This window comes from Micromys minutus (assembly GCF_963924665.1).
Source record: "Micromys minutus genome assembly, chromosome: 21".
In the NCBI taxonomy this organism is placed as follows: Eukaryota; Metazoa; Chordata; class Mammalia; order Rodentia; family Muridae; genus Micromys; species Micromys minutus.
In genome coordinates this window covers 47,982,137-48,035,713 of record NC_137956.1, presented here as the reverse complement: position 1 = coordinate 48,035,713, position 53,577 = coordinate 47,982,137, and the positions used below count along the sequence as shown (strand labels likewise).

At 52.6% G+C, this 53,577-nt stretch overlaps 2 protein-coding genes across 2 annotated transcripts; one reads left to right on the top strand and one right to left on the bottom strand.

Moving 5' to 3' along the window:
* Positions 1-6,065: 6,065 nt before the first annotated feature.
* PLCD1 (phospholipase C delta 1) lies at positions 6,066-27,325 on the top strand. The gene is made up of 15 exons (XM_080934849.1): positions 6,066-6,175; positions 14,241-14,405; positions 17,490-17,718; positions 22,632-22,761; positions 22,860-23,091; positions 23,794-23,995; positions 24,087-24,231; positions 24,314-24,463; positions 24,552-24,710; positions 24,970-25,129; positions 25,321-25,437; positions 26,270-26,448; positions 26,544-26,676; positions 26,758-26,907; positions 27,044-27,325. The coding sequence occupies exons 1-15, from the start codon at positions 6,142-6,144 to the stop codon at positions 27,127-27,129; spliced, it is 2,271 nt and encodes a 756-aa protein (XP_080790975.1). The 5' UTR covers positions 6,066-6,141; the 3' UTR covers positions 27,130-27,325.
* Positions 27,326-27,675: 350 nt separating this feature from the next.
* VILL (villin like) lies at positions 27,676-47,210 on the bottom strand (the record flags this gene model as incomplete). The annotated part of the gene is made up of 20 exons (XM_080934547.1): positions 47,116-47,210; positions 42,011-42,077; positions 41,786-41,860; positions 41,291-41,496; positions 40,001-40,109; positions 38,723-38,833; positions 37,760-37,959; positions 37,326-37,404; positions 37,142-37,240; positions 36,477-36,612; positions 36,162-36,262; positions 33,619-33,756; positions 33,368-33,526; positions 32,514-32,693; positions 31,928-32,073; positions 31,096-31,240; positions 28,782-28,967; positions 28,528-28,599; positions 28,092-28,349; positions 27,676-27,789 (listed from the first exon to the last, which is right to left on the bottom strand). Exons 2-20 carry the CDS (start codon positions 42,074-42,076, stop codon positions 27,676-27,678), a joined length of 2,580 nt encoding a protein of 859 aa, XP_080790673.1. The 5' UTR covers position 42,077; positions 47,116-47,210.
* Between the last annotated feature and the right edge of the window lie 6,367 nt (positions 47,211-53,577).

The following is a 53,577-nucleotide window of genomic DNA, read 5'->3' as shown; positions in this document are numbered from 1 at the left end:
AAAGAGTTCACCCAGCCAGGTGAAATGCCCATGACATTTCTAGGTACCTGGGACCCTGGGAGCATTTGCCCAAATATCCTGAGTCTGTTTCCTGGACCGTGGCAGACCTCCTCTTTAACTCCCCGCTCCCAGAGCTTACTGGTTTGTGCAGGAGGAGAAGCTTGAGAGTAGAAGGAACATGAACAAATAGGCCATCTGTCTAGTCTTCTACACACACACCTAGTGTTGCAGGTAAGGGCTTTGTGGGTTGGGGGCGGGGTAGCAGGATAGCAGCCGAGTGAGCATGGGCTTAATGTAGAGGAGGGTCTCCCCAGGACGAGCGATCCTGCCTCCTGCCGGTAGCAGCTGCTTCGCTGTGGAAGTGCCCAGGTGTCAGGACAATTGACTCTTGCTGACGCTCTGTGCTTGCCCACCCTCTCTCTCCCCGGATGTCCTCATAGAAAGTCACGGGGAATCTGAGCCTGTCACAGAGATGCTCCTCCCCCACTCCTCTGCATACCCCACCTTTGGTCCAAGCCAAAGTCTCTCAGAGCATCCAGCCCTTCTGGTGGCAAAGGCCACTCCAGTCATCCTCGTGTAGGTGACTCTACAACTCCTCCCTGCCTGTCACCTCAACTTCTCTTGCTTCCCGCCCTCCTCTCTTCACCCCTTCTCTGCCTGTCCATCCGTCTGTCCAGTCACCTCTGCAGGAGACTCTGGGCACACGGGGAATTCCTGGTGAGTCGCTCTCTTCATTTTATAGTCTCTCCTGAAGCCTGTGACTGTGTTTGTGTATCTGTTTCTTGGTTTCACATACTTTTTACTTAATTTTTAAAAACTTTCCTGTGTGAAGCCTTCTCTATAATCATGAGTCAGAAAAACAAAATCTCAAGCAGTGCACAAAGGAAACAAACATGTTGGGTCTGGTGATGTAGGGTTGTCTTCCCAGCTCCTTAGGAAACAGAGGCGGGAGGATTGCAAATTCAATGTCTGATCAGGCTACAGAGTTAGTTCAAGGTCACCTGGGCAACTCAGCAAGAGTTTGTCTCAAATGACAAAAGAAAGGATCCTCAGAGGTGGTGCAGTGGAGGGCGCTTGTCTGGCAGTTGAGGAGTCCCAGGTTCAATCTCTGGGACTGGCAATAAACTATTTAATAAAAGTGTTCTCAGCTCTTTTCCCCCAGATAATTAATTACCATATTGTTAAACTACCTTTCCCTGCTTACACGAACACTGACATCTATAAAATACGGTTTTGTTACTTAAAAAAACACAATACTGTGCTATTTGTTATGGCCTTGTCTTCCTTTACTCTACTGTTTGTACATACTTCGCATAGCTGTATAATATTTGTGTGTGTGTGTGGGGGGGGGTAATATGCTAGACTTCCACAGCCAACGGTATGTAAATTTTAGCCTTTGGCTCCCAGAAAGATTGTACAGTAGATGCCCATCAGCACTATGTGAGCACTTCTGAGTGTTTACTGTGGATGTGTGTGTGTGCAGGTTCACGTGGAGGCCAGAGGTCAGCTTCCGCTTTTGTTCCCCAGGAGCCATTTGCTTTGTTTTCCCTTTGTTTATGCGTTTGCTTGTTGGAGTGTCTCACTATGTGGGCCTGGAACTCATCATGCAGGCCTGACCTCAAACTCAGGAATCCGCCTCCCTCTGCCTCTCAAGTGCTGGGATTAAAGGTGTGCACCACCACACCCAGGTCACGTTGTTTCTGGAGACTGTCTTCTTGGCCATTTTAAATGTGGACATTTTAAATATGTTTTGAATTGTGTCTTGAATTTTATCTCTAACCCCACATCTCTCCCCTGAACTTCCTTGTCCCTTGGAGGTCTGAAAGTTGCCAATGAATCCAAACGAAGTGCTACAAACAGGTCTGTATTCCAGATCCCTGGCCAGAGCCTTCTAGGCATCCCTGAGTCCTCAGTTTCCCTTACTGCTCCCACCCTCAATCCTGTTGGCTCTGCTTTTAAAAAACCAAACAAGGGCTGGAGAGATGCCTCAGGGATTAAGAGCATTGTCTGCTCTTCCAGAGGTCCTGAGTTCAATTCACAGTACCCATGTGGCAGCTCACAACTGTCTGTGGCTTCAATCCCAGGGAATCTTGGTACCTTAACAGACATACAGGCAGGGTAACACCAATACTCATAAAATCAAAACAAATGGATTTTAAACAAAAACAAACCACATTTGTTTTCATGCACATGTGCGTGTGTGTGTGTGTGTGTGTGTGTGTGTGTGCGCGTGTGTGTGCGTGCCCGATGTCTGTGAAGAAGCTGGAAGCCTTTGCAAGGCCTAACAGGCCTCAGACCTCTCTGTGAGCTCCCATCGTGACTTCTCTAGCGTTACCCACACTGCCATGCATTTCGACGCTCCTTGAGCCTGCTCCTTGGCCCTAGCCTTTCCTGTACCCTACTCTCTCACTTCCTTGAGTCTCCTCAGAGCCGCCTTCCCACATGAGCCTGCCCCAACAACCCACTTTAAGACTTGCCTCTTCCCACTTCACCTCCTGGTCACTTAGATCCCTCTGGGATCACTTCTTGTGTTTGTTACAGTAGCTCTTTTCTTTCCGTTAAAATCTAAGCTCCACGACAGCACGAGGGTGGGTTTGATTTTTTTTTTTCTTTTTTAGGTATTTTGAACACTGATGCTTCATTTTCATGTTTCTGTGTGCCCAGTGGATGATGGATTCTTAACAAATACTTATTGAAAAGGGAAATAGAAGTTTTGAAACATAGGTGTTGGTGTCTTCTTCAGATTGAACAGTCTGCTCTCCAGTTCAGGTAGACTTTGTCACATGGCTTTTCCAGGGAGAGACATGAACAACTCTCTGTTCACCTCGGATACGGGACCAGTGACAGGCTAAAGAAATGATTGCATTTGGGACTCGCTGGGTGAACCGGTAAGCTTACTGAAGTCACGGGTGAACCAAAAGCCCACCCCTTCCTGGGTGAAGGCTCATCAAGTGTTCCCTTTAAGCCTCCCTGAAGAACTTGCAGGCAGCTCCTCCAGGGCCTCCTCTCCCTCGGCTGCTGTGTTTACTGATTAGAGAAACCTGGGAGAGGCCTTGTACATTTTGTGACTTCCCGAGCTTACATGTATCTTTAGCTTCCTGAGTCTTCCAACCCTCCCACTCCCTCAAGAGGGAAATTTTCAGATCAGAAGAGACAGCTATGGAGCATTTTTCCCAGGATTCATGAAGCACGAAGCACTCCACTTACTGTGGCTGGGTTAAGGGGAAGAGAACACTGAACGTCCACATTGAAGCTGACTCAGTTCCATTCACTATGAGAGCTGACTGGTATAATCTAAGAAAAGAGATCCTCAACTGCTGGGTGTGGCAGCGCATGCCTGATCCCAGCACTCCGGAGCAGAGGTATGCAGATCTCAGTAAGTTCAGATCTCTGTGAGTTTGAGGCCAGCCTGGTCTACAAAATGAGTTACATGACAGCTGGGGCTACACAAAAGAAACCCTGTCTTGTAAAACCAAAAGAGAAAAAGAAAAAGAAAAAACCCTCCAGAATCCTGTGCTATCCTGAGATTATCAGGGTGCTGCCACCTCATAGCCCACGCTGACATCTGATCCTTGCTCATACGTGACGTCAAGGTCTGAGGAGCCTTCCTTACCATCGCTGTCTCTTTGGGCAGGTGACCTTCCCGTTTCCTGTTAAGGCAGTTGGACCTGGGTCAGCACCTTCTGCATGGAAGTTCACAAATGCAGGGGCATGCCCTTAGACCAAAGGCCTCTGGGGCCACCAGGCTAAGTTCGACAGGCCACAGAGAAAATGGCTGTGGGCGGGTGAGCTCAGAACCCTTGGCAGGCAGTATTGGTACCACACACTCAACATCTTCAGGTTTTCCCAGAGCTGATGGTGGCTCCTGGTTATAGAGAAGCTAAGTGACTTGCTCAGATTCTCACATCCGGAAATTACAGAGGCAAGACCTAAACAACCCCTTCACCCTGATGTTCCCAGACTTGGGTTCTAAAGACGGGGAGAGGACTGAATAAACCTCACAGGCTTCGCCCACCTAGGCTAGTCTTATGGTTTTCATTTCATGGGTGAGGGGCCGAACAAGACAAGCCCCGGAGCCTGACCGTCCTGTAATTTAGCATTTTTGTGCTGATAGTAATTCGAATGCTAGACCTCTTTCACCTGCCCACAGTCACCAGCCCCCTCCCACACAGCCACCTTTGCACAGACACACTTGAGACTGAGAGAGCCAGGGGTTGGGGGCGGGACAATGCCTAGAACTCCGCCCATAGAGAACAGGTCTTAGGAGCTCTGTGCTCCAAAGAAAGCCTACCACAGAGTCCTATGAGTAACCAGGGTCTCAGCAGTTTGCAAAGATTCGGAGTAGAGTAACCGTGGCAGCCGGCCAGGACTAGGCCCACACAGCTGCCCTGGAAGTTGAGGGCAGAGAGACAGAATTCAGTCCCTTTCTAGTTTAGTCTAAAGTCTCTTGCTGTGCCTTACACGTCCCAGCCTTCCCCCACCAGATAGACAGTCAGCCTAAGCACACTACTTAAACCAGGCTGCACAGAGCAGAGGGAAGACCCAGAGGGGGAGAGAGTCACCCTACAGGTCAGCACTTGAGTGTAGCATACTTCATTTCTGGCAGAACCTGGCTGCTGGGGCCAGTTTTGAGTCAGCATGCCCTTTCAGTCTCGCAACCCCAGGCCAGGGAGGGAACGTGAGTGAGCTACAGTGTGTGCCGAGGAAACCAGAAATGGGTTCCTGTTTCACGTGAGCTTGGAGTACACAGGGGCAGAACCTTCTGGAAACCCCGCCAGGGTCTTTTGTGATAGAGGGAGAGGCTCCAGTGGTAGATAATGCCCTAGCTTGGAGCCCAGGACTCGGAGACAGAGATGACAAGAAGAAATGGCGCTGGAGATGAAGCCATGCCAACTGCTGGTATCGGGAATTCTTGGGCTCAGGTGGAGGAGAGGAGCTGGGCTTGAAGAGGCCTGAGCCATGGATGAGTAACTGCTAGGCTCCAGGGCAGGACCGAGGTGGGAGTTTCCAAGGCTCATGGAAGACTTGGAGGGCAGGACGTTTGAGAAAGAGACCGGAAGTCAGGGAAGGGAAGTTTTCGTATTGCCCCTTCCCAGGTTCTGTCTACAATGGAGCCTTGCTCGTCCCTCATGCAGTACAGCCCCCAGCGTGTGGAAGGGAAACCTGGGGAGGGGTCTTCCTAGGGCATCAGGATGGGGGCTGAGCGCCAGACTAGGAACCAGCCTGACACTGCGGGGTGGGGGTACATGAACGTCATGTGTTTCTCTAAAACCCAGCCTTAACGCTCAGAGTCAGGAGACTGCCCTCCATGTCTCACATGTAATGCTCAGTGCTCAAAGCAGGGAGGCCCGCCAGTGCTCGGAGAGAAACTGCTGAGGTGAGCCCAGCTAGCCTCTTCCAGGCTGCCTTCAATTTCAGGGGACCCTTGTCCCTCATGGCAGGCCTCCCATCTTCTCCCCCTCATTATGGGGTGAGAGGCCTATACTTGCTTGCTATTACCCCTACCTAAACAAAGTCCTCCCACCACCACCCAGCCCCCGTGGAGGTGAGAAATCTCCGAGAGTTAAAGAGAGGGGCCCCTCTCTTGAAAAAACGAATCCAGCTATTACTCTTCCCCAAACGTGGCAGCGTGTGCCCCTGCAAGCACGCGTTTCTCAGAAGACAGACCAGACCGCCCAGCTAAACTGCCGCTGGAGCAGTGATTCCTATCCCCGCTAAGACCCGATTCTGATTCCTTCCCACATCACCCACAACCCCAGCGAGGCCAGGCGACCACAGGCAGGGTGTGGGGCCCGCAGCTCGCCGTAATGACAGGGCCTGTGGGTGGTGGCGGCGGAGGAAGCGGGAGGGATCTGACTATTTCTGGCCCGGGCGCACCCAGCTGGCCCGAGCCCCGGCCAGGGTTGGCCAGCCTTCCCGGCCCCCCGCTCCGCGTCCTTTCTCGGTCCCCTGGAGGGGGCGGGGAGAAGCGCCGGTTGGCGGGCCAAAGGGGGGCGGTGCGGTGCCCTGGACCAACCCACCGGCCGCCTCCCGCTGCAGTTCAGTTGGGTCCCTGCACCGGCCTGTACTAGGACCCCAGGCTGCTCGGTTGTTGCTCAAGTGAATCACGCCACGTCCCCTCCGCCGGGCGCCCAGACGGGCATGGACTCGGGTCGGGACTTCCTGACCCTGCACGGTAAGTGTCCCGCCCGCAGGGGAGACCCTCGGGAAAGCCTGACCCCCACCCGGGGGATAGCAGCTCCTTCAGCCGCATTTAAATCACCAGAGAGACGGACTCGTCTCCTTGCGGGATCCCGGAAAAACCGCAGCCCGCGCTGGGCACAACTTTGGGCGTTTCCAGACTTCCTCCCCAAATCTGACCCAAGAGATCGGGGAGCAGTGCAGACTTCTCTCGGGGATTTCCCCTTATCCTGTTCATAAAAGGCTGGGCTCCTCGGTCCAGATGGCACCAAAGGACTCGGGGAAGGAAGGGGAGAGCATCCTCAGACCACCAAGCTTCTTCAGAGGCTTCCCAAAGCACGGGTGCGCCTAGAGCGAGTCAGGCCGCGCGGGTGTGGCAGATGAGGGTGTAAGGAGGTGGGGCAAGGAGGAGGTGTGCAAGTTTGGCGGAGGTCGGTCTACAGAAAACAGCGATGCCAGGATTGGGAGGAGCAGCGGCGCGAGCTTTGCTGAGCCCCCGGCCGGAGTGGGTCAGGTCTCAGCTAGAACCGCCCAGCAGCTTGGTCCTTTGTCCAGCCGGCTTTGTTTCTTCCCATCTAGGCTAGCCTCTTCTCCCCATGGCTGTCCCTCTAGCAGAGATGAAAGCCCAGGCTCCTAGTTGCCGGTCTTAGAAGCATCCAGGGAAGGGAGAGGACAACTAACTGGGATTCATGCAGCTCTGGGGGAGGGGCTTTGGGGAGTCTTTCCTTCCTGTCTCCTCAGATCACCTACTAGCTCAGCAAAACCTGCTCCTCTCACATCAATCCAAGGCTCAACCGCATTTCTCACTTTACTGGAGTTTCCCTGAGATTGCAGGTTATTTTTTTAACTACGCATATTGTGTATGTGTGCGCGTTCGAGCGCGCGTTAGGAGGAGGTGTGCATATATGGAAGTCAGAGGACGACTTGCAGGATTCTCTCCTTCTACCATGTGGGTTCTTGGGATCGAACTCGGATCGCTGAGCACTAGCTGTTACCCACGGAGACATCTCACCACCTGGGCCGTAGATTTTTGTACCCACCTGTCCTCTGCTCCACTCCCCCTTAGATGTGTGCCCTACAGCCAGCCCCCAACCTGTTTTGCGTTTGTCAGTTGACCCAGACTTTGTTGTCGCCAGAGCCCAGTAAGCTTGGGTTTCTCACAGCCACCTTGTCAGGGTGTGTTCCTGCCCCTCGCACTGCTCCCTCATTCTCTTCAGAGGTCAGAGATACCCCCAGCAGCTCTTGACACACTGGTAGGAACAGAGGGTCCAGGATTAGGAGAATCACAGTGGAGAGAGAGGCTCTGTTCTCAGTCCCCATCTTTTAGGCATTACCAGCTACCAGGCTGCCTCTCCCCAGGTTGCCTCCCTCCGGCAATGTCATGGAACAAGCTCTAACCTCAGTGCCCTCTTCCCATTTCTTTCCTGGGTCAGCCCTGCTATCTCTCGTGCAGAGAAAGACACAGAGCCTCAGTCTAATATCACAGGCTTGGCCAGCCTGGCCCGTCCTCTTTGAGACCAAGCCTCCCGAAGTTGTGACTCAGTCCAGTCTTTCCTGCAGGGCTGGAATGTACACTGTGGCCAAGCTGACGGACCTGTGGGCCCGGCGCTTCAAGCGCGGCACCCACAGTGACCTCCATGAAGCAGCTCCTGCCTACAGTGCAAACCAGACAGGGAAGGAGGCTCAGCGGTGGCACAGTGTGGCCACCATGGTTTGTCCTTGTTACCTGATGGGGAGTCTGCATCCTCTCTACAGTGCAGGTCCCGCAGCACTGGTCACTTTCTGGTTTGGGCAGTTGGGGAGAGGTCTGCTGGAGAGCGAGCCCCCCCCCACAACCACCTCTCATGTCAGTAAGTCATTTGACTTTTAGGTGCCTTGATCTCCTTGCAGGAGCCACCCCCACAGCCCGGAGTTGTCCGGCAGGGTGGGTAGATGATGGAACAGTACCAAGGGTAATTATGGCTGGAGTCGGATGCAGGAACAGAGGAGCTCTTTCTACCCTGAAACCTGCTGGTACTACAGTTCCCATCTTCCCCTGCTACTGCACCCCTCTCTATTTTAGCTAATCCTGGACTGGCATTCTCAGCAGGGCAGGCCCCTGGAAAGAATTCACTTCCTAGGACTTTTCCCTTCACTGAAGACACTCATCCACACTAACTTGCCCAACACCTGGCCCACCTGCCCTGTTGTAAGAGCTGGCATTCTGTAAAAGGGACAGGGGAGCCCCGGAAGCCACAGGCTCCAATCCCAGCTTTGCTGTTTGCTATGTAACCTTTGCCTTTCCGAGTCCCTTTCTCATCCGTGAGATTGCAATATATTTTTCCACAGAGGATGTTATCAGGATAAAATATGAGTAGGGGCCGGGAGCTTCACTTTAGCAGAGTTGCTTGGCAGACACACACATCCCTGGGTTTTGTCCCCGGCACCTTATAATCCTGGCATGGTGGCACAAGACCACAATTCTAGCATTTGGAAGGTGGGAATCATTAGTTCAAGAAGCGGCAAATCCTCAGCTGCACAGGGAGTTGGAGGTCAGCCTGGGATACACAAGATCCTATCTCAGACACACCAAATTAATGGGCTTAGGAGTTCTAGGTTGTTTCAAAAGCCAAGGACCCCAAGAAAAGTGGTCGCAGCAAGTAAGGGTGGCCAGCCTCTCACTGACGGGAGTTATGCTTCAAAGCGGTCTACTTTTTGGAGTTCAATCAACACACATTGATCCCTGTTGTTAACTTGAGGAGTCGGGAAGCCTGTGGACTTCTCAGAACTGCATTCTGTTGTTTCGAGGGTTGTTTGCAGCTTGTTGTTGTTTGGGGTTCTTTTGTTTTGTTTAGTTTTCGAGACAGAATCTCACTTTCTACCCTAGACTGACCTGCTCACTCTGTGGGCACAAGCTGGCCTCACAATCATAGCAATCCTCCTGCTTCACAATCCTGAGTACCACAGTTACAGATGTGAGCCACCGTAACAAACTTAGGGTCATGTTTTAGATGCATCACAGAAAGCGCTGAAGAGTTCAAAGAAAATACATCATATTGAGAGATTCGATCACATCGGGGCCTGGGCAGTCTTTGTTCTGGTTAAGAACCTCTATATATCTGGGCAGTGCCTTTAATACAAGTACTTGGGAGGCAGAGGCAGGAGGATCTCTGAGTTCAAGGCCAGTCTGATCTACAGACAGAGAATTCTAGGAAGCCAAAGCTATGAAGAGAAACCTGTCTCGAACAAACAGCAGACAGACAAAAACCCCTTTACATGTGGGTTTTTTTGTTTTTTTTTTTTTTGTTTTGTTTTTTTTTTTTTTTTTTTTTTTTTTTTTTTGGTTTTGGTTTGTTTGTTTTTTACATCGTGGGTAGGCTAGCCCGTACTCTACTCACCCCTACCCCAGACAAAAGCTTTCCTGTGTGGACATTTCAGTTCATCTCCATTAAAGGGCCTTGCTCATTACTCCTGCTTTAGTGTGGCCGTGAGCAACCAACCTTATTGCTCTGTTTCAGATTTTTTGTTTTCACTGTGCTTGTTTGTGCCAAAAAACCAGCTTTGCCAGTGACTCAGTGTTGCTGTTGCACTGAACCCAGTGGGACCTCTCCAGGGACAGAGGGTAAGGGAGGGGTGAGTCAGGCCTCTGGGTGGTGTCCTGACCCTCCAGCAGTGGGCACTCAGTAATTGCAGAGTGAATCAAAGGGAAGTTGTACGGATGAAAGGCTCTAGTGTTCCCGGGACGTTCTGGCGGCACAGTTCTGCACAAAGTTGCAGTCTTTCTTATTTATTCTAGGTTGGCCTGCAGACTCCCTTTGAGGCCAGCATCTCCTCCTCCTCCTCTTCTCATTTTAACTTAGTTTCTGAAGCACTGCGTTTGTACCAGGTGGCAGTGGCACACACTTTTAACCTGGAAGCAGAGGCAGGTGGATCTCTGAGTCTAAGGCCAGCCTGGTCTGTACAGAGAGAAATACTGTTTCAAAGAGGAGGAGGAGGTACAGGAGAGGAGGAAGAGGAAGAGTTGCATTTGCATTTGTTACCTTGGGGAATCACACTGCTTAGATATGAAGAAGAAAATCGGAGAGCAGGCAGCAGACCTAGTCAGGACAAATCAGCTGAAAATTGAGGATAAGAGATTTGGCGGGCTCTGTTGACTAGCTCCGGCTTCACCTGACCACCTCCCTGTCTCTGTGTCACCAGGATGCCCTCTGCAGAGCAGTCTTCCCAGTCCTGGTGCCTGGGTAATTTCGCAGAGTTGGCATTCCTTACCGCACACTATTCCAGTCCCCACCCTCACACACCCTCTCAAGTGGAGGTTCCGCCCCTCCCTGCCTGGACTCCGCCCTTCCCGAGCAGGAGCCTCCCTCCTGGGCTCCTCCTCTCCCTCCGCGTGCTTCCCGGCTGCTACTCCTCCACGTCGCCTTCCAGACGGTGGCTGCCAGCCCTCCGGACCTGGGTTATGTCTGGCAGGCTCTGCCACCCTAACCTTCCAGCCACGTTTGTTATTCTAACACTCTGGAGGTGAAGGCACAAATATCCGGAATTCAAGGCCACCTCGGCCTCACCTCGTCCCACCTCCTAGGTTCTGGTTCCACTTCCTCCGCCTACTTTCTGCTCTCTCCAGCCTCCCTAGTCCTTAAACGGACCCCCAGACTTGGCTCCGCCCACCACGATCTGGCCCCGCCTCCAGGGAGACCGGCCCGCCCCCTCTTGTAAGGTTCTGGCTCCGCCTTCTCAAGGCTGGACAGCCCGCCGGACTCCTCCGGCTTCTAAACCGGGATAAACCCGGGCAGAGGCCTAGGAGAACACCATGCAGTGTCTTGGGGTCCCAAGTTGCAGACGGGGGAGCGTGAGTCGCTCCCGGGAGCTCTACCTGCAGGAGCAGAGTAGCAAAGTGGCGGCGCTCAATGGACAGAGACTAGGTAAGGGATGCGGGACACCTAGAGCCTGCTGCTGTGGAAGGCGACAGCAGCTGGAACAGGACGCTCCTCCCTTTAAGCCTCAGATTATACATGTTTAATTCTTCTGCGGGGCAGTGTTTTCAGTGTGGGTGTGTGGGCCGGTCTGGGAGAACTAAATACCTATTCTTTTCCAAGCAGCCCAAGTTCCCTACTAACTTCAACCCCTCCTGGTTACAAGCTCATCCCTGTTGAACGCGTATAACTATGTAACCGAATGCGGTCTAGTATGATGGTGGGCAAATGTACACCTGAACAAGTGACAGTTGGTGACCCAGGGTTGGCTAAGTGATTCTGTCACACTGGTGGTATTGTGACACCATTGTCTAGGGATGACAGTGTGTAATGCCTTATACCCAAGTGTGGCATTCTGGTACTGTAGGAGGAGCCCCGTGTGACAGTGGCTGCTCATGTCTGATGTGACTGTATGGCCCAGGGTGATGGAACAACTGTCTTTCTGCTGTGGCGGGGGTTTTCTGATGCTGTTACCCCGCTGGTTCTGTCTTTGAGCGATGGTTGCATGTTTCATAGTCCTGACCTTGGGAGCAGGCTGCCTACTTCTGAGTCCCAACTCCTTCAGCCTCAGTTTCCTCCTCTGTAAAATGGGGATAATGATAATGCCTTTCTGCACTGAGTTGTTGAGGGGATTAAACACATGTGCTGCCAACAGTAACTTATTCAAATATTAGCTATCATTATGGTGGCTGCTATTATTATTGGGGTGATGACTTCCTGCACTGTATGTGGCCTTCCCATGTGTGAAACACAGTAGCATGTGCTCCCTGAGACTTGGGTAGTTTTGGGGGTAGTTTTGCACACTGTGTCCCTGTGTGCAAGGCTGTGTCTTGTTAGATTGTGTGTGACTGAGTGGTATAACTTGGTGTAGCTGTGTATAAATGTAGGTTGCAGGTCCGGCACCCTCATGTAGCTTGTTGGGAACATGGGCAGAGCATCCCGCACCCTCCATGTCCTCTCCATGGTCGCTTCCCTGTGGGCACAGCCCCTGGGCTCACAGCTCACCTGCCTTCCCAAGGCTGGGGGGAGGGAGGGTTGGATAAGGGGCTCCCACAGACTTTCTACATAAGAGAACAAGAGTCCCCTGGGGGGCCACCCAGAGGCCTCAGAATCAGGAAGCCCTTCCCACTCTGTGTAGATCTCCGCCCAGATTCCCCAGTTCCAGGAGGTTGGTAGCTGTCACCCTACTGGTGCTTATCACTGTCTGACCCCGCAGCCCCGGCCACTGCTGGCTCCAGGACAGGATAACCTTGTCATCCCTTCACAGATTTTCCAGAACGAGAGGGTGGGGGCTCGCTTTCCTTTTCCCAGAAGCCCCCATTCCCATCTGAGCTGTTAGCAGGAACTTGCTTAACTGTGTCCAACTCAGGGGATAGGGTACTGACAGATGGTTAGGAGGGGCCTCTCCTAGTGTACCTCAGCCCGAGAAGAGACAGTGGGGTCCTCCAGCAGAGGCCACAGGTGGCTCTCTGCTCTGACAGTCTGGAAACTCCCTAACCTTCCCTCCATGTGAGACATTTTGTGCGAGCCCCATCTCTCCTCCCAGGTTTCCCCACACTGAAGGAAAGCTGCCAGTACTGAGGTAGAACATCTTCCAGCATGGGGCAAAGGTGGTAGTGTGTTCCATCTCAAAGGACTGGCAATAATGCTTTCTGGGACACTTCTTACCTCAGGGCAGATGAGAGAGCAGAGGCATGGGGGTGGGAGGGGGAAGGAGGCTTCTGAAGCTATAGGGGGTGGATGTTCTCACAAAAGCAGGAAGCTGATGAGGGATAAGGGAGATGTGGGTGAGTGGAGTCTGGTTTATACCGGTTTGTAGATAACGTGTTGAAGGCCACGGGGGCACATCATGGGAGGAGATATGAGAGGTGGAGGGTCTAAGCTCAGCAAAGAGGTCCGTGGCTTTGTGCCGATTCTCCAGCACAAGCGTAGATTCTGGCTCCTCAAACAGCATGGTTGGAGTCTCTGTTTCCTCTTTTCTGTTGGGTCACATAGTTTTAGGGACACATTTGCTTATTCAGTTGGTTTTCAACAGATCTGGCTGCTGGACCGGGTGTGATGTAAACACACGTGCATGCATGTGCCCACACCACCTTATGGGTGTATTTATCTACCTGTGTTTCGCACCAGTGCATTAAGGTACAGGGTGCAGATCGCCTTTATCGTCCTTAAGTGTAAAATTTGTGTGCGAATGAAGACTCCTAAGGGGCTTGGTGCCCTCCTGGTGCCTCCTGCCTGGGTCTGTCAGGAGAGAGGACCCTGAGTACCCCAGAGTGCATGACTCAGGTCAAGCCGTGCAGAAGCTGGGCAGGAATGGAGCGAGCAAGCAGAGTTCTGTGCTCCCGGTGGGCTCTGTCTCAGCTTCTGAGAAGACTGAGCTCTGTCTTAAAGCAGCTGTCTCCTGAGGGAGCCCAGACCCAGGACACTCAGTGGCCAGGGTCCAGTAGGAAAGACGGGGCCATCCCAGCAGGTTAAGCAACACTGACCATAGTGGGGTTCATCATTCTTTTCTGGGGGCAAGTATCAGAGAACGGCTCAAGCAGATTCTAGTCAGAGGTTGGGGGCAGGGACATGGAGGGGGGTGGCATAGCTCTAGGGGTCCCCTGGTAGTAAACCCTGAGGTCACACAGCTGCTGTTAGAGCCCCTGAGGTGGGAGGGTTTTGGCTCTACATTTCCAGCTGTGCTGGTCACTCTCTCCCTCTCCTTTGCTTTCCCATTTAGTCCCAGCTCACTTCTTAAGAGCCAGGCTGTCTCTCAGGAGCCGCAGGCTGTTTGAATTGTGCTCCCGCTGATTTTAGACAGGTCACAGCGTCCAAGTCTGGGCTTGGGGCAGAGAGAGTATAGCACAGTGGTCCAGCATTTGCCTGCTATGTACAGATGCCCCGGGGCAGAGAATGCAGTCTTAGGTGGGTAGAAGTCTTCCCTGTGGAGATGCCAGGGAACCGGCTGGTGGAGTCCAAGGACGGAGGGGAGTTTACAGCTGGGTTAGAATGAGGTTGAGAATGAACTCCAAGTGGGCAGAGGACAGGGCTGGTGTAGGTAGGGGTGATGTTAGGAGGGACACTGTGGAGAACGTGACATCTCATTACCACCGTTGCCTCTCCCAGGGCTGCAGGATGACCCAGACCTTCTGGCCCTGCTGAAGGGCAGCCAGCTTCTGAAGGTGAAGTCCAGCTCCTGGCGTAGAGAACGCTTCTACAAGCTACAGGAGGACTGCAAGACCATCTGGCAGGAATCTCGAAAGGTCATGAGGTCCCCGGAGTCGCAGCTGTGTGAGTGTCACAGGGTAGGGTGGGGGCCGGGTTGACCACAGGTGGGCCATGTCTCAGGAGCAAAAGGAAGAAACTAAGGTCGGCTGGGGTCAAGGACAGATTGGTGTTTAATCGCTTGTATGGAAACCAAGGTTAGGCTGGTCACAGAGGGTAGCAATAGGAGTTAAAGGTGAGAATACATAACTGTAGTCACAGAAGGGGACAGCCAGGCTTAGAAGCAACTGAGGAGCCGGACAGGGTGGTTTGAATGTATTGGTGCCACCCAGATAATGGGTGGATCAGTGTGGTAGGGCCAAAAGCAAGGCCCAAAGTCCGGGGAAAGATAAAATACTTCCGTACCAGTGGCTGGTATGTAAGGTGGGGTCAGGAGGCGTTAACTCTCCTGGGACTTGAGCCCTGGGAGGCTGGGGTGGAGCTCAAGAGGGAGAGGGGGGCTGGGCACTGTCTTTCTAGAGTATCTCAAAGGCCCAGGGATCCAAAGCTGATATATATACACACACACACATATATATACATATATATGCATACATACATACATATATATATATATATATATATATATATATATGCATAAAGAAACTGTAGCTGTCTTCAGACACACCAGAAGAGGCCATTGGATCAAATTATAGATAGTTGTGAGCCACCATGTGATTGCTGGGAATTGAACTCAGAACCTCTGGAAGAGCAATCAGTGCTTTTTTTTTACTTATTTAAAACTTATTTATTATACATATATATGTATGTATATGTATGTATGTATGTATGTATACTGTCATTGTCTTCAGACACACCAGACAGAAGAGGGCATTGGATTCCATTGCACATGGCCAAGTGCCACCATGTAGTTGCTGGGAATTGAACTCAGGACCTCTGGAAGAGCAGTCAGTGCTCTTAACCACTGAGCCATCTCTCCAGCCCCCTATTGTTTTTTGTTTTGTTTTTAAAAACAGGACCTCATAAAGCTGGAGCTAGCCTTGAGTTTACATCCCACTCCTGACCCTTCCGCTGTAGCCTCCCAGGGTGCACTCCATTTGAGGTGGGACTCTAAGGTGTTTCAGAAATTACTCTGAGAGTGGGGATGTAGCCCCACTTGGAGAACACTTGCCTAGCATGCCTGAAGCCCCAAGTTGAGTTCCCAGCACTCTGTAAACTGGGCGTGGTGGCAGAAGGATCAGAAGTTCAAGGTCATCCTCATCTGCATAAGAGTTTAAGACCAGCTTAGAAACATAAATCCCTGTCACCAAAACAAACAAACAAACACCCACCCACCCCCACCCCCCAAAAAAAAAAACAGGAGAAAACCACCTTGAGACTTTGCTCTGCCTCAACTAATGGCTCCTAACACAGGAGTAACCTTTGACCCTGCCAGTGTCTGAAGCCAGTCAGGCTCCTAGGACTCCTGTCCTGACACCCCTGGTGGATGGGGGTGGATGGGAACGAAGGGCTTTCACTGGAGTCACGGTGGGTACATTTGAATGTGCATTTAGTGCTTGGAGGGGGGTAGGGGAAGGGGTAAGAAGAGAAGGCCCCTCTCTATGCCATTCCCATAGCAACCTCCACTCAGGCTAGCCTCCTATAAGCATGTGAGGGAGCCAGGTTGAGTTGGGGGTCAGATCCAGTGGCACCATGGGAGGTTTGCATCCAACTCAGATGGCTGTCACAGGTCTCATGTTTAGCAGGACTTGTTTTTTCCCAGGTGAGGGTTGAGATTCTTGGATGCAATGGCACCTTACCTCTGAGGGAACAGTCCAGATACAGGAAGAGTAACAGGTTTTCCGGTTTCTTTGTCTGTGTCCTGCCAAGTCTCTCCAGTACCTCCCAGCAGCATTATCAGCAGCGAAGGCAGCAGGCCTTTCCTTCCCTGGGCCTGGGGGCTCCGGGGTCCAGGCTTCCTGTTTTCATTCCTGGCCCAGGATGGCTCTGCTGCCTAGTGTGGGGCAAAGAAGGATTAACCAGGGATATGTTCTGTATCCCAGATGGTGCAGGGTCACGGGTCCCACTCTTCAGAGACTATGACCCAATCAAGGCACATGGTACACATGTAGTCCTGAGGGTGGCTGGGAGGTCCCTGGGGACTCGGGGTAGGAGGGGTAGGTAGGGTAGGACTTGGGGAGGATCCAGACTGAATGGATGAGAAAGACTGACACTGGATGTGACAGGGCTGGGCCTGCTGTGGGAGGCTCAACATGAGCAATGCTGGTAAGGCTGGCCCTCAGCCAGGCTGTGGGGATAGATTGGAGTGGCAGCATAGAAGGTCTTGTTTATTCCTGAAGCTTGGAAGACTGGCAGAGATGGGAAGGCTCTCCCAGCTTAAGGGCAGAATAATGTAATCTCCTAGACCCCCAGGAATAGCCTAGTGAACCTGCTCTGGACTATGTCTAAGCTGCTGGGGTGGCCTTGTCTGTCCCTTACTGCTGAGACCCCTAGCTGTAGGATTCCCTCAGAGCACCGTAGCTCTAATGCAGGGCTCAGCCTTCCCAGAAGCTGAGACAGGCCCTTGAGGACAGATCCCTGCCTCTGACTCCCTGGCCTACCCAGCTCTGAGGCACAGACTGGCTTCTGCTCTGCCTCTTGAGACCCTGAATGGTGGTGCCTTTCAATTCCTTTCTGCCAGAGTTCTGAAACAGAATCCATGCAGTCACACACAGGGTAAACACGTCCCCTTTCTCTCTGGCTTTGGGATTCTGTCCCTAGACCCCAGAGTCAGGACTGTCCCAAGTGGTCAGAAAAGGGATCTGAAGACTGTGGGTGCTCAAAGACCAGTGTGGTTTGGAGGGTGTGTGACCGCTGTCTGTCTCAGGTTCCACATCCACAGGGAAGTCTCTCAAAGAGCTCTGCTTTATAGACTTCTGGTTCTTCCATTTCTGTGACCATGGGCCTGGGTCCTTGCTGCATCCTGTGAGCGCCTGCTCTGTCTAGTGCCCTGCTTGTACAGTGTCTTCTACTCTGCCCTCCTGATCTTCTCCTGGGACCCACGCCCTGAGCTGTGACACTAGGCTGTGCTCCTCTCCTTGTGGCCTTGGCTGTGCCAGAGACAGCCATTTACCCCTCGGCCTGTCCTGCTGACCCATCCCCTCTTTGCAGTCTCCATTGAGGACATTCAGGAGGTACGCATGGGACACCGCACAGAGGGCCTGGAGAAATTTGCCCGAGACATCCCCGAGGACCGATGCTTCTCCATTGTCTTCAAGGACCAGCGCAATACCCTAGACCTCATCGCACCATCGGCTGCTGACGTTCAGCACTGGGTGCAGGGCCTGCGCAAGATCATCCATCACTCGGGCTCCATGGACCAGCGGCAGAAGTTGCAGCAGTATCCTCCTGGGGGCAGCGGGTCCTGGTTGGGCACGGGCTGTGTTATGACGTGCTGCCATAACAAAGTGCAGGTGTGTCAGATCCTACGCTGGCTGCTGTGATACTTGGCGGGAGAAGAGGGGTTTGTTTTATGTTTTAGGAGAATGCAGTCCACCACGGCAGGAAAGGCATTCAGTAGGGACTCTGGAAGCTGGTCCTCTTGCCTTCAGTCAGGAGGCACAGAGAAAGAGGCGAACTTCTTTTCCCCTTCTTACTCAACCTGAGACTCTGGGGAATGAAGTGAACCACATTTCTCCTTCATTTAACCACCTGACACTGCCTCAAAGGCACACCCAACTGGACACCGCAGGGACTGGGTGGCTTGCCCAACACCGGTGTATTTCTTCGGGTACTAGCATGGCTGGTTCTGGCGAGGGCCCTCCCCCTTGTTTGCTCGAGGCTGCTCTTTTCTCACTCTGATCTCTCATGAAATGAGAACAAGCTCTCCCTTACAGGCACCAAACCTTCAGTCAGGGTCCCGCCTCATGTCCTCATCCAACTCAAATGACCTTCCAAAGGCTCCGAAATCACCGTACAAGGGGTTGCTGCTTTTCCACTATGGATTTTAGGAATTCTTGTTTTAACTCACGGCAGAAGGAAAAGTAAAGAGGGGCCTCTGACCCAAGGCCCCTGATCCTCTCTGTGAGCAGTGTGGAGGTAGGCGCCTGGGAAGTGGGTGGGGTGGGGTGGGACCGAGGCAGGGTAATACAGTCCTGTTCTTCAGGGTTACTGCCCTCAAGAACTTGGAAGGCAGTGGCACTCTCCCGAGCCATGTCTCGGGGAGCAATACTAGGACCCCAGTGTTCAGATCTGCCCTCCGGCTGAAGACGGTAACTTATGTATCAGTCTGACTCACTGATCCCGCCTCAGTGTGAGATGGGTTCTCACTTTTGTTTTATTTACCCGAGGCAAGTTCTGGGCTGGCACATGTGTCCTGCCTCTTGAGTGCAGGGCTCACAGCCTTTCCCACCATGCCCTGCAGTGTCCCCTTTTATGACAGTTTTATAGAGGCATAATTCACATACCATAAAATAAACCCACGTGTTGAACCTAGGGTTGGGACAGTGGCTTAGTCAGTAAATGACTTGCTGTGCAAACATAGGGACCTGAGTTTGAGCACAGCACACACGGAGAAGCCAGAAGTGGGGCTGGGGAAATTCAGCAATGGCGCAGTGGTTAAGAGCTTGTACAGTTCTTCCAGAGGATCCAAGTTGGTTCCCAGCACCCACATCAGCTAGCTCACTAAGGCCTGCCTGCAGCTCCAGCTTCAGGGAGCCTGATGCCTCCTGCCTCTGAGAGGTACCTGTACTCATGTGCGCGCGCACACACACACACACACACACACACACACACACCTTAAAATAAAATATTTTAAGCCAGATACGGTGTACACGCAACCTCGGCAGAGACAGATGGAGCCTTGGGTTTTCCTGGCCAACCAGCCTAGACTAAAAAGTAAGTTTTGGGCCAGTGAGAGGTTTTTGTTGTTGTTGTTGTTTGTTATTTAAATGTGTGACTACACTGTAGCTGTCTTCAGACACACCAGAAGAGGGCATCAGATCCCATTACAGATGGTTGTGAGCCACCATGTGGTTGCTGGGAATTGAACTCAGTTCATATAGTGGTAAAGTAGCCAGTGCTCTAACCACTGAGCCATCTCTCCAGCCCACAGTGAGAGGGGACAAGGTGGACATCGCCCGAGGTCTCACACACACACACACACACACACACACACACACACACACACACACACACGAGTGCACATAAACACACCCACATGCCACTGTTGAACCTGATTCCATGTGTTTTCACATACTGAGAATTACGCTTTCACCCCCATCCTGATGTTAGGGCATCATCACCCTCTGCTGCTCCCCCAGTCCCCACTGATGGCTCTTTCATAGCCCCCCAAAGCCAGGCCTAGGTAGCCCCCAGCTGCTCCCGAGTGCATCGCCCTCTGTGGACTTGCCGTGGACGCAGAGTCCTGCAGCCTTTCCTGAGTGCCTTCTTCCTCCTAGTGTGTGCCGGCATTCATTCATTCCCTCTGAGTGTGTGCTGGCATTCATTCATTCCCTCTGTATTGTGTGTCTGTGCTCCATTCCTCCCTAACAGTATCCCACCGTATGGATGGACCCCTCTATAACTCCCAATTCACCGTGGATGGGCTGTGAGTCCACTCTTACACTCTCATCTGCGGTGAAAACTAGAAGACACATTCTGTGTGAGTGTGTGTTACTGCTCTTGAGTACACACTAGGAGGAAAGCACTAGTACACACGCACACATTGCTGACTATATGGTAACTTTCATGTTTAACATTTTTAAAAAAGATTTATCATTTTAAGTGTATGTGTGTGTGTGTGTGTGTGTGTGTGTGTGTGTGTGTTTGCCTATATATATGTCCATGCCTGGAGCCAGAGGAGACCAGAAAAAGGTGGTGTTGGATCCCTTGAAACTGGAGTTGCATGCTGTTGTGAGCCATCATGGGGGTGCTTTTTTCCTATAAAGGGAACATTTAATTGAGGCTGGCTTACAGGTTCAGAGGTTCAGTCCATTGTCATCAAGGCAGGAACATGGAAGCATCCAGGCAGGCATGGTGCAGGAGGAGCTGAGAGTTCTACATCTTCATCTGAAGGCTTCTAGAAGATTGGCTTCCAGGCAGCTAGAAGTAGGATCTTAAAGCCATCGCCCATAGTGACACACCCACTCCATCAAGGCCACACCTCCTAATAGTACCACTCTCTGGGCCAATCATATACAAACCATTATATTCCACTCTCGGCCCCCATAGGTTTGTTCAAACACATGAGTCTATGGGGGCCATACCTAAACATAGCATAATAAAACATACATTTAGTACAACTTCCAAAGCTCCCATATTCTATAGCAGTCTCAACAGTGTTAAAAGTCCAAAGTTCAAGGTCTTTTTTGAGATTTATCCAATCACTTAACTGTAATCCCAAAGCAAGAGAGGAAACCAGCTGAGCAAACTCCAAACTCTGCATCTCCATGTCTGATGTCAAAGCGGTCTTCAGATACCCAACTCCTTTTTCATCTTTGTTGACTGTCTTAGTCAGTCCGGGTGTCTATTTGAACTTCTGGGCTCTTCCAAGGGCTTGGGTCACTTCTCCAGCTCTGCCCTTTGTAGCACACACCTTGTCTTCTCAGCTCCAGCTGCCTGTTCTCCACTGCCGCTGATGTTCTTGGTGGCCATCCCATGGTACTGGCGTGTCAATTTCTTGAAAAGAGGCCAACATCATTTGATAGGGATCATAGGTCGATCTGGAGACTTTTCAGCATGAAAATATGTCTTTCTATCCATGGACACGGTCAGATGTCTTTACATTTGATTATCCCTTTTTCCACTTGCTGCAGATTTGTTCTCTCTCTCTCTCTCTCTCTCTCTCTCTGTGTGTGTGTGTGTGTATGTGTCTCCACAAGTATGTAGTGCCTGCAGAAACCAGAAGGAGGTACCAGCTTCCCTGGAGCTGGGGTTATAGGTGGTTGCAAGCCATCTGATGAGGACACAGGACCTCAGTTCTCTGGTCCTCTGCAAGAACAGCAGACAGTCTTGTGTGCCGAACCATCTCTCCAGCCCCTCGTCCTTTTTCCATTTCTTTTAATAATGTTTTGTGGCTCTCAGAATTTTAAGTTTTATACTTTTTAAAATGTGTCAAATAATCTTAATAATTTTGGTGCTCTTATAAACTGTGTAGCTCAGGCTGTCCTGGAACTCACTCTGTAGACCAGGCTAGCCTGGGATTCAGAGATCCACCTGCCTCTGTCAAGTGCTGGGGTTAAAAGCACCACTGCCTGGCACGTCTTAGGTTTTAATTGTTTGGTTTTGGTTTGTATGTTTGGAGACAGAATCTCAGGTAGATCAGGCTACCCTGAAATTGGCTATGTGGTTAAGGATGACCCAGAACTCCTGAATTCTTTTGCCACAACCTGCTGAGGTTACAGGATGTACAGGCCTGGCCTGGGGCTTAGACTTTTTTAAAGTTATATAACATTTCTTATGCTGCCTGTGCTGTTACTTTATGTATAATTGAATTCCAATGTCTTCTTTTTTTAAACACAACCATGAAGTTTACCCTCTTGCCTGACTCGGTGCTCTAATTGTGAGGACCATGCTAGGAGCACCGCTCACCTCATCAGTCTGAAGGGAGAAAGCAGGGGTGGTGTGTGTGTGTGTGTGTGTGTGTGTGTGTGTGTGTGTGTGTGTGTGTGTAAGCATGGAGCTCAGACATCCTAGACAGGATGACTTGATCCAAGTTTGACTTTGCATGGGATTTCTCCACTTTCTTTCTGATTAGTGCCTAGAAATGTGTTTCCAGCCTCAGGTCCCCGAGGCACGCTGGCTGACAGTTTGAGAGACCCAGGCTGATGTTAGCACAGAGAGGGAGTGGGGAGTGATCAGGTGGGGGAGTTACTGACGGGCTTCTTTCTCTGTAGTCTAAATTGTCTGCAGTGAACCTTTTTTATAGTAAATATTTTCAAACCCCAGAATGAACAAAGAGGAAAAGACCCCTCGCTGTGCCTGGCGGTGCAGTCCTGTAATCCTAGCTACCCGAGAAGATGAGGCAGGGGGATCACCAGTTCAAGGCCTAATGGGACTGAGGAGCAAGTTTACGGTTGATGTAGGTAATTTGGACAGTTCTTGACTTAAAATACAAAGTAAATGCAGGACTTTTAGTTCTGTGTAAGACTCTGATCAGTCCCTAGCAACAAACAAACAAACAAGCTAGGGAAGCAAGGGAAAGATGGAGAAAGACCCGTAGTAAGGAAGACCTCCAGGTCCAGCCCCTGCTTCCCATGGCTGGGATCCCTGTGGGCGCCGGGCTGCTGTGTGTTCTCCTCAATGCTTGCCCAGCTGGATTCACTCCTGTTTGCGAAAGGCTGATAAAAACAAGGACAACAAGATGAACTTCAAGGAGCTGAAGGACTTCCTGATGGAGCTCAACATACAGATGGACGACAGCTACGCCAGGAAGATCTTCAGGGTGAGCTGGCTGTGCTGTGCGGCTGTGGGGCTGTGGGGCCGTGGACCTGGCCTGAGGCCAGCTCTGAGCCCTGCCTATGGGCTGTGCTGGGTTTGCAGGAATGTGACCACTCCCAGACAGACTCGCTGGAGGACGAGGAGATTGAGACCTTCTACAAGATGCTGACCCAGCGGGCAGAGATCGACCGTGCCTTTGCAGAGGCCACAGGATCCGCAGAGACCCTGTCAGTGGAGAAGCTAGTGACTTTCCTGCAACATCAGCAGCGGGAGGAGGCGGCAGGGCCGGCCTTGGCCCTCTCTCTCATTGAGCGCTACGAGCCCAGTGAGGCAGGTGAGGGCCCAGCAGTTCCAGAGCCAGTGGCTGGGAGACGCTGATGGAACTGCAGACAGACAGACAGACAGACAGACAGACAGCTGGAGGGAGCCAACCCCAGGGTTGTTGACCAGTGTGTGGCTATCCTGTGTAAGCAGGTGGATGGGAGAAAGAGTTCAGTGTCTGCCCTGTCTGGGCCTCATTTTCTTCCAGTTCCTTCCTCAGGGGCCATTGAGCATTCCTGCCCCGGGACAAAGAAAGAAGTGGCTGATGAAGCCAAGGTTATTTTCACTTCCTTCTTTGTTATACACTGCTTCTTACCCAGCTTTGAGACATGGCCTAGAGAAGACAGACGGCTGCTCAACACTCCCAGGCCAGCCTGCTTGGCTTAGTGAGACACTGACTCAAAGTACAGTTAGTTACAGGAGGTCTTGGGGAAATGGCTTTGTGGTACAGTGCTTGTGTAAGATGCTGTGTTCAGTCCCTGGGGCCACCTATTCTAGGGGACACAGAGGAGGTGACACCTTGCCCTTGGGGCTTTTAGAATGGGAGGAAAGCAAAGAGACACTGTAACCACAGTCCCAACGCGAGACCGCTGCTTCTGCTCCCCAGAACTGCAGAGGACTGACTGAGTGGGCAGACAGAGAGGAGAAAAGACTCTTTTTTCCACAGTGGTGGGCAACTAGCTCTGACTGGAAATGGTGACTTCTTCCTACCTAGCCAAGGCACAGCGGCAGATGACCAAGGACGGCTTCCTCATGTACCTGCTATCGGCCGATGGTAACGCCTTCAGCCTGGCACACCGCCGTGTCTACCAGGACATGGATCAACCACTCAGTCACTACTTAGTGTCCTCTTCCCACAATACCTACCTACTGGAAGACCAGCTCACAGGGCCCAGCAGCACGGAGGCCTACATCCGGTGCGGTCCGGGGAACCATTAGGGGCAAGTTGGGGTGGGACCCAGGACAGGACCTTCGGGGTCCTAGCCTAGTTGTCACCGCTGTCCACAGGGCTCTGTGCAAAGGCTGCCGGTGCCTGGAGCTGGACTGCTGGGACGGTTCTAACCAGGAGCCCATCATCTACCACGGCTACACTTTCACGTCGAAGATCCTTTTCTGCGACGTACTCAGGGCCATTCGGGACTATGCCTTCAAGGTTGGCTGTGCCTGTGAACAGGGGAGCGAGGAGGGGACCTGAGGAGTGGACAGTCGCTTCTAACTCATCTTGGGGCTTCCAGGCATCCCCCTACCCAGTCATCCTGTCCCTGGAGAACCACTGTAGCCTGGAGCAACAACGAGTCATGGCACGTCACCTGAGGGCCATCCTGGGACCCATGCTGTTGGACCAGCCACTGGACGGGGTTACCTCAAGCCTGCCTTCGCCTGAGGTATGGAGCGGTATACCCTTGAGGGGGGAACTGAACCTGGCTGGGGAGCCCACCCGGGTCTTGACCACTAAAGCTGTAACACCCCCAGCAACTGAAGGGCAAGATCCTGTTGAAAGGGAAGAAGCTGGGAGGGCTGCTGCCTGCTGTCGGGGAAAGCGGGTCGGAAGCCACTGATGTGTCTGACGAAGATGAGGCTGCTGAAATGGAGGATGAGGCTGTGCGCAGCCAAGTGCAACACAAGCCCAAGGTTCTAGGGGAAGCTGTGGGGGCGGGACGTCCCCGGGCCCCTCCCACCCTGTTGCCCATGGGATGGTTACCTTGCCTTGGTTTTTCTGTGGCTGCCATTCAGACCCTCTGCCCCCTCTCTCTCTGTCTGTCTCCTCTCTCTCTCTCTCTCTCTCTCTCTCTCTCTCTCTCTCTCTCTCTCTCTCGTCTGGGTTTCTGGTATTCAGTACCCACCTTGTTCTACCCTATGGCTCTAACCTGGGCCTCCCCGCGGCCTCCAGGAGGATAAGCTAAAGCTGGTGCCGGAGCTCTCTGACATGGTCATTTACTGCAAGAGTGTCCACTTTGGTGGCTTCTCCAATCCTAGCACTGCTGAGCAAGCATTCTATGAGATGGCTTCCTTCTCTGAGAACCGTGCCTTAAGGCTGCTACAAGAAGCAGGTGAGCCCCTGTCCTTAAAGGCACATGATTCTGGCCATCTGGACTGGTCAAGACTGGGCCTGCCCTCCAGCCCTGCAGGGTCCCAAGTTGGCTCCCTGCTTTGCGTGTGTCCGGACGGAACTGGTGGGGTGGATAGGTGTGTCGTCAGCCCACCAAGGCCTTCACTGCTGACTCGACTCCACTGTTCCCAGGAAATAGTTTTGTCCGCCATAACGTGAACCATCTGAGCAGGATCTACCCAGCTGGCTGGAGAACAGATTCCTCCAACTACAGTCCTGTGGAGATGTGGAACGGGGGCTGTCAGATTGGTATGGACCAGCTGGGGTTGGAGGGAGGTTAGAGCTCTTGACGTCCAGCACTCTGAGGGTCACAGATGAGAGGTCTGGGGGGGACCGGAGGAGGTTTGGATGCAGGCTAAGAGCTGAGCATGGAAACTACCCACCCAGTAAGTCCGTGTCAGGTGTGCATTCCAGCCCTTTTGAGTTTTGCCATCGGAAATGGGGAATGGGCTCACACCTGTCATCCCAGCACTTCCCAGGTGGGAGCAGGTGGGTCAGGAGTTCAAAGTCATCCTTGGCTACTTAGTGAGCTGGAGGCCAGCCTGGGCTACACAAGACCTTGTCTCAATCCTTCCCCCCATGAAAGAGGCTGGGGAGATGACTCAGCCAGCAAAATGGCTGTCAGACAAACAAGAGGTCTTGCTTGGGATTTTTGCCCACGTAAAAGCACAGGGTGATGTCACGAAATTTGTAATCAGCACTAACGAGGCAGAGACAGGCTGAGCTCTGAGCTCACCAGCTAGCCAGCCCAGATGGTTCAGTAGTAGGGACCTGGACTCAAAAACTAACTGAAGACCAACTGAGAAAGACACCAGGCTCTGACCTTTGGCCTCCGAAAGTACATATAAAGCTACATGCACACATACATGACACACACATATTGTATACAGTACCACACACACAGAAGGACAAACATGTGGTCAGTGTGGGTCTGCTAGGAAGCTAAGGGGCAGGAGACTCTGAACCATTGGACCCTGCTCTAACTCACACAGGACTCCAGATGGTTCTGTACTCTGAGCAGGCAGGGCTCTAGGGCTCTGGGGCCACCCCACAGCTTGTGACTGCCCTGTTTCACCCGTAGTGGCTTTGAACTTCCAAACCCCTGGGCCAGAGATGGATGTTTACCTTGGCTGCTTCCAGGACAATGGAGGCTGTGGGTATGTCCTGAAGCCTGCCTTTCTGAGAGACCCCAACACCACCTTCAACTCACGCGCCCTGACTCAGGGGCCCTGGTGGGCTCCGAAGAGGCTCCGCATCCGGGTATGGCCAGACACGGGGGGCATGGCAGCCTGTGCAGATCACTTCTTGCTCACTGCCATTCCTGAACGCTCACTGTCTCCACCTCCTCTCCTCAGATCATCTCTGGACAGCAGCTGCCAAAGGTCAATAAGAATAAGAATTCTATCGTGGACCCCAAGGTGATAGTGGAGATCCACGGTGTGGGCCGGGATATGGCCAGCCGTCAGACAGCAGTTATTACCAATAATGGTATAGTTTGCGCTGGGCCTGGGTTGGGCCAGGCTTCTGGTGCCATTGACCTTGCTTTTGATATGGTTTCTGCCCTTCTAGGTTTCAACCCATGGTGGGACGTGGAGTTTGAGTTTGAGGTAGCAGTGCCTGATCTTGCCTTTGTACGCTTCATGGTGGAGGATTATGATTCCTCCTCTAAGAACGACTTTATTGGCCAGAGTACTATCCCCTGGAATAGCCTCAAGCAGGGTGAGCATCGGAGGGGAGGAGCCTGTCAGGTGCAGTGGGCGGGGCCTGCCAGGAGCAGTGGGCGTGGCCTGGCTTCTCTTAACCATTATGCCTTGAGCATCCTCTCCCTGTGACCAGAACTGTCCTTTCCCACTAGGGTACCGCCATGTCCACCTCTTGTCTAAGAATGGAGACCAGCATCCATCAGCCACTCTCTTTGTGAAGATCTCCATCCAGGGCTAAGCCCGGGGGTCTGATGCAGTCCGTCCTGAGTGGGTGGAGCCGTGTCTACACCTTCAGCAAGGCTGGCATTATTGAACCAACCTCTGGCACAGAGCTTGAGGCCCTAAACTGCCTTCAGCTCTAACACATCGCCTGAGCTTCTGACACTCAGGAGCATCCAGTCCCTGGAGTGGCCCAAAATTCCGTTAGGGAACAACACTGCATCCCTCTCCCTACCCTCTACCTGTCTTTAGGTTGTAAGTTTTTATATATATATATATATATATATATATATATATATATAAATCAAAAGATGAATCTTGTAGTCTGTTTTCAAAGACACCAGGTATCTCTTCCCACCGTCATGTGGTCATGTGACACAAGCAGTCGGAATGGATCCTTTCCGTGGAGGCTGGTATCCCAGAATGCCACAGGGCCCTGCCACTGAGATGGGGACTCCACCAGATGGTGCGGCTCGAAGGCACACATGCCACGCCCGATGCTGGCCACTGGCTTTTATTAGGAAGTGGGAGAAGTATCAGGGTGTGAGGGGCAGGGTTCCCCAGGTCAGAAGAAGCCCAGCTTCTTTTTCTCTTGCTGTTGCTTCCACTTGGCCATGCTGTAGAACTCCTCCTTGGATTTCCCGAAGATGTCTTGGAAATCTGAGTCTGAGAGATAGAACTGGGGGTGGGAGGGTAGGAGTGGGTGGGGAAGAATGAAGGTGGAAGGGTAGGAATGGGTGGGGAAGAGTGGGGGTGGGAGGGTAGGAGTAGGTAGGAAGGGATGGGGGTGGAAGGGTAGGAGTGGGTGGGGAGGGATGGGAGTGGAAGGGTAGGAGTGGGTGGGGAGGGGTGGGAGCTCCTGGAGCCCAGATTCCTGTCCAGCCGGAGGTGCCATCCATTCTAAAGTTCTCTGGTCTGCTCAGAGGGCACTATGGGACAGGACCCTGAGGGGCCTCCAGGGCAGTTAGGTCTAGTGCCCACCTCCTTACGGGTCGGGTCCACACCCTGTGGCAGGTCCTCCAGGGCCTGATGCATCAGCCTTTCCCGGGGCAGGCTCCCATTGACCGTTGAACTACTACAACTGCTGGCGAGGTTCATGCTGGGGTTCTCGCCATCCACCCTGAGGCCCAGCTCCGGCTCATTCTCTGGGCTGTCCTGGGAACCCTTGAAGGTCAGCTGTGTCGGGTGACCTGGCTTGTTATCGCTTGGCTGTGGAGTTAGCTGGAAATTATGGACTTCCTGTCCAGAGAGAAGCCTCAGGGTCCAGGAGAGAGAGAGGACAGGCACCCACCAAAGGCCATATTGAACCCACAGTCTTCTTGGCACCATCTGAACCCCTCGCTCCTCTGCCTCTGGCCCCTTCTGTCTGAATGCAAACCCCATTGAGGGCCTACCAGGGAAACTGTCCAATACTTACTGCTGTTATCTCAGAGATTGTAGATCCTGGTCCCAGACTGCTCTCCATCATCTCCTCGTAGGACTGACTGTTCTGGGGTCAAAAGTTGGACTGTTATGAGGACCAGGGCAAAGGAAGGTGCTCCCCTGAAACCCAGGAGGGAGCGAGCCTAAAGCACTAGTTCAGCTCCTCTCCTGACTCAAGGGAGAAGCCTCTTCCAGTGTCAGCCCCACCCATACACCAGATTAAGATGGGGGCGGGGCATTATGTCTCACCGCCCACTTGTAGGGGTCCCAGGTGGCAAACCACCCAGTAAAGGTGGCAGGCTCATGGCCCTGCTTGACCACGATGATGGGTGTGGCCGGGCTCCTCTCTGCTGGGTGAGTCCTCAGGTGCTCTTGTCCCCAGGCCACAGCTTCCTTCTTCCTTTCACCTGCAGCTTCCCCAAGCCACAGGAAGATCTGGGACACAGAGGAGGCCTGGGCTTTGACAGGTGGAGGGACTGCTCGCATCTGCCACCTCTGCCCAACTCAGGTGGCCCCAGAAGCCCAGATGCATATGCCTGCCGGGGAGCCCAGCATGTTACGTTGCTCACAGACCCGTGAACAACTTGAGGTCACAGGCATGCATGCAGGCATGTAACTAATCTATAAGTAGGAAGCACTAGCATGTGCTTGGTACTAAGAACTCAACGGTAGAACGTGTGTTTTAGGTCCTAAGCCAGGCAACTGTGGCTCATATCTTTAATGTTTAATGACAGCTCTGGCAAAGTAGAGGCAGGATGGTTAGTTCAAGGCAATCCTTGGCTACAGAGGGAGTTTGAGGCTAGCCTGTGCAGCATGATACTCTGCCTCAAAAATGGGGAGGGAGGTGTTACTGTTCAGTTAAAGCACTTGCTTAGCAAATCTCTTGACCCCAAGTACCACATAAACAGGAGGGGGTGGGCCAGGCGTGTAATCCCAGCTCCTGGGAGATGAAATCACAAGTTTAGGGTTCCTTGGGCTGGAGACATGGCTCAGCGGTGGTTAAGAGCACTGACTGTTCTTCCAGAGGTCCCGAGTTCAAATCCCCAGCAACCACATGGTGCCTCACAACCACCTACAATGAGAGCTGATGCCCTCTTCTGGTGTGTCTGAGGACAGCAACAGTGTTCTAATATACAATAAATTCATAAATCTTAAACAAAAAAGAAGTTTAGGGTTCCAAAGTTAGTTCAAGGCCACTCCGGGCTGTGTGAAACGTTTAAAAAGGGTTGAGAAAGATCACTGCCCCCTTAGAGCCTCCACAAGGGAAAAAGCCATTTCTCTCAGGGGAAAGATAAGAAGTAGGCAGCACTAAGGGTCTCCTAAGGTGGATGTGCCTGGCATGTTCAAAACAAGGTGGAGTCAGGGGAGATTGACCAGAGAGGGGCTGGCTAGGTAATGGGGTGAGTTGTGCAGTGGGGGAGGAGAGGGATGGAGTCTGGGCTTGGGTTTTCTCTGAGATGTTTCCAGAGCTTAGCCTGATCCCAACACAGACAGCACCGCACACACACACACACACACATACCACATTCACACACCACACACACACCCCACACACATACCACACACACAAACACACTCACATATATACACACACACCACACACACACATCACAGCTCCCCATATTACACATGCACACATACATACACACCACACATATACCAACACATACACACACCACACACAGTCACACACACACATACCCCACACACATACACACCATACACCACACACAGTCACACACACCACACACAGTCACACACACATACACATCATACACCACACACAGTCACACACACACATACCCCACACACATACACACCATACATCACACACAGTCACACACACCACACACAGTCACACACACATACACATCATACACCACACACAGTCACACACACACACACACACACACACACACACACACACCATACAATGACTGGAATACAGTGTCACAGCTACAGAGTCACCTTGTTCATTGCCATACAGCTGGGTAGCTGACCACAGCCACGTACGGTCATCCAATGTGTGCACACAGACACGTCCCATTCCGTTACCTGTCACTCATTTCTGGCTGGTCACACATACCCTCCCATGGCCGAGCAGAATTTCACAGACTCACAGATGCAGTTGCTCAGTCACACCAACAACCAGCCATGTGTTCCTTCTTTCCCTCTCACACAGACACGTGCACACACAGCGTCACCAGTTACAACTGGTCTGGCCAGTTCTTGTTAGTACTGGACTATACTGGACTATGCTGTCGCTGGCATGGTCTGGCTAACACACAGCCACAGCTAACCCATCAAACGTGCAGGTCCAAAGGGACACCTATGCTATCCTGCAGTGCTGTGTAACCAGCTAGACCCTCGGTCACACGGAGTCACACACAGCGTCACAGGACATGCAGTATGACATCCAACATACAAGGTCACAATCACATACAACACAACTCCATCACACCCAGACTCTGAGTCCGTGGCAATGCTGGACTCACCTTCATGCCAATGACACTGATACACGCCCTGCATTCCTAGCCCAGACAAACAGGAGTGGCCACTTTACCTCCTGACAGGTGTCTAGTAACATGATGTCATACTTGTCTAAGTCATCCTGGCCAAAGAACATCACTTCCGTGAGGACTAGGAAGCCCGAGGGGCTGGAGCACTCAAACAGTCGAGGCTGGATGCTGGGAACCTCCTCAGGAAGCCTGGCCGGAAGAGGGGCTGTGAGGGGTGCAGTCTGAACCACACTGGGCCTTGGCATGGGTACCTCCCCAGGGAAAGCAGCTTCTTTGAGGAAGGGTCCCTTTCCCTCAATGGACATAGAGCAGGTGACTGAAAACCTGTCAGCTGCTGAATGAAGTTATCCAGGGTCGTTATTGGGGAGAGGGACCCCTGGCCTAGCAGGGAGCATCTGAACTGAGGCCCTGCCCTTCCTAGAATGGGAGTCCCCATAAAGTTAGTTAAGTCAGGAACCAGGGTGAAAGGAGGGGCGTGAGGCGGGGGACCAAGGAGACTTGGGTGGACGGCAGGGCCCAGGGATGCAGCTCCTCCCTTCCTTGAGTTATTGCTGTTCTTACTTCCTATTTATCCCATTTATCCTGTGGTTTAGGGATCTCCTTCAGTGGCAATGCAGGGAGGGGATTCTGCCAGCAGAGGGCACCATTTCTCCCTGTTTGCCCTGGCACTGTCCCCTTAAGGGTACCCCAGGGCTGGGAACTGTAAGGTGGGCTTGACTCCCATGGCCCCTGCAGAAGGAGGACTGAAAGTCTTATCTTTCCAGATCTCTGTGTGACCTTTCGCTGGAGACCTTAGGAAGCCTGGCCAGACAGAGGAGGGGCCTTCGAGCCTCAGTTCCTCCTCAGGATAAACATATTCTCCCCTAATCCTGTTACCTCTTGTTACTGGGATAGGGGGCCCGGCCTCCGAGGGCTTCCCAGAAGTGAAGAGGTTCCTGACCTTCCAGCGCCGTTTCCTTGTTATTCCCTGGGAAGGCAGTGACCACCGTCCGTGCCATCTCTCGTTGGTCCCCATGACAACCCTGGCAAGCAGAAGCTACATCAAGCTCTGCAGACATTCACCCCCAGTCTCACGTGCTACCCACTGGGTCCTCTGGGGAGCTGGACCTGAGCAGAGGAAGACACCTCTGGGCACGGGATCTCCCTCCCAGCCCCCCAACTGTAACCCCATGACCCTGTCTGGGTTCAGAGCAAACTAGACTAGGTCTCCCTTTCCCAGAGAGGTTTGGGAAAAGTCCCGAAGCAGGAAGGAGGCAGCCAGAGCCAGGTTCACTCCACCCCGAGGAAACACAGTCCAGTTGAGACTATGTGACTTCCCCTATCTCTATCGGGGTTCTGGGCCACGTCACACCACCCACAGCATCACCTCAACTGGACTGTCCCTGTGGACTAAGTCTGCATCCATGTGGAGGGGACCCATCTCTGGCTTAGCACCACCTTCCCAGGGGTAAGTCACTGGTACCTTCCCAAACCAGAGGTAGCAGACGCGACTTGTGATCAGAAAGAAGACGTCACTGGACACGAGGGAGGAGGCCCGGGCCGGCACCTCCATAGTTCTGGTGTTGTGGCTCTCGGTCCCTTGCACGTGGAAAAGCCTGGTGTCAGATACTGGTGGCCTCTCCCCTTTGTTGCCTGCATTCCCCTGGAAGAAGATGTGGCCTCAGGCTGAGGCAAGGGCTCCTGGGGCCACCTCCCTGTCCTAGTGGTGAACAAACTGTCCCTGGCCCTTTGAGTGCGGACTGCGGCAGTCCTCTCTGTGCCAGACAGTTAAAGACCCCTTCAAGTTAGACTTGTCTCCCATCTGAGAGAGCCCAGAGCATGGTCCTGCCACCATGGTGTTCCGCTTCATCTAGGCACAGTCTCAACACAGCCAGCGCCTGTGACAGCCCTGGAATGGACCTAAACTGAATTCTTCCTCCCGTGAGTGGTTTACGTCAAATAGTTTTTTGGTTATGAGTGTGTGTCTGTGTGTGTGCATGCCTGTGTGTGTGTGTGTGTGTGTGTATGTGTGTGTGCTCGCGTGCGTGCGCGCTCATGAACCACAGGACATCAGTTGTCTTCCTCGGGAATGCCATATGCCTCCTTGGAGAAAAGGTCCTAGCTGGCCTGCAGCTCACCAATTAGGCTAGATTGGCTGTCGAGCCCCAAGAATTCCCGTCTCCACTTCCACAGAACGAAGATCACAGCACACAACAACACGCCCAGCATCTTACAGAGGTGCCTGGGTCACCCTCAAGCTTTTGAGGCAAGCCCTCTACCAACTGAGCCCCTCCCCAGCCTGTGTCAAAGGGATGAAAGTTCCGACATGGGCCCTACCTGAAAGACCACCAGCCGCCCCTGGAAGATGGCTAGGAAGTGGGGAGGCTCTCTGCCCATGGTCACGTGCCCCTGCACCAGCGCCCCCTGGTGCATGAGGTCCAACTCTCTGGCATTGCAGTTCAGGGCCTTGGTGTCTTCCACAGTGCTTTGGTGGCCCTGAGACAGGAAGGGGGACAACGATGGCTTGGGTTTTTCTGAGTCCAGGGTTTTCCTATCTTGCTCTCTAGCTTTTGGGCTGGACAACATACCTGCCACAGGTACAGGATGTACTGGACACGGCCCAGTTTCTGGTATGTGTACAGGACAAGGTAGCAGTTTCCTGAGCACAGTTGGCCATGGTATTTGGGATCAACAGGCTGCCTTTGTAAGTCCTGGATGTACCATACCTGAGGAACAAGGGACCCGTGAGTACCGACGAGTCTCACCTGCAGCAGCCTGCCCACCTGAGTCTCACCTGCAGCAGCCTGCCCACCTGAGTCTCACCTGCAGCAGCCTGCCCACCTGAGTCTCACCTGCAGCAGCCTGCCCACCTGAGTCTCACCTGCAGCAGCCTGCCCACCTGCATCTAAACCAGAAAGCTCTCGTTGCCAGCAAAGCAGCTTGCCCAGTTCTGTGCCTTCTGTGCTTCATACCGGCCCTGTGAGTGACCCTTTTCCCCACAGACCTCAGTAACCTCATGCCTTTGCCAGCCTGCTTTCAGCCCAGACATACATGCTGTCCCTGGGAAAATAAAGGGAAGGGTGAGAGGCTATAAGATGGATTCAGTTCCTGGCCCATGGCCACCACGGTCTAGACCCCACTAGCTGTATCCCTAGTGTGATGGTTTGTATATGCTCTGCCCAGGGAGGGGCACTATTAGAGTGTATAGCACTGTTGGGTTAGGTGTGTCACTGTGGGTGTGTGGGCTTTGTCCTAGCTGCCTGGAAGTCAGTATTCTGCTAGCAGCCTTCAGATGAAGATGTTCAACTCTCAGCTCCTCCTGCACCATGTCTGCCTGTTATGCTCCCACCTTGATGATAATGGACTGACCCTCTGAACCTGTAAGCCAGCCCCAATTAAATGTTGTACTTAGAAGAGTTGCCTTGGTCACGGTGTCTGTTCACAGTAGTAAAACCCTGACTAAGACACCAGATTGGAGCAGACAGCACCCTCTCCCCATGCAGAGGTTCTCTGCTCAGTCCAGGAGACAGAAGTGGGGCTGGAAGGGAGGCTGTGCCACTCTGGAAGGAAATTTTCTTTTTTTCTTTAAAATGTTTGTTAACAATAACATCAACAAAAACCACACACACACACACAAACCCTAAACAAAATCCAAGGCTGGGAGTGTGGCTCAGCTGGTAGAATGCTTGAACAGTGTGGTATTGTCCTGGGATAATCCCCAACACCTCTCAGAAGTGGGATTTCACCTGTGGTCCTGGCACTGGGGAGGAGAGGCAGGAGGATCAGCAGTTCAAAGCCAGCCTTGACTATACAGTGAGTTTGAGGTCAGCTTAGGATATGCAAGGCCCTGTCTAATAAAGCAAATGGGCTGAAATGATGGCGTCCACTCACATTTGTCCAAGTGACAGCTCGTTACCGTGGGAGCCACACCTCAGCTTTAGAACCAGACTGAACTGGAGGAAGCCGGGGTCTGTGCGGGTTGGCATGTGACCCTCCTAAGCCCCGGTTCTTCCTTCCTGTAAGCTGGGGAATCACAGCACCACCCCCTGCACTTCAGTGGGCCTGGAAACAGTGTCTGCTGCCCTTTGCCCACACTGAGAGTTTCACCCGGGGACGTCCCCTCTAGACCAGGCCAACAGAAACTCAGGCTGCCACAGACCAAAGTCTACCCACAGGTGCACATACACAGCACAGGCCTCCCCGCCTAGAGGTTCCTCGCCTTTGTGCTTGGAGCTGATCCCAGACACCCTTCCCGGGCTTCCCTGAAGTTCAGTCCCTACAGTTTTCATCTCTCCCTCCTTCCTTTCCTTCTATCACCCCATCTCATCTTCCTCTGTCTTTCTCCCTCCCCACCTTGCCTCATCCTCCCCGCATCCTCCTCTCTGTCTCTTCCCAGCCATCACTGCTCATCGTATAGATAGACAAATGCAGGCAGAGCTTCTACCTGCTCTCGCCTTCGTTTACCTTGAGAATTTACAGTCCCCCTCCAGGCACACTAGGCTTGTTCTTGTGGTCTCAGGGCATCCCCACATTAGCTCGGGGACGAGATCGGATCATAGTTTCTGCCTCTATTTTATGGACTTAAAAGCAGGCTTGAGGGAATGGAGGGGTCTGCCTCATATGCCAGTATGTGTGCCTAACCTGCACCGTGTTTGCAAGCCAACATCAACCCCTTCAGCTTCTAGAACACTGGTCTCAGGCCAGAGGAGGGTCCGTGACTGTGTGTTGGGGGCCAGGAGTGCTTAGGACTGTGGTTTGTGTGGTTGTGTGCCTGTGTTGGTCACAGGGCATGGTCCATTGTCTGGGTGTTATCAAGTTGCGTGTCCCTGAATGTGTTATTTGTATGACTTGTTATGAGTCAGCTGTTGGAGGGAGGGTATGTATGTTTCTATTTCCCTGAATATATGCCCAGTTGTGTGTGGATGGACATGTATATGTGCTTGGGCCGTTTTAGTTTGTTGAGACAGTGTCTCAGATAGTTCAGACTGCCCTTGAACTTCTGGATAGTCCCTCCCCCAGAGTGCTGGGTTTACCAGCATAGCCTACCCTGTCCCTCCCCACTTCACCCACACTCATCTGTTTTCCAGGCAGGAGTCTCTCCTTGTGTGCACACGCAAGCCAGTGCCCTCACCTCCACCTTCCCAGAGCCGTCATCCGCCATTCTGAGCTGGGCCGCGAGTTCAGGCTCCGTGTGAAGCTTGCCTACCTCCAGGTTTACCCGCATCAGTTGACCTGCATGTGTAGCAGACAGTTAGTGACATTATTTAATGCCACCCAGCAGAATCACTCCCCATTCATCTCATAGGGCCCTGGTCATACCCTCTTCCTTCTCATCCTTAGGGGACACACCTCCCCTGCCGCTTCTCCTGGCTCCTTCTAAGCCCCGCCCATTCCCCAGGCTCCGCCCCCTCGCCAGCTCCCGCGCCCCGCCCCTCCTCTTGCTCACTCTTCTTTGGGTGTTTTTTCCTATCCAGTTCCTTTGACCATGTCCGGAAGAGCTGCTGGAAGGCTATGGACTCCGCGCGGTCGTACACCACCTCCACATTGGTGTAGTTCGGGTAACCCTTGGCCTGGATGAAGCCCTGGGACACAGTTCTGTCAGGCCTGTGGCTCAAAGGCTCTTGGCTGTGCTCAACTCCCCAAGGACACCCCTCAACAAGGACAACCTAGCTCGGAGCTGAGTTAATTAACCAAACTTGTGACCCATTTAACTAGCTGGCTCCTGCACTACCGACTCTCCCAAGGTCCCTGAGGGAAGACTGGGTCTCCTCAAGCCAAACCTAGTGAAGGGCCATGACAAAGCCTACAGTCTCATAAACCTCCTCTGCCTCCCACCCTCAGGGCAGAAGGCCCTCAGGCCTCAAGGTAAAGCCAAGTACTACATCCATGCTGTCTTCTATGTTAGGTGTCTTTCCTCCTGCTCAAGGTTTCCAGGGCAGACACACTCACTTTCTGACTCCAAGACAAGGGTCCCTCTCCTTGGACACCCCAGGATAAAGGTGTTCCAGGGGAGAGCCAGTTCTTCCCTTAGACCCCACCCCACCCCTTGCAGGCTATCCTATACCAGATCTGACCACTGGCTGTCTCCCTGAAGGGGCCCCATGATCTCACCACAGCCCTGCTGAAGGCAGCCTTCTTCTCCCGGGGGCTGGACTTCCGTCCTTGCCACATGTAGATCTTGAAGCCACCCTGGTCCAGGAGATAGCAGCCCTAGGAAAAAGGTTGTGAGTCTGGTTGGCAGGGACTGGGGGCAGAAGGTAGTGATGGATGGGGTACTATGCCAGGCTTTCCTTACATCCTCTTGCAGGAGGTCCTGGGTCAGTGGGCGGGTCGCCAGTTCCTGGACCACCAGGTCTTTTCCCTTCTCGCAGACACTGGGGAGCAGGTATCCAGATGTGGACAGCCAGTCTTTCCCTGGCCTGGTGCCATCCCAGGACCCCCGATCTCCTCTAGTTTCCCAGATATGAACTTAATTACTGCAGCCTTGGTTGAGGTTCCTCCCAGGGCCTCAGTCTCCCCATCTCTGCTATGGGTTTTTCTCATCAATGTTACCACACACCATGCAAGAGTGCATATCACGCAGGCCGGACACCCCACATGACACACTCTAGAGACCCGCCGGCTTTTGCTGGAAGTTTTTGTAGAGGACCTGTTACTTCCGTAACGACAGACACACAGCTGTGACCTGTTCACTCTCTCTCCCCCGTGCCCTCCCCCAGTTCTGCTCACTGGTAGAGACGGACATTGGCCTTTTGTAGCTGGCTCACACTGTTGCTGGGTACCGAGGCACACAGGCTGCCTGATCTGCAGCCCAGCACAGCCTCCATGATGCGCATGAGGTCGGCGGCTTCCTTCTCATCATCCACCACACCGATCTGGGCACGGCTGCCGCGCTCCCTTTCTCTGAGGCTGCAAGTCAGGGTCAGTGCCTGCAGAAGACCTGGCAGTCAAGACTTCCTGGAAGTGGCCCCTGGTTCCACACAGAACCAGCCCAGATCCTTCCTGTCCCTGCTTGGTGCCATAGGCATGGGGATAGGGACAGAAGAGCTGGTCCTATCTAGCTGCTCTTCTAGTGCTCCCAGGGGTACCAACAAGGGGACATCTGAACTTAGCCTGTACCTAGGTGTCCTGGATGGTTTTGTGTCAACTTGACACAAGCTGGAATTATCATAAAGAAAGGAGCCTCAGTTGAGGAAATGCCTCCATGAGATCCAGCTGTAAGGCATTTTCTCAACTAGTGATCAAGGGGGGAGGGCCCCGCCCATTGTGGGTGGAGCCATCCCTGGCCCGCCCAGCCCATTGTGGGTGGAGCCATCCCTGGGCTGGTAGACCTGGGTTCTATAAGAAAGCAGGCTGAGCAAGACAGGGGAAGCAAGCCAGTAAGTGACATCCCTCCATGGCCTCTGCATCAGCTCCTGCTTCCTGACCTGCTTGAGTTCCAGTCCTGACTTCCTTTGGTGATAAACAGCAGTGTGGAAGTGTAAGCTGAATAAACCCTTTCCTCCCCAACTTGCTTCTTGGTCACATGATGTTTGTGCAGGAATAGAAACCCTGACTAAGACACTAGTGAATGCCTGCTGGGTTGGAACAGAGAGTCCAGCTACCTCTTGTGGTGGCCAGATGATGAACACTTAGAGGGTTTCCTCTCCCCAAGCCCTATACTCCCTCCCCGTTCGAAGGGCAGACACTGACCCGAGCCTTCTCAGAAATGCTGGCTTTCGGTCCATTCCACTGGATCATCACCTTGCCCAGGTCCAACAGGAAGATGTCCCCCTTGTTAAAGCTGTTCCAGGACAAGGCCACCTTCCAGAGCCAGGAGAGAGAGGAGGAAGGGAAAGGTGTCAGACCACCAGCACCACAGGAAGGGGGAGGGGAGAGGTCAAGGCAGGGGGAGGAGGCAAAGCAGGGAGAAGGGGCAAGGTAGGAGGAGAGAGGGAGCAAGGGGGGGTTGAGGGGGAAGGCAGTAGGAGGGGAGGGCACAAGGCAGGGAAGGGAGGGAGCAAGGTGGGAGAGGGGAGGGGACAAGGCAGGGGGAGGGAAAAAGCAAGGCAGGGCACATCACCTGTATACGTGAGGTTGTGTGCAGCTATGCATGCCTGTGTGTGTGCATGTGTGTGTGTGTGTGTGTGTAATCACATATGACCTTCCATGTGGCTATCTAGAAGTGTGGCAGGGTAATTGTTTATTTCGGTATGAACACGCACATCTACATGTATGGGACACATCATGTCTGAATGAGAGTGTATGTATGCTCGTGGTGACAGTATGTCAGTGCCTGTGTGGCGACTGTGTCCGAGCATAAGGACAGTTATGGAAACAAACACCTATGGAGGACACCCTAAGTAATAACGGCAAAAGAGGAGAAAGCAAAACACTCTAAATGCTCATCTCCACATGAACCGTGGGGTTGCGGTGCCAAGTCTCAGAGCTGCCCTACGCCTTGTTGACTGTAAATATACATCTACACGGGTCACCAGCCACACTGTCACCAGCCACACTGTCACCAGCCACACTGTCACCAGCCACACTGCTGATGACTCTTCACTGCCTCAAGCTCTGGCCACCTCAGAATGTCCTGTTCCTCCATTAATTTCCTGGTGTGTGCAAGTACAGGTGCTTTGTGTTAATTTGTGAAAGGGTGCTCCAAGGAGGCCAGGGTGGATGTCTGTGTGTGAGGAATGATGTGTGGCCAAGAGGGAGGCTCTGCATACTCCCGGCCTGCTGCTTACCAAGGACCCAGCACACCTGCACACATCTTAAAGCACCCACGAGACATACACACTAGGAAAGAGACAGCAGGGGAAGGAGGTGGGGGTAGGGCTGCCTTGTGCTTTCTTGTGAGCCTGGCCATCTGGGGAGCTCTAGCTCATTGCTCCCCATACTTCCCGCCAACTCCCGCCCTGTCTTATACTCCCGGATACTCAGTCTGAGTGAGTCTGGAGGTCAGGCCGTGTCCCTGGTTACCCTCACCTCAGTGGCAGACACATGCTTCCTTCCCCTGATGTGTAGCAGTCGCTGGACATTGTACATGTTGGTCTCTGCAGGCTCGAGAGCAGAGGCTCTGCCTCCCTTCCTGTAGCTGAGGAAGGGGCAGGGACTCATGAGGAAAAGCTCACTTCCTGAAGGGATGAGTGTGGGCGTGTGCATGTGCATGTGTGTGGGATCCTACATGCCTGTGTAGTACTTGTGAGCATATGTACCTGTGAGTTCATAGGTACGTGAGGCAAGTGCGCATTGTTCAGTAGCACCGGCCTGTTGGAGGATTTCAGATGTGAGTCTAAATGTAAGTACATGGAAGAACATATCTGTGTGGTGGATATGAGTGTTCAGGTTTGCATGCATGTCTACAGGTCTACATGCATGGGGTGGCGTGTGTTTTTGCCTATACACACAGATTTATTTGTCTGCACTACAAGCAGATATTGGACTCAGAGATACGAAACAAAAACGACTTGCTCTTCGCAATCGGGTTAGCTATTACAATCTCAAAATGTAACAGTTAAAAGAAGACTTAAAGTGAAAGTATCAGACACCTCTACCATCATGACCAACAACGAGAGCTCTAGACAACCTGGCGGCCACTCCCACGTACAAACAGACCAAGGACAACAGTTGCTCTGCAAACTGAAATCCACAGTAGTACTGTTCATAGCAGCCCCAAAGAGGAAGCAACTCGTTTGTCCACTAGGTGTTGAGCTGATAAAGTGCAGTGGAATCATAGAATAAAACCTCATTCTGCAGTGAAATGAAGCCAGGCGGTGGTGCATGCCACAGTGTGGATAAACGGGATCGATAAGGGATGAGGCTCAGGGCCGAGGGCTTGCCTACCGTGTGGGCAGGGCTTAGGTTCCGTCCTTCTATCAGGAGGAGCAAGAGGGGGAGGGGGAGGAAAACATTAAGATGAAATGAAAACATGTCAGTCACAAAAGCTCACTTTCTGTGTGGCTCCCCTTCCAGAACAAATCCACAATGGACCAGTGTATAGACAGAAAGCTGGCAAGGGAGGGCCTGGAAAGAGGCCACTCCAAAGCATGGGGCTTTCCAAGTAAAGAAGTGCTTTAAAGCCGATTGTGGTACCCGTTGCATGTATCTTAAACCAATGAACCGTGTGCTTGAGATAGGTGCAATGTATGTGAGTGCACAAATCTTTAAGTGCACATGCGTGTGTATGCATGCGTACAAGAACACCATTTTCCTAGGTTCACTGGAGGATGCCCTCACTGGAGGATCTAGCCCTGCCCCCCACTCTCTCCCACTTACATGACCCCGGGGTGAAAACAGCTGTGGAAGCCTTCGGACTCGTGGTCCTGTGACTCTCGGTGCAGCACCGTCTGCTCTCCTAGATCCTCTTGCAGACGCTGCACAAAGGAGACTGCAGTCTCCTGGGCCTCTGTGCTGGCCTCCTTCCCAATCCAGCAGTGCAGGTCACTGGGTCCTCCCTGGGTAGCCTTTGGACTCTGAGGGACATAGGGTGCAGGCATTTGTAGATGCGGAGGGGGCAGGGACTAGGCTCCAAGGCCTGGCTGGGCAGTGAGGTGGAGGGGGCGATCAAGGGGCCAGTGGGAAGGCGCTTGGTCGGAGCCTATGAGGGGAACTGGAGAGAGGAAGGCCTCAAGGCAGCAGCTCCTTGTGGGTAGCATGCAATGCGGGGGGTGGGGGGCTTTTGATCTCCTCTGGATAGAGTTTATTCCTAGGCCTGGGTTTCTTCTGCTCTGGGTCATATTGTCCCTAAGAAAGACTCCCCAGGTGACTCACATGGAGAATGACGTAGCAGCATTCCTCGAAGAAATTCCCATGCGCCCTTTCAGGCAGTGGCAGCATCTTTAGGTTCTGAGAAAAGAGGTTGGCAAGTAACAAGTTGGAGGCCTCTACCTATGACTTCCAGATATAGGGTAAATGGGGGAGTTCTAGACAGGAGATGGGAGAGGCTGGTGACACTTTTCCATGTCCTAGGCTGTGCCACCTGGTCTTGCCCCTCACCTCAGTAATCCATATTTGCAGGGCTCTGTGGCTGTTGATGGCAGGGAGGTCCTGGTTGATGTCCATCCTGGGCTAGGCAGGAGTAATGGAGAGAAAAAGAATGAGAGTCAGAGTTCAGAGTTCACAGGTCAGAGGTCAACCCCTGGCCACATGTGTTATAAGCTCCGAGTGGTGGTGCATGGGCTTAATCATGGCACCCAGGAGGTGGAGGCAGGGGGATAAGAGGTTCAAGGTCGCTCTCAGCTATAGAGTGGAGTTGAGGGTTACGGGAGACCTTGTCTAAAAAAAGCAAAAGGTAAAAAAGAAACACGCAGACAGATTCCGGACAGACCCACGGCCTGCAGACTCAGGGACAGTCACTGTAGACAGTGCTAGATTAGACTCTTACGAAAGGAATCAATCCAGTCAACAGGGGCAGACCCTGCAAGAAAGGGGTGAACTATTGAAATGGGGCACAATGCTGTACAGACAGACAGGTTCTGACCCCGAGGGAAGAGCAGCAACAACATCAAGGTCTCACACAGTTGGAAACAGAGTGTGAGTAGACAGGGTGTGCATGGTGCAACGGGCTATGTGGGTGGGGGGCTTTACCAACCGGTATGCCTTCCGTAGGCTGATGAAACATGGGGCGACTCAAGGGCCCCAGAGAGAGATGAGTTCTCCAAACAGGTATATAAGTACGCGAGGATAGCGTCCACATCTACAAAGGTAGCTGCGGAGAGATCCAGGCGCTACCCACGGATGCTCAGACCGGCCTGGCAAACAGGCAGAGACTGGAAGCCGAGAAAGAGGATCTGGAAATAAGTATGGGCTCTACAGGTACCTAGGAGCCCTGCCTGGGAAGGGCTGTGCTGATGCGGCTAAGGGAGGACTCTGTGGAAGGGGCAGTCTGCAGCTACGGAGCAGCGCACCCACACAGGAGGCTCTGCAGGCCCGAGCCACCGCACAACGGCCCCCTAGACAGACGGGCAGACGATCAAAGCTCTGTAGACATGCTGGGGCTTCATACGCAGGTTGTCTTCAGCAAACAGACGAAATGCCCCAGACTGGGAGGTGGGAATAGGTAGGGAAAGACATGGTAGGCGTTGCCAAGACATTTGGGATCTGTAAAGAGCCAAAGTCCTGTGGTCGGGATCAGGGAGTTTTCGGAAGTATAGAGGCCGTGTAAGCCTACTGAGGCTCTACAGACTGGGTCTGTCAACAGGGTTGTCTTTTCCAGAGAGGCATGCAGCTGGGGGCTGAGCCACAGAGGAGCCAGTGCTGTGTGCAAGCACATTCCCTTCAGACCCAAGCAGGATTATGAGGCAGAGCTAGGTTCTGCGAGGAACCCCAACTCCTGCCAATACGGGCAGGCCACATAGGTCAGTTTGCAGATGGTCAAGGCTTTGTCAGTAGGGATGGACCCTGTCCACAGGTTCACAAGCCAACAGGAGCATACAGACCGGCGGAGACTCTGCAAACAGGGACGAGGTATACAGAGACAGGAGGATGTTCCCAAACACAGCCCCCTTCCCGTGAGAAACTCTCCATTGGGACCAACTGGAAGGCTTTTTACCCAGGGAAATTCAAGTAGGGCTGTGCAAGTGATAGAGCCCCTTACACAAACCAGGGTCCCATGTGAGAATCAGGCTCTAAGAACATCAGGTCATGATCTTGCACTGGCTGAAGGTATTCCAGAGAGGCGCTTTGTGTCCCACCCTATGATGACCGTCCCCTCCCAACTGGAACATCCTCAGAAATTTCACTCTGGGGGGAGGGGAGGCTGAAGCCCAGGCATTGACTTGAGGAAGAGTCTGTCTCCCAGAGAGAGCTTTCTCTCCCACAGTTCTGACAGCGTGAGACCACCCTTGCCAACGGAGCAAGGCACAGTGCGTGTCAGTGATGGACGGGACCGTGCTCTGAGCAGCGCCTCTCAGTTATGCAAACCTTGCATTCTCCAATCGACCCCCAACCTCAGAGCAGTCCTGGGGCTGGGCTCACTGCACCTCTGCTTGTTTCTGTTCTCAATGTGGTTGCATTGGTCACATCTCCTTTTTCTGCTTTTCATTATTGTGAGCTTTGTTAGTCTGGTGAGCTTGGGAGGCTATGGTTAGTCTGGTGAGTGTGGTTGGCTATGGTTAGTCTGGTGAGTGTGGTTGGCTATGGTTAGTCTGGTGAGTGTGGTTGGCTATGGTTAGTCTGGTGAGTATGGTTGGCTATGGTTAGTCTGGTGAGTGTGGTTGGCTGTGGTTAGTCTAGTGAGCATGATTGAGTATGGTTAGTCTGGTGAGTGTGGTTAGCTATGGTTAGTCTGGTGAGCGTGGTTGGGTATGGTTAGTCTGGTGAGTGTGGTTGGCTATGGTTAGTCTGGTGAGTGTGGTTGGCTATGGTTAGTTTGGTGAGTGTGGTTGGCTATGGTTAGTATGGTGAGTGTGGTTGGCTATGGTTAGTTTGGTGAGCGTGGTTGGGTATGGTTAGTCTGGTGAGTGTGGTTGGCTATGGTTAGTCTGGTGAGTGTGGTTGGCTATGGTTAGTCTGGTGAGTGTGGTTGGCTGTGGTTAGTCTAGTGAGCATGATTGAGTATGGTTAGTCTGGTGAGTGTGGTTAGCTATGGTTAGTCTGGTGAGTGTGGTTGGCTATGGTTAGTCTGGTGAGTGTGGTTGGCTATGGTTAGTCTGGTGAGTGTGATTGGCTATGGTTAGTTTGGTGAGCGTGGTTGGGTATGGTTAGTCTGGTGAGTGTGGTTGGCTATGGTTAGTCTGGTGAGTGTGATTGGCTATGGTTAGTTTGGTGAGCGTGGTTGGGTATGGTTAGTCTGGTGAGTGTGGTTGGCTATGGTTAGTCTGGTGAGCTTGGGAGGCTATGGTTAAGTCTGGTGAGTGTGGTTGGCTATGGTTAGTACGGTGGGCTTGAGAGGCAAAGCACAGCTTGCAGGCCTGTCAGCGATTAGGCTCCGTCCCTCAAGGTTCTGATGACAACAGCATGGGCATTTTCCCTAGACAGGAACAGGCACCCTAAACAGACAAAGCTTTGCAGACACCGAGACAGAGGTGCTGGTCTGCTCTGTAGCCAGGACAGGCTGTGCTGGTCTGTCAGCATCTGGAATAGGAGCAGATCTCATACAGGGAGCGAGGGAAACCCGTTGAGAGAGATCTAGACTGAAAACAGGCACCCACTCTACAGGCTTTGCAAAGAAGACAAAAGCTCTGTCAACTCAGGACAGAGACTGCACAGGCCTATGCCAAGCAGGCGACAGGCTCAGGTGACCTGAGAAGTTTGGGTCAATGAATCATAGGCTTTCCTGATCCAGCCTCGAAAGATGGCTGAACTGTATACATACAGGCTCTGCAAACGGTGCTGGAGCTTGCCGGAGTCTGTGCTCTGCGTTTCTGAGTGTGGGAACGGGCTGCAGGGGTGCAGGGAGGGCTGTGGGGACAGCGATGGGGTACTTCCTGTTATCACTTCACTGCCCAGCCCTTTGGAAACTGCAAGCAGCCATGAGTTGGATGGGCGTGTAGTTGAAGTATTCGGTTATTCCTCAACATAACTTCCCATCTCTAAATGAAACCCTGGCAACTGAGCAGAGTCACTGGGTTCTGAGTCTCTCGGGTGGGTGGCCCTGGTTCAGCAGTGACTTCCTTTCTCTTAAGTGGGCATCCCAGCCCTGCCCTGTCGGTAACAAGAACACCTTCAGATCTGACTACCCCGTGTGACAGTGAGAAGGTTTGGTGAGGTAAGAGTTACAGACCCGCAGGTGCCTCGAATTCTTTACTCCTTTGTTTAGGGCTCCTGAGGGCTGGGCTCAGGACAAGGTGGCCTGGAAGGGGTGGGGCAGGGGGCTGTCCACCCTGAGTCACAGTAGAGGAGGCGGTGAGCTGAGGCTTTAATGGGAGATCATGTGTGCTGTTAGGATGGCTCTCCTGACTTGGAGCAGAATAAGTCTATAGACACTTGTTGGTTGACTGAGGGAGTCACCAGGCTGTGTGACAATGACATACATGATGGACAGGTGCAGTGGTCACAAAATGGTTCTTTCCAGCAACAGAGAATATGCTACACCATGGTGGGAACAGTGACTTGCAACAAGACCCTTCAGTAAGGACACTGAGTCTATATGCAAAACCAGCTACAGGAGAATGACCAGGGACCCAGATAGACAGGGATCCCAGGCACAGAGAGAGAAGGTAATGGCCGTGTAGCTCCAAGGGCCACAGCGGGGTGTGGAAAGGACATTGTCCAACTTCAGGGCCACAGAGGGAGGGCATACTGGCAGATGGAAGCAGTGTCTAATATGGCTTCTCAGAGAGGGGCAGCAGCATCCCAGGAATGGCTGGGAAGGTGTCTCAGTACCCACAGCCTGGAGAGACAGGCTGGAACTGTGTCCCCATCCCTCTTGCTAGAGGAGGTGAGAGAACTTTAAAACATGGGGTCCCTTTACTCCTCTTACATTGCAGCTGCCCCCTCCCCCAGAAGTTCCATCTCTCCCCATGGAGTCAGTCACCTGTGGCCCATGAGCCCAACCCGCATATAACCCCTTTTACCAGTACCACCCCCATGTGGTACTATGGTACTATCTCACACTCCCCTGGCCTCCTAGAGGCCTTCTGATCTTCACAGGGGAATGGGTCCTTTTCTGGCCGTTCCCTTCTTTCTGACACTGGCTTCCTTCTCTGTGCCTCCCCGCGGGGTCTCTAACCCACTGTACTGGGTTCCTAGTCTCATCGGGCGCTTGTCTCCTTCCCTCAGGTGAACCTTCTCCCTCGCAGATGACCCCTCCTCCTGTCCTGTATGCCTTCTTTCTTCCCTGGGTACCTGAGGGTAGACCTTGAGATTTCTTTGCTTAACTTCCAGGAAGGGAGGGCATAGCCTGCTGGAGAGTCTTCGGTCAGGCGAACTGACCCTGGGGGCGGCAGAGAGTCCCATCCACACCAAACCAGCAGCTTTTTCCTCTCATGCTGGCCCGCTACAGTGGTCCTCCTCCACCCACGCGTACATAGCCAGCGTTCTCACCCGGGGCTGCCTTCAGCTCAACGTGACCCGAGCCCCTGGAATGCCACGCCTTCCGCTTGCATCCCCGGCGACCCCTCTACCCCAGCCCCCAGCCCCAGCCCCCAGCCCGGGCCTACCTTCTGGGAACTGCCGGTGCACCTTCCTTCACCCAGCTCCTGGGCAGTACTAGGCCCCTCCCTCCGAACTGTAACTCAATCCCAGCTCCCTCCTTGCAGGACACACCCTGGCGCTCTGTGCAGCATGAACGGGTATTCAGAGTTAGTCAGTCAATAAATATTGACCAAACCGTCTGGGAGCCAGCCCCCGTCCCATGGCCTGGTAGACTACTTCTTCCGTACCAGTGGGCCGAGGAGGCAACGGGTGGAGGCCTGAGCTGAGCTGTGGAATATGGTGATTTCTCACCTGGGAGCTCAAATGGGCAACTGGCCCCCCAGGGGATGGGGTCCTTTTGGATCCAGGGGTTCAGACCACCATAGTGAGTCAAGTGATATGAAAGTCTCGAGAAAATGACATAAAAGGAGGTGGAGAAAATGACATAAAAGGAGGTGGAGGAAATGCCTATGGCTGCCTTCCAGAATTTCTGACCCCCACCCCCCATCACGGGCTGGCTGCCCAGCTCTCTCTCTCCAGAGAGCCTGATACCCATCGTGGGAGAGGCCGGTGGAGTCTGCAACCAGGAGATCCCTTCCACACTCTGGCTGCCCCATTACTCCTGACTGTGGGATAGGAGAACGTTGGAAACAGAGCCTTCTAGAAACGCCTGGGACGAAACTTCCCTTTACCTTCTGCCTGTCCCAGCCCAGGCCTCGGTTCTAGCCCGTGGCGGCCAGCACGTGCCTTCCCATAGACGACACTAGAACCTGCCTGCCAACTGTCTGCAAGACCTCTTTCTGGAGTAGAATCTTCTACAAAGTTCCATGGCCCAGGGCTCAAGCAACTCTGGGCCAGCCTGTGCCCAGTGGTCAGTGTGTGCGTGTGTTTTATTTTTCTTTGTTCTGGTCAGAAAGTGTCACACTGTATAGCCCAGGCTAGCCTGAAGCTCACAATCCTCCTGCGTCGGCCTCCTGAGTGTTGGGGCAGCAGATGGACGTATGTTGCAGGCTAGCTGTGTGTGAAGGACACCTGTGTCACGGGGAATTTGGTTAGTCCTGCGTCTGGCTCACAGCAGTCATGTATGGCCTGAGAGAGTGCACTTGGTCACCTGTGTCTCACTCCCTTTCCCCTGTCTCAACCTGCTGGCCTCTGTCCCCACACTTCCGTGTGGCCAAGTGGTAGCCAGTTCCAACAACACCGTCCCCTCCCTCTCTCTCCATCTGTCTCCTCTGGGGTCTCTGAGAGTCAGTATGCACACAGCCCAGGCTTTAGCCCCTCTCCATCCCGAAAGTTCCAGGCCCGAGGTTGAAAGACCCCTGGAGTCTCCCCTGCCTCTCTTCGTCTCCCATCCCCAGCCCCCACACCTAGACAAGGTCTCCCTGAACTGGGTAGTCACATTGCTTCCTGCCTACTGCCCGTTCTAGGAGCCAGCTTCAGCCAGTCGGTGGCATGAGTCACCCTCTGTTTTGGCCTCCCAATTTATTTATTACTCTGTGTGTATGTATGTGTGTGTGTGGGGGGGGGGGATGGATGTGGGGTGGTTTCCTCCTTCCACTATGTAGGGCCCCAGTGGAATTAACTCAAGTTATGAACTCCTTGAACACAGATGACAGCAGACTACTTACTGATTCTCCTTCTCTCTCTTAAGATTTATTTATTATATATGAGTACACTGTAGCTGTCTTTAGACACACAAGAGGGCATCAGATCTCATTACAGATAGTTGTGAACCACCATATGGTTTCAGGAATTGAACTCAGGACCTCTGGAAGAGCAGTCAGTGCTCTCAACAACTGAGCCATCTCTCCAGCACCTGATTACCCTCCTCAAATACTGTGATTAGTTTACCTCCAGGCCTGGTTCATTCCTGTCCTTCTTCCTTCCCTCCTTCCCCCTTTTCTCCCTGCCACCCTCCGTCTCTCCATTCCTTCCTTCCTCCCTCTATCCCTCCTTCCCCCTCCCTCTCCTCCTTCTCTCCTTCCTTTCTTCCCTCTTTCTCCCTCTCCTCTTCCCCCTCCCTTCTTTCTTCCTTTTATTTTATTTTTTCCTCTGAGACAAGGTCTCTATATGTAGCCCAGGTTAGCTTCATATGAATGTTACGCCTCAGAATGCCAGCCTGTCCGCCTCTAGGGCCCCTCCCATAGCTTTTCACGTATGGTAAAATACGGCCATGCCTTGATACTTGTAAGAAGACTGATCCTGATCCCCCGTGGACGTCAGGATGGAAGGCTGCGTAAGGCCGTCACACACGCAGCTCCCTCAGCCTCCCCACTCTCAGTTACATCTAGGCCACTTACTGAAAACATAATGCTGTACACAGTTGTCACACTCAGGGGACAGGCAGGGAAAGCAGTCTAAACAGGTTTAGTAACCATCACTTTCCCTCCAGTGCTTTTGTTCAAGTTGATCAGATCAGGGCTGCGGAACCTGCAGATACCGAGAGCCAACTGCATCCTTCAAACCTGTCATCCACCTGAACCCTGCAGGTGTGGCGCTGGGCTGGGAAGGAGTCAGGCAGATGAGCAGGGGCTGGATAGCATCAAAATATATTGTGCACTTGTATGGAATCTTAAACTTCATATAGTACATTAAAATAATAAGCCAGGCAGTGGTGGTGCACACCTGTAATCCTAGCACTCAGGAGGCAGAGGCAGGTGGATCTCTGTGAGTTTGAGGCCAGCCTGGTCTACAAAGTAAGTTCTAGGACAGCCAGGGCTACATGGAGAAACCCTGTCTTGGGAAAAACAAAAAACAAAAACACAAAACAAAACAAAACTTGCTTAGGAGACCAGGATGGTCTGGAGCCCACAGAGGCCACTTAAAATTCTTATTATTTTTATTAATTAAAATATTTAAAACCATCCTAGGGCTAGACACAGAGGTGCCCACCTAGATGTCAGCCTTTGGCCTCTGAAAGGGCAACGGCACCTGTGAACATGCCAACACCCCGTTCCGACTCTTGATGAGCAGACACACACATGCACATACATACACACACATGCACATACACACACACACACAAACACAACCACACAGACACACACTCATACAAACACACAGACTCAACACACATACACACACACACACACACACATACACACACACACACACACACCACACAGGCACATACACATTCTCACAGATACACACACACTCGCACACCCACTCATACAAACACGTACACTCAGACACACACATATTACACACAGGCACACACATACACTCTCATATACACTACCCATATATACACATACATTCACTCATACAAACACAAATACTTACACAATACACTCAGATACACACAGACATCATACACAGGCACACACACTCAGACACATAGTTAAACCACATACACACATATGCACATATATACTTACACAAGCACAGGCATACACACACATACCACATACATACACACATACACTCATACAAACACGTACTCACACATATATACTCACACACAGGAACACACACTTAGACACATAATCAAACCACATACACAGACACAGACATGCAGACAGACACACATGTGCATACTAGAGAATAAAGCTGGAACTAAAATCTCTATAAACTCTAGATGCTCATAAGCAACGCTCCCCACTGTCCACCCCATCATCACTTTCTGTCACTATTTTGGCTGGCTCAGGGAGGCATCTCCCTCTGCCTCTCTCTTACCAATCCTTTGTCCCCAAGCACTTGCAGCCAGACCTACAGTGAGGCCCCACTACCTGGACCTTCCTCCAGCTGCAAATCTGGCCCTGCCGTTCGTTATGATTTGTAGCTGTGTGCCCTTCCATGGCTTGAAGGCTCCCTGCACTGTTTCCTCAGCTGCTTATCTTCCTGGGGTCCTTTCCCCAGGTCCTGTCTCCCCAGGACACATCTCTGTTCCTTCTGAATCTAGGTCTTGGCTAGAACTACCACTGCCCACATGGAAGCGCCTCTGTCCCTGTCATTAGCTACTTCCTGCTCCATGCCCTCAACTGTTGATTGAACCCTTCTCCATGCCCTGGTGGACCGTGGACCTGTTGAAAGTGAGACTTTCTTAATGCTATGTCTTTAAGGATGGTGACTGTGGTCCCAGTGTGTGTGTGTGTGTGTGTGTGTGTGTGTGTGTGCGCGCGCGCCTGCACGTTCACAAATATCTGTGTATCTGTGTGAATGTATTGTGTCTCTATGTGTCAGTGTGTGCAAGCAGGCACGTAGACCTTTCAGAAGCAGGGCATGAATTTTTATTCACAGTCGGTCTCTGTTCCTACTCTGGCGCCCCCTGGCGAATGACCTTAAGGCCATGTCTTAGGCTCTTTTGACAAAGGCTGAAATCCTGTCTGTAGGTCTCAGGCTCTATCTGATGAATTTCTTAGCTTGTGGGTCTTTGGAAGCCAGTGGTCTGCTGAGCTGATACATTCCCAACCAAATCCGTGGTTTTCATATGGTTGTTGGGTCAGTGTCCTGGCTGGCCATTTTTGTTTTTGTTTTGCCAACTTTATACAAGTTGAGATCATCTGAGAAAATGTTTTCATAAGATTGGCCTACAGGACAAGTCTGTGGAGCATCTTCTTGATTGATGATTGATGTGGGAGGGCTCAGTCCACTGTGGGCGGTGCAGTCCCTAGGCAGGTGATTCTGGACACTGTAAGAAAGCAGCCTGAGTAAGCCAGTCAGTAGCAGTGTTCCTCCAGGGCCTCTGCCTCAGTTCCTGCCCTGACTTCCCTTAGTAATGGAATGTGACCTAAAATGTAAGTTGAAAAAAAAAACCTTTCCTCCCCAAGGGGGGGGGGCAGGAATGCCAGGCTTGGTGGCCCAGGCCTTTAATCCCAGAAATTGGGAGGCCGAAGCAAGTGGATCTCTGTGAATTCAAGGCCAGCCTGGTCTTGGACAGTTAGAGCTACACAGAGAAACCCTGTCTTGAAAAACCAAAAATAAATAAAAATGAGCTGACCTTTCTTTCCCAGTGGGCGACACCCCTCCAGCACCCTCGTTTGGGAAGCATACTCCATCTAGCACAAACCAGCACCAGCAGCTTAATGGTAGTCACAAGATTTCCTCAAAGGTCCCTCTCTTCAAAGGCTTGTGTACTTATCACCCATATGACACTGCTGGGCAAACCCCCTACCCTCCTGCACCCCAGCGTTGGGGCTGGGCCTGCAGAGACGGCAGGCAGTCTAGAACCTGACTCTTGGTGATGGGCTTGCACCACCCTGGCTGTCGCCATTACATCTATGGCAGAGAGAGGAGACTGAGACACAAGGGAGGCTCACAGATACTTCGATATTGAGGGTACAGGTCTCCGCCCCTCTCTCCCTAGAGTAAGAACGGGGTTCTGGTCCATTCACTCTGCTTGGCCATCTTTGCTCCTAGACATACCCACCCTAATCCTTAGTCCTTAGCTGTTAGTTTGGAGTCTGACTGAGTTGGGCCTGCCTGGCTGGCACTGTCTGGTGAGTTCCTCATTCCATTACTTCTGTGACTCAGGTGACCCTATAACCCTAACCCGTAGGTTCACAGGGATTTGGGGCTACTATGTTCTTGTCCACTTATCTCCTATGTTTTCCACACCGTCAATATTGACTTAGCTGAGGGCGTAGTCCCAAGTAGGCTCCACCCCTCAGGCTCCACCCCATGCCTCCCTCCCTCTCCCTCTCTCTACCCACCTAGTCTCTCCCAAGCTGGTGTGTAATGTGTCAGGGAGTCCCTGGGAGGAAGAGTCATCTGACTGGTCCTACTGACAACCTGGAGTGTTTGGAGATATCCTGATCCTGTCCCTGCCACTTGGACCCCTTGTTGTGGGCCAGCTGTAGGGTGCTGGGTCCCCACATGTAACTGCAGGACAGAAGTGACTCAGTCCCCGAGGGAGGTGGGTAGCACCTGGGTGTCATGTCCCATAGGTCTTAGGGGAACTCCAAGGCACCCTGGGCAGACAAATCACAGCCCCTGCAATGCACACAGCCTCACCACTACTTTGCTGGGAGTGGTGTGAGGAGCCATGTCTGTCAGGACAGAGCGGGGACAGCAGCTCCAGGAAGAACACTACTGTCCCACCCTTGATGCAGGAGAGTGGACAGCTGGCTTCTGCTCCTGGCAGGTGACCTGTGCTCTCGTTCACTTGACCTGGCCAAGGCTTACAAGACTCACTTGTTTTATCAGTCTGTGCCATCTCCTGCCTTTCTGTGCATCATACATGTGCCTGGTCCTCACGGAGGCCAAGAAAGGGCACTGGATTCCCCTGGGACTGTGCCTACATGATAAAGGCGTGGAAACCAGTCCTGCAAGAGCAACAGTTTTCCTAGTTACTGACCATTGCTCCAGCCCCTCAACCAGGATGCCCGCCCAGCACTGCCACTGTTCCAGCCTTGCAGAGGCCCCAGTGCCCAAGAAGAGCACTTTCTGTACTTTAACAGGGTCTTTTGTAGCAGTGAACATGTATGAAGCATTTTCTAAAGAAGACTATGTATCGTCTTCTCAAAGCCCTGCTCTTGGCAACTGTG

Coding starts and splice junctions, on each gene's coding strand:
- PLCD1 (XM_080934849.1), top strand. CDS start 6,142: ATGGACTCGGGTCGGGACTTCCTGACCCTGCACG. Junction 26,677..26,757: donor AGCAGTTATTACCAATAATG/GTATAGTTTGCG, acceptor CTGCCCTTCTAG/GTTTCAACCCATGGTGGGAC. Junction 26,908..27,043: donor CTGGAATAGCCTCAAGCAGG/GTGAGCATCGGA, acceptor CTTTCCCACTAG/GGTACCGCCATGTCCACCTC.